Source organism: Pagrus pagrus (genome assembly GCF_965226575.1).
Source record: "Pagrus pagrus genome assembly, chromosome: 23".
Lineage (NCBI taxonomy): Eukaryota > Metazoa > Chordata > Actinopteri > Spariformes > Sparidae > Pagrus > Pagrus pagrus.
In genome coordinates, this window is record NC_140205.1 from 8,845,772 (window position 1) to 8,900,445 (window position 54,674).

At 42.7% G+C, this 54,674-nt stretch overlaps 3 protein-coding genes across 4 annotated transcripts; 2 read left to right on the forward strand and 1 right to left on the reverse strand.

Moving 5' to 3' along the window:
- Positions 1 to 843: 843 nt before the first annotated feature.
- On the reverse strand, positions 844 to 42,240 carry tspan11 (tetraspanin 11). Of its 2 annotated transcripts, XM_084345752.1 has the most exons (9): positions 42,105 to 42,240; positions 14,666 to 14,773; positions 12,673 to 12,864; positions 9,132 to 9,206; positions 6,978 to 7,082; positions 6,348 to 6,506; positions 5,896 to 5,982; positions 4,785 to 4,908; positions 2,378 to 2,466 (listed from the first exon to the last, which is right to left on the reverse strand). In XM_084345752.1, exons 2-8 carry the CDS (start codon positions 14,750 to 14,752, stop codon positions 4,831 to 4,833), a joined length of 783 nt encoding a protein of 260 aa, XP_084201878.1. In that variant the 5' UTR covers positions 14,753 to 14,773; positions 42,105 to 42,240; the 3' UTR covers positions 2,378 to 2,466; positions 4,785 to 4,830. The 2 variants fall into 2 exon arrangements, with proteins under 2 accessions (XP_084201879.1, XP_084201878.1); XM_084345753.1 differs by lacking the exon at positions 4,785 to 4,908 and having other exon boundaries at positions 844 to 2,466.
- A 3,705-nt stretch (positions 42,241 to 45,945) lies between these two features.
- LOC311252415 (E3 ubiquitin-protein ligase TRIM39-like) lies at positions 45,946 to 48,423 on the forward strand. The gene is made up of 2 exons (XM_084345566.1): positions 45,946 to 46,065; positions 46,196 to 48,423. Exon 2 carries the CDS (start codon positions 46,198 to 46,200, stop codon positions 47,818 to 47,820), a length of 1,623 nt encoding a protein of 540 aa, XP_084201692.1. The 5' UTR covers positions 45,946 to 46,065; positions 46,196 to 46,197; the 3' UTR covers positions 47,821 to 48,423.
- Positions 48,424 to 49,205: 782 nt separating this feature from the next.
- Positions 49,206 to 51,566, forward strand: LOC311252417 (E3 ubiquitin-protein ligase TRIM39-like). The gene is made up of 2 exons (XM_084345568.1): positions 49,206 to 49,305; positions 49,435 to 51,566. Exon 2 carries the CDS (start codon positions 49,437 to 49,439, stop codon positions 51,042 to 51,044), a length of 1,608 nt encoding a protein of 535 aa, XP_084201694.1. The 5' UTR covers positions 49,206 to 49,305; positions 49,435 to 49,436; the 3' UTR covers positions 51,045 to 51,566.
- The last annotated feature ends 3,108 nt before the right edge of the window (positions 51,567 to 54,674 follow it).

Sequence of the window (54,674 nt, forward strand, 5' to 3'; positions counted from 1 at the left end):
TATTTTATACTCGAAACATATAGGGCACTGTAGCTGCAGCTGACTGTAGCCGTCGTTACCTTGTTAGTTCAGTTAGTCGTTCAGCTAGCCAGACTACTGGGGGAGTCTCGATGTCTACACCAATAGCGCAGGAGCTTTGGACCGCCAGGAGAAAAAGGTTTTCAGGCCCAGGGCTAGCTGGTTAGCATGCTAACTTCAGTAGATATCTCTGCAACACAGTACATAGATGATTTTGACATAAGAGCAAATTTGTTATTTCTTCACATTGTGTTGATAATTATAGTCTTTTCATGTTTTAAACTAAAATTCTTAAATATTGAACCTTTAAGTTAGGATTTTTTTTTTAAGTTTGCTGCCCACAATGCAACTGAGCCACTGAGTGACATCCGTGGAGGCAATTTATGATATTGCATGCAGCTTCCTCTGGAGCCACAAAAGGCTTTATCCTACTTTATCACATATGCAGTAGTACTCCTATAGTATAGTTCTATCACATAAAAAGTATGTGCCACAAATATTGCCAAATATAGCTTCACAGCCGAGAGACCCACTTTTTAACATATTTCTACAGGATTATTTCAATTTATTTGAGCCTCCTACATTAGAGACACATGCAGATTATATATAACACAGTTTTTATGAGCCCTAAACAGATCAGACGTGTCAAAAGTGAATCTTAAACATACATAACACTAACAGGTAGTCAGATAAGAGTATCCTCTGCTCTCATGCCACTTACGGCTGTACCACTGCAAATGGAAAGTCTTTGGCTCCCTCTAGTGGTTTACTTCTCCAGCTGACACACGTACAGTAGGTCCATGTACACATGACAAATGATGTACAATCTGTAAAGCCCTCCGGGACAAACTTATGATTCTGGCCTCGATAAATAAACTGATTTAACTACACATAATGCTCCTGTGATCACAATCTCATCAACTAGAGTAGTGCCAAACACCAACCATGTCATCAGGTCCAGAACAACTATTAAATATTTGTCTCACATTACCACACAGCACTTTCTTAATGCAACAATATTTAAACATTTATTTATGAGTTTCATATCAATATTTTGAATAACACAGTCAGTAGTTGGAGCACAGGCCAATGTTACATAATTATCTCATCAACAACCATTTACACACATTAGCACCCGTCATTTGTGAGTTCATCAGTGGGGAAAACAATTTCCAGGAGGTCCCTCCACAGAGTACTGAGTCTTGGCAATGATGTTGTATTGTTGCAAGGATTTCAATGAAAAAGGTCAAATGGATATTTCACTTTTTAAATTCCACAACAGCCAAGCCAAGACTAAACACCTCTACAGTGTTTCTTATGTAATATATGTTGGAAAAGGGAAGGCAAGTGATGGATTAGGCAGTAAAACAACATTTTCAACAGTTTTCTTTGGCTTTCAACGATGTCAGCTCCTTCACTGTAGAGAATTAAACCATAGTGTGTCGAGGAAAGAATGAAAATAAGCCTAAAATTCACAGAAGGTAATGTCTGTTAATGTTTCAAACTACCATCTGACATGTATTTTTTAGTGCCTTTACTGCAGCATGGTAATAGCACGCAGCATTGTATGTAACTTGTGCCAACCACTAGATGGAGTTATAAATTAAGGGATCTGGCAAACACTTGAGAAAATGACTTTCCCCCATACTTCAGGGGGAACGTCTTGATGTTTGTAGGCATACGTGTGTTCAGTTTCTTTAATACAGTTCAACATTCAGTGCTGCTATTTTCATGAATATAGACATAACTAAAAATATATATTACGATAGTAAACTAGACTTATTTTACTGCTGTCTGTCACAGTGCATTGTCAGCTCCCTTTTTAAAGATTTCAGGCACAGAATGAATGCAAATCAGTTACCAGCAGAAACGTGAAAGAGGCACAATGTGTTCTCCAAAGATACAACCATAAATTACCTTTCAAAGGACACTGTGTCCTTTACTAAGCTTACTCAAGTACTGGAATGGCCAAAAAGACAAGATTAATCTTTGCACAGTGAAAACATGATAAATCTGTCTGTATCATCATTCATTGAGTACATTTGTCCCTTTTCTTTTGTCCTGCTCAAACTTAAGCATGCATCTAAGCCAAGGCAATGATGCAAGCAGACATGTTGTTCCAGAAGATCAAGGTCAGGTATCAGAGATGTATGAGCCTGGAAAGAGGTACACTGTAAAATAAGTGCAATGCTGTACAAGAAGAACCAAAAATCAGCCTGATTGGTCAGTGTCACAATTTGTTTCTGATCGCTTTAGACCTGAAATGTGTCTGTGCAGTCGGTTTAGAGCACCCGGTCAGAGTTCAAGATTCAGAGGTTGAAGGTTAGATATCAGCAGGTCATTGTTTCATCTGTCTGTCGAAGGTGGTGTGTTGAGGGCCCGGCCTGCTCAGTAAGGCTCCGTCTTGATCCTTCTGTACAAGCAGCTGGTGAACACCATCCCACAGATCTGAAAACAGGAAGTGTGAGGTCAAAAAGCGCTGCTCAGTCACCATGGAGGACTGCAGGAAGCTCGAATGCTATTGACTGTGAGGATAGAGAGGGGTTAAAGGTGATGGGGTTAGAATGGAGCTGGTTACTATGGGGATGTCAGGAGTCAAGCAGCCGTTATTGCAGCAGCATGTGTGTGCACAGGCTTACACAAGCAGATGCACAATGAGGCGCTGAGGGCGGGCTCAGGAAGAAAACGTACGCACAAATATTAATGTTTGTTATTCATTTTCTTCACAGTGAAAAACAAATAATTCTGCTGACAAAAATCACAAATTTGTGGGAAATGGTACCAATTTCCTGGTATAACCTGGGAGAGCTTAATTTTTAAGTTCCCAACTATGTAACTGCATGATTCAGCTGTTAATGTAAGAAGGGAAATGTAAAGGAACATTTTAAAGAAGAAAAAAAAGACTTAACATCCAAATTGTATTCCAATATGAAGTCCAAGTAAACAAAACAGTCTATAAGCTGATACTGCTATTTAAATTCATCTGGAGGTTTCTACATTTATAAGGACACATTATCTGATACTGTAATCTCTTGGCACCAAGCTCATACTGTAGATGTATACAGAACCTTATACATTCCATGAGACATGCTTTACAGAAGCACTTTGCTGTACACTACTATAGAAAAGGTCAAAAATAAAGGAAGAACCGCAGGAACAGATATTGACCTACGCCACTGGGCCTGCCAGGCTTGATGGATAAACAGGCAAGTGCCAAGATTCAATCTTTGAGTCTCTAAAAGCCCTCTGAGAAAGCCTTATCGAGCGAGTCAGCATTGTGTATTGGCTCATCACAATCTCTCTGCGGGCAAGTTTTTTTTTTTTCCATCTCCATCACAACCGGTGATGGAGATGCAGAAGCAAAAAAAAAAATTGGCTCAATGAGAGGAGAGGTGAGAAAAACAGCCTCTCTGTGTTTCTGTTTTCTGGAAGCCTAATTTCAGAAGACAGGAGAACCGAGAGGGAAAAAAAGCAATGATGTAACAGTGTAAAAAACAAAACAGACAGAAAGAAAATACTTATTCCCAGTTGGATGGCGGGTGTCTGTTAAGATTGCACAACTGGGCATCCAAACAGAGTTCCAGTCAGTCATTATTCCTTGAATTACTGTTCAAGAAACTCAATTTTCATGATAGCCTAATTTATTTTGATTGCAAGTAACTATAGCAACAACACTAATGCTTTTCCTGAATACTAATGTACTAAGAGGTGGCTGAGAAAAATGTGTGAAAAAGTGTCCTGGTATTACCTTTCCTTCAATTTCAGTCATTTGAAAAAATAAATCAATCACAGTTAGGTAATTTCTCTTGCAACCAACTTTTGTAAATATCAGAGTACAATAGAATTATATCAAAATTGCATATCAAATCCATCCCCACTCCTAGTTACCGTTTGAACTTAAAGGGTAACTCCACCAATTTTACACAAGTGTATTTACAGGTCTAGGGGAGGACTACTGCATATGTGAAACAGTAGTATAAAACTTTTTGTGGCTCCAGAGGAAGCTGCATATAATCTGTAAAAGTGCGTCCATTGATGTCACTCAGTAGCTAAATTGCATTATGGCTAATGTAGGCACCATGGGTCTAGCATTGCATTCCTAAAACACTGGATTCATTACAGACATTTTAATAACAAATGATCAAAACCAATACAACAAAACAAAGATATCGCCATTTTTATTCCACCCGCTCTCCTTCCTTTTTAAAACCTAGCGCCTACATTACCCACAATGCTACTTTTTTTCACATTCATGAAGTAGAACTACCTAAGACCTGTAAACACAATTTAATGTGGAAAATTGATGGAGTTACCCTTTAAAGGAAACTGCCATTAGGAATATATAGTAAAACCTTGGTATACAATGTAAAACACACCATAGTTGTTGTTCCTTTTCTTGTCAGCACAGGTACTTAGAATAAGGCGCCACTGTTACTGTATGAAGATAAAGAGCTGGGTTCTTGCTAACAACATCATTGTGCAGAAGCGGTTAAGTTTTGATTAATCAAGCCATTCTCATGACGTGTTTGACCTTTATCACATCCTTCTCAGCCACAACAGCCCATCATCACACCATGCATGCAGAGCAATGATCTGCAAAATAAAGCCAAAGCCAGGCAGGCAGACAGGCAAAGGGTCTCGTGAGAAGAACATAAATATGTTCATTTAGTATGTGTAGCCCATAGATTTCACGTTTACCACAGAGCCGACAGCCACACAGGGACAAACATGCAGTCAGATATCAAATTTTCACAATGCCCTCCAACCTTGTCTCTCCAGTTGATTAAACCGCAAAGCTGCTCTAGAGCTAAATCACAATGTACCGAAGTCCTCCTCCTCTTCTTTATAGAGCAGATAGATAAAGCAGGCTGTCAAGACAGCCCCGGCCAGCTACAGTAACACCACACACACAGAGACAAAGACACACAGCACAATTCCCCACACATAGGTTAGTGTGAAACACATAAATTACAGATGAAAACCACAGCTCGTCTAAATTAATATAAATTTGATTTCAGTGAGTCTGACAGTTTCTACAGAGAGAGACGTATACTTAAACAGTGGACAAAGACAAGACATACAGTACAAAAGGAAAGCGAACATGCTTGAATTGGAAGGTGTTAAATCAGAATGAACAGGTTCACGTGGCACTTTGGATTTTACATCCATTTCTCCAGGTATGTTCCATATATTTAACATCTCATCTATATGTTAAGCATAATCCCCTCAGATTTGGGGATTAAAAAAAACTGTTACCTGCCTCAAGGAGATTACAGTCTAGTGATCGCTCATCTTCCACTGTTGCAAGCCTCAATAATTACGGCAGAGAACTTCTGGTCTCATGGCAGCAGGACGTCTGAACTTATTCTCAGCGCCAGCATGTAAAATGTCGCCCATTAAATGCTGCATCAGGTTTATGAATACCACTGGGAAGAATCAGCACAGGTTTCTTTGCTCTCAAGTTTCCCTCAAATTAATTTACAAAGAGGTGATGCAGAGCTACAAGAGGACTGTCAGCCAGCACAGAATTGTAAAAAAAACGCACCCCTCTGTAAGGCTTAAAAGCTTTAGTCCATCTCAGACTGGGACAAATCAAATCACAGGATTGAATAAATCAGATAATGATAACAAAGAGACTAGGGTGAGATGAAAAGAAGAGTCCATTTAGGGGTTGTTGACCTGCGAGGGTACATTTTCAGTAATGGAAACATTACAATCCATCTGTCGGGCGTTGTTCAACAAAGGGCGGCACTTCATTCAGAGAGGTAAAAGCGGCGTCATTATTGCTAAAATAATAATTGGGCTTATATAAAGAACAGCGGAACAGTATTCAGCTTCTTCAATACCTGTCTGAACTACATGTCATATTTTACCTACCTGCAGACAAGCCACTCCTATTCCCACAGCACCAATGACCAACAGGTGGTCAGCCAGAAACTGCTCCAGCTTAGTGATGCAGCCACCCTGCAGAGACAAAGGCTCAATGTTAAAAATAAAATCATATAATAGAGAATACATACCATTGTACACGTGGACATTAGGCTCACACTCTCAATGACTAATTTCATGAACATGTGGGTTTATTAAAGCTGGTAAAGTCCAGTCTATTTATCTTGAGTACATTTTCAGACAAATACTTTATCCTCCCTTACAGTTTCATTACTTTCAGGAAAAATAAATAAACATACAACATAAAACAGGCAAAATATCAGGAAATGCGAAAATCTCAAAACTATTCTGTTGATATTGTCTCATTGTGGCAGGAGCATTTCTGATATTTACATCGAGTTAGACTTAATATGGCGGCTGTCATTTAGAAATCATCTCACCTCCACTTTGTAGATGTTGGAGGGGTGGTCTCTCTTGCCACAGTGAGAGGTGACGGTTTTACAGCAGCTGTCGGGCACCACCCTGCCGTCTGCCGGCTTCGACGAAATGTACACACTCATCGTCCAATCGTGGGAGTTGTTGCTGCCACAGCACTTGAACTGGAGAGGCAGAAAGAGAAAGAAAAGGGGTTTGGTTTCATGTAACATTGGTGGAAAAGCACAAATCCCTCCTCCTTTTGTAATAACTGAGCCAGTTTTGTGAGGTTTAACTGAGATTAATTAATTTGGCTCAAACCACTTCCTAAAATCAGCCTTCTGTAAACTTTGACAATACTCACAGCTGAAGGGAGAGACTCCTTTTCCTCTCAGGGACGTGGACAAAATTTATTTAGCCCTGGCTGTTTCTCGGCTCCTTTTTGGAACAATCCTTCAGCAAACTAAGAGCAACTTCTACTGAATTTCAGCATAATTTAAAACTACTTCACATTTGCTAGCTGCAGACTGAGTCATGGAGAATCAACTTACAACAAGTGCAACTATACTTTACCATGCTAGCTGGAGAAAAGGGCAGCATATAACCTGACATAAACCAAACAAAACCTCAGAGGCTTTAGCAAATATAGCCCGTACGTCCTGTTGTAGTTTGTCCACGGCTGATGTGATGGCCTCCTTTCCTGGCTGGGCGTAGTTCTCCGTCATAGTCTGATTGAGATGCTGCTTAAGCTCCTCACTCAGCTGGAACGAAGACAGAGACAGCAGGCACACAGTGAGAAACAGTGTGCGTGAGACAGAGAAGATGAGGGGATATTTACGGGAAAGAACAAGCTTTATTTTGTAACCACGAGCGGCTTCTTTGATCACACAATGGGACACAAAAATGTACAGGAGCAAAGACTATAAGGTGAGAGAGTTTCAGAGTGATACTCTTGACAAAAGGGAAAGAGTGGGAGGATTAGGGCAAGAGAGACATATAGCTACTCCCACGCATCTGTGAGTGCTGTGATTGAAAAGAAAATAATAATGCAAAAATAAGACTTTAAACATAGCCTGCGATGTGTGTATATGTTTGTGAGCACACACACACACACACACTCACTCAGGAGAGGCAAGAGAAACAGAGAGAAGATGAGAGCCCTTATCTTTAAAGTGATTCTATCCTGTTCTGAACCCTTTTCCATTATAATAAATCTCTGAGCTTGCCCGCAGATAGCACGGTGTTCTTTGCAGTCTTAGCTGACTGACAGGTGGATGTTTGTGAGATAACAAGATCCTAAGAGCTGTGTGTTAGATAAGACTCCAGAGGTTGAGCATAATGCTCAGTGCAGGTGGCAAACAGTGACAACCCACATTCAAACAGAAAAAGGAAGAACGGCAAAAAAAAAAAAAAAACACAGCTCAAAGATCGACTGCAGATTCTCCAGTGGCTCATCATCGTCTTTCATGTCCTTTGAGACGGAACAAAGACCACGAGAAGCATCCTCAATGATGTCCTGAACTCAGTCATCAAAAATCACAGATAGGCTGTATGGTAATCAAGAGGTAAGTTAAAACCTGAATGAAGAAGAAAACTCGTAGAAGCATTTTTAAACACTGTTTAAGGTTTTTCCTCTGCTTTTAGGCACCTCTGCTATTATAGCAGGAAAGGAGATGTACAGTGATAATTAATGTGATTATCATAAGCTCATTTATTTAGTTAGGTATATATTTTAGCATATCTATTTATATTTCTGTATTCATTCACGATAGTCATGTTTTTGTACGAAATGTCTCAGCTCAATACATTAAATTTATATGCATTTCATGTCTTAACTTAGTCAGACTTGGATATTTACTTACATTTACAGATGCTTAATGAGATGAAGCCACTGAAATACTTTTCCTCCCACGTTTAATCTAACATTGTTCATGTTTTAATAAAAAGGCCTTTGCCAAGATCCGACACAGGTGAAACTTAGGTAGAGAATTCAGCAGGAAGTGAAAATACCCCCGAAGCTTGAGGAGAAACACTTATGACACTATAAAGAGCATGAACAGGGTCTACAGTACCTTCTCACCATAATCGCATGATGCCCTGAGAGGTAAAAGCTAACTGCAGTTAGACACGACGGTGGCACAGTGGAAATTTAGAATCGTAGTTAGCCCTCCGGCTGAGTGTGCATTATGCAAATGCGTCAAAATCAAGATGAGTCAGAAAATTAAGATGCCACACATTCAGTGAAAGCCACCACTGGATACTACACACAGTCAAATGATTGCATTGCGGGAATTTTTCACAAATACCCACAATACTGTCAAGAATAATTCGGTTTTTTCTTGCCCTGCTGCAATTCTCAGAAGTGTCTTCACTGCAGAGCTTTAACGAGCTATTTTGTAGAAAAGTGCTGCTCTTTAACACAAACCCAGAGGCCAAACACAATCTGTAACACATAAAGAGTAATTAAAACCTTCTCTGAGCACAACAGCCTCACTTACTGAATCCCTGTCTGCATCCTACTTTCTATCCACTAAATAAACATCAAAATATTTTAGTATAAGACTCATCAGGACCAATGGGTCTCATGATGGTTATCTGGAAAGAAATATTGAGGTTTTTAACTCTTTCTTCTAGTGCAGCGTGAGCACAGAAGAGGGCCTACAGGCAGCAAGTAAACCAAATAAACGTGACTAAGTCTTCAAGTGACCACTGTGGCGTACAGTTAAATGCAGAGATCATCCGTCACCACCCTAAACTACAACTAAATAACTATGAAGCACTTTTAACTTCATTAAGTAGTGATCACTTACCCTCTGGTAATAGACATAAGCCAGTACTCCAGCCACCAGTTCAATCAAGAAGATCACCAGCAGGAAGAAGAAGTACTGTGGATGAGAAAGAGGAAATTAAGAGAGGTATGCTGAGGACTGTGGTAACTCATTTGAGAAAGTTGCTCACACTCGTGACGGCTCAATAATAAAAACTTCCATCAACTGTCATCATGCTGCATCTGTCACTTCTAACACAGATGGCAATGCTGCGCAAAATGAGACGACCAAAAATCTATTTGACAGTCTGTGGAATCCCATTTCTCTCGGGCATCTTTAAAGAGCTCTCCATGCTGCTTGAGAACAGCTCTAATATGTTTCATAATTAACTTCAAAACACCATCCTGGCAAAAACTAAATAAAGTGCTTTAAATATCAATCATCGCAACATAAACATGAACAAAAACATCTACGAAAAATAAACACTGATGGCTCTAATTATAGGCTTCATCCATGATGAGCACTATTGTACGTGTTGAAATGCAGAGCTTATGTAAACTGTAGTGAACACATCGCCCACACATGTAGAGTGCTCAGGCAGCAGTAAAATAACGCAAGCACGAACTTTAATTCTTTGTAAAATGGTTCATATACCACACACACCCACACACAAACACACACGGGCCATGCAATGTAATGCAAGCACACACATACAACTAATTAGGCCCACCTGTCTCAGAGTGGGACACAACAGTTTGACAGCAGCAACAGCGCTGCTTTACTCGAGATCATTATGGAGAGACAGATGCTACTACCCATCCTGCATGACGCGGGAAACAAAATGACGGCAAACTGGTCAAACAAACAGCCACAGGAGAGCGATGATCACACTAAATGAACATATGACACTTAGGCAAACATTTTCTTCTGTTTTGCTGCTGTCACAGTAATTACATCATGCAGAAACGCCAGCCTGCTCTGTAACTCTTGGTTACAAGATTTAAAAAAAACAAAACAACAACAGTCCAGTCTGTGTGCCTGCTGCCCACACAAAATGCCAACTTTCTTTACACACATACACACACATACATGCTGGCATCACTCATTAATCTCCCCAAACTAATCTATAAATAGCTCATCAACAGATAATATTCAACCAAAATGCACCACACAGACTCTGAATCTTCTACGCATTTCTTTCTTCACTCCTGCAAGCCCGTTTCTCTTTCCTATTGCTCCATCCATCAACAGTAGATAGATAGACCTATAAATAGTCCTGCGGCAGTGAACGTTCACCTCCCGCCTGCTTCTCTCCCACTGGGCCCTGTCTCTGTAAAATAATGAGGACAGTAAGGGTCCTGTCAGAGCCATTTGTCAACATGCAGTGATAGAACCTTCGACCAGAGAAGGTCCGTGTTACGTTGTTGCATGTAGTTGTGCAGAGAGTGCAAACCTTTGTGTACACGTGGGCGAGCACCGAGCAATGACAATCTCGGACCACTTACAAGGACCATCAGCACTGTTGCCCACATGATCATTCATATTACATAACTGAGATCATGTTTCAAACATGTGCAACATGAGGAATAACCAACCTATGTCAGAAATGTTTGATAAAAGCTTCTAGCAGTGGAGACTCCTTCAGACCACGAGCGTCAAGTTGTTTAACATTATCCTGTATCCTACTTACATACTACTGTAAATACAACTTATTTTTATCTTGAGTATCTAGTATGCATCCTGTATCAATTCTTGTTATTACAAAAAAAAAGTAAGGTACATTAATTTTTTTAGATACTAACTGCAAGAAAGGTATTAACACAAGCAATTGTGTGTATTACAAACTATAGAGAACACAACTTGACTTGGCAAAGTAGGATGTGCTCTGGATCAACATACCACATTGTGTTCCTGGATAAACATTGAGATCAACCAATCACAGCTCTCTGACATCATCTGTAGGCTGCTCCTGTACTTCCTTTAAAATTCCTTTGTGCTTCTGAAAAAGTAAGCTTACTTTCCCAAATGGAAATATGAACAAAATATTCAACTGCAGCTTTAAATCATTAAAATGTAATCATTATATTCTACTGCCTACTTGGCTGTAGCCGAATGAGCTACTGTGGGATAAGCAAGTTAGCTTGCTCACAAGCAGGCTGTGCTAACAAGTAAGCTTGCCAATAAGTTAGCATATTGTTCACCAACATCAGTACTAGAATATAATGATTAAATATTAATGATTTAATGATATGCATTTACGATTTTGTTCAATTGTACGTACTTCAATTAGCAAAAGGTAGCTTCCTTCTGAAGAAGCACAAAAGACAGGAGCAGCACATTCGTCATGCATACAGCATTCGTAATTACTATGAAATTGAATATAGAAAGAATAGAGAAAGTGAATGTGAAGTGAAAGTTTTTCCATTTTGCCAAATAAAAATAAATATGGCAATGACACTACAGCCGGACGGACACTGTACAGATTCAGCTCAGTTTTAGCCCACACTGGTTGGGGGGGGGGGGTCAAGATGCTTGATTAATAGCCCAAACAACACTCTGGCTCTGGGACAATCTGATAGATTTCTGGCATGTGATGTCAGACATTTTGGTCTCCTGTCTTTGAGCATTTCCACAGACCGATATCCTCCATGGCTGTTGTCAAAAGACCTGTAATAAACCACAGGGAGCTCATTTTAACGCTAGTGGAGTAGTAATTGACATGTTGTGGCTAAAAAGGAAGTCTTGAGACTGCTGTGATATTAAACTGATATTTGCTGCAGAACAGGCACCATATTCTCCATGTTTTTCAGCCATCTGATGCTCCATATTTCTTTTTTTCCTTTCTAATTTCCCATTCATAGTGGAATTACAAGTACTGCTGACTTTCTCTTTTTGCCATCTTGTTTGAATAAACTTTAATGGAATTAAAAATGGACAAAACAAACACTGGATTTCTGTGCTTACATTCAGTGTGGGCACCCATGATGTGGACGGTCAGCTTATGTGTACGGTGTGAGCATAGAAGTGTAGAAGACGTGCAGTATGAGCTCACACAATGTCCAAGATCAATTAAAATCGCACACTGTGTGCCCAGCTTATTAGAGAACGCAATCATCGTTTCAATCATCATTAGAGGTAAATGCGATATTAATTTCAAGTCATATCATTAGAGGACAGGGTGATATAATGAATCAGTCCTCAACCAAGATTAGATTTTGGGTTGATTTAACTGTATTAAAACACACACACACACACACACACACACACACACACACACACACACACACTCTCTCTATAGCTTGGCTTCCAAGTAAAACTGCAGTCTTCTGTTGCTGGCCATTGTTCAGTTACAGTACAGCTACTGAAAGGCATATTAGAAGTAACCGTTACCTGCACATCTGCCTTCTCAGAGAAACCAACCCTCCTTTTGTATTTGTAATGGCAGACCTTAAACACATCTGTGTGCAAACAAAATGACTGAATGAAAATGAAAACTATTTTAATCTGTATATGTAAACATATTGTACCATCTACCCCACGTTTTAACATCTACAACACGAAGGCATGGGTCTCCCCATCTCACCGTGGAAAGACAGCTCCTCTGCTCCCGGATGACAGCACAGCAGCCCAAGAAGCCTGTAACCACCACCAGGCTGCCGGCCAGGACGAGGATATAAGTCGAGACAGCAAAAGTGCTGGAGGCCAGCAGACTCAAGTAGTCACTCTTCTCCAGCAGTGTCCAAATTCCTACACCCAAAACTGCTGCTCCACCAACCTGGAAGAGAAGGGGAGAGGGAGAGGGAGGAGGTGGTACAAAAGGATTATTAGTGTATAAAAGGTAAATGAAGAGATATCGTAAAACTGATATGGGTGAAAAAAACAAGATTTAAAAAGCGGGTTGAAAAATATTGATTCAAAAAATGGAGAAAGAGGAGACATGGATGACTTGAACAGAGAAACAGAGTATGTCGTGTCAATTCAATCTTACAGGAAGACAAATGAAAAACAATAAAGCATAACAGCTCACAGGGCAGGAAGTGACACATAGGAAGTGAGTACAGTGCTATGAACTGAGTCATAAAAAGTGGGTGGAGGTGCACAGGGGCATAAAACAGGGCATAAAGAAAAGAAAGGTAATAAAAAAAGAGAAACTGGGAGAAGTGGCCAAGCTTAAACATATATAACAGACACAGAAGCAGTGGAACTTCAGAGATCACATCAGGGCATAATGAGCACTTCCCTCATAAACAATCCTGGATAACAGACGCAGGGTGGCGTCCAGATCTGTTCCTCTCATTAGTTTCAAAGGCGCACGGAGAGGAAATGCCTCAGAAAGTCTCTCCCCTTCATCCTCCCATTCCATTTCCGTCAAAAGCAAGATCCACAAACTCACAACAACACATGCCCAACCAAGGAGGCACCACTTGGAAACACACAGAGCCCAGAGGGAGATGACTCTTCCCGAACTATAGCATATTTAGGACTTTTATTTAATTCGTGTTGATACAAATACAGTATCAAAACCATTTACAGGATACAAATTCCTCATAGAATGATGTGTCCTTGTTTGCAAAAGATGTACTCCCCTGAAGGCTGTTACATGTTGTAATGGTGCAGCGGTAGACAGAAAAACAGACTAAAAAAGAAAAATGAGGAAAAATATGCCTGTAGTTCAAGGAGGGGGACAATGTGTTTCCTCAACAGAGGAGTTTTTAAGGTGGTGACTGAGCATCAACCCGAATCTCTTAAACCTCTCCCACACACAATACTGTCGAAAATGTTTCAAAGTGGCCCCAGTGATTCTGCACAGTAGCTGTAAGAGCTTACTCTTTTAGCAGCAATTGCAGTATCATAAAGTGTGATGCCAGAGAGCCGCAGTCTGACACACTGTTCCCCTCCATACACTGACAAGCCCTAAATAATCTATGACTCACTTTGGGCCGAGTCCATAGTTGAGCCATTTCAGAATCAGAACTATCTTTAATCCTCTCTCTGTTCCTGCAAGACTCCTTCTCCTTGACGTATCTCTGTCTGCAGTTTTCACAGGAACATTATAGCACTTTTACTTCGCCTTATGGTGATTTCCAGACCCAAACGGAATCTGCAGATTTTGTAATAGTTTCCTGCAGTAATCCAGAATAATACATTAAAATAACCTAAAAGTACCTCAAGCAGGTTGAAATAAATATTGTGTACTTAGTTCCTCAGCAGTAGATACAATTTTTGACATATTTTCAACTGTAATACAAACTTTGATCTAAACGCCAACCGAAAATGACACAAGACTGTCCTACAAATGCACAAGGGGGTAGAGATGTGTTTGGGCCTGGCACTTTCCTGTTCACTAAACATATGCAATGAAAATTAGGTTGAATTACTCTTAACTTAAAAAAAATCCTATTTGTACATAGTCATTGTGAGATCTGACAATGAACTGGCTGCCTAAAAGGTTGAATCTTAAGCTTTATCAACTCAGGTTGAGCACCACTTTGCAAGTAATTACAAGTATGTTAAGTTTTTTTGATGTGAAGAGTATAGTAGCTTTAAAAGAGGATACATTTACTGCTTTCACTTACCCAGAAGAGAAAGTTGAAAACAAAGAGCAGGTATTTGAGACACACCGTCAGCCAATCCTCCTGGTCATCTTTATAAACCGCCGTCATCTTTCTTTCTTCAGTTCAATCCTGAAAGTGCAGATTTTTTTCTCAATTCAGTAACAGGAAAATGGAAAACATAAAATTTGATAACAGGGTCAGTGACAAATAAGGGTTTGCATTATGAGCAATTTAAAAATGTTTTTAAAAATGTTTTAAAAGCTTGCATCAGGTTTGCTAAAATGTATGTTTCGTTATGTTGGTTTCATGTAATTTGAAATAACATTTGAACTATTTTTTACGAAAGGTAAGACTGATTGCCCCTGAAAATGTCAAGTGGTGTAACCACAACAAAAGGAGAAATATTTATTTCCACCTAGAGTGTATGCACAGTTACTTAATTTAAAAATGTCACATGAAAATAGATTTTATTAGGATTATTTTAAATTAAATTGTGTGCATTTTTGTAATATAGAGCAGGACAAATGCTGAAAACACTTTGTGTTTTATAATAATATTTGAGAATTTATGTATAAACTGTTAAAAAATATATGTTAATACATTGCAATAGAGGATGACATCTTATTCCACATGAATTTTCCTGTATATTATAATATTTTTATGAAAAATACTGGTTAAACCAATCGACACAAACCAGTTACACCACCTGACTATGTTGCTTCTACAGTCAAAGGCCATTGTTTGTTGAAGAAACTGGCACTAAAAATCAAGCACGACAGTGAACGAGGTCAATTGAACTTTATTTTATTATTTTCAATTAAGAAAAAACTGGTCTCAGGGCAGAATTTGTATTTTTCTGTTTTAAGGCAACGTAGTTGGACAAAAAGGGAGTCAACTGTCTCCTCTGGTCTCAGGGCAGAAGTTGTTTTGTAGGATTTCTGCCTCATGGCTTTTTAGTCTCATCTGGTCCCAGGGCAGAGACCATTGTTTCCCACAATTTTGTCTGAGGGCAGGTGAATCTCTCCTGGTCTCAGGGCAGAAGTCGTATTTTTCTGTTTTAAGGCAACATAGTTGGACAAAAGGGAGTCAACTGTCTCCCTGGTCTCAGGGCAGAAGTCGTATTTTTCTGTTTTAAGGCAACGTAGTTGGACAAAAGGGAGTCAACCGTCTCCTCTGGTCTCAGGGCAGAAGTTGTCTGAGGGCAGGTGAATCTCTCCTGGTCTCGGGGCAGAAGTCGTATTTTCCTGTTTTAAGGCAACGTAGTTGGACAAAAGGGAGTCAACTGTCTCCCTGGTCTCAGGGCAGAAGTCGTATTTTTCTGTTTTAAGGCAACGTAGTTGGACAAAAGGGAGTCAACTGTCTCCTCTGGTCTCAGGGCAGAAGTTGTCTGAGGGCAGGTGAATCTCTCCTGGTCTCAGACAGAAGTCGTATTTTTCTGTTTAAAGGCAACGTAGTCGGACAAAAGAAAGTCAACTGTCTCATCTGGTCCCAGGGCAGAGACCATTGTTTCCCACAATTTTGTCTGAGGGCAGGTGAATCTCTCCTGGTCTCAGGGCAGAAGTTGTATTTTTCTGTTTTAAGGCAATGTAGTTGGACAAAAGGGAGTCAACTGTCTCATCTGGTCTCAGGGCAGAAGTTGTCTGAGGGTAGGTGAATCAGTCCTGGTCTCAGGCAGAAGTCGTATTTTTCTGTTTTAAGGCAACGTAGTCGGACAAAAGAGAGTCAAATGTCTCCTCTGGTCTCAGGGCAGAAGTTGTTTTGAAGGATTTTCCTCGTGGCTTTTTAGTCTCATCTGGTCCCAGGGCAGAGACCATTGTTTCCCACAATTTTGTCTGAGGGCATGTGAATCTCTCCTGGTCTCAGGCAGAAGTCGTATTTTTCTGGTTTAAGGCAACGTAGTCGGACAAAAGAGAGTCAACTGTCTCCTCTGGTCTCAGGGCAGAAGTTGTTTTGTAGGATTTTCCTCATGGCTTTTTAGTCTCATCTGGTCCCAGGGCGGAGACCATTGTTTCCCACAATTTTGTCTGAGGGCAGGTGAATCTCTCCTGGTCTCAGGGCAGAAGTTGTATTTTTCTGTTTTAAGGCAACGCAGTTGGACAAAAGGGAGTCAACTGTCTCCCTGGTCTCAGGGCAGAAGTTGTCTGAGGGCAGGTGAATCTCTCCTGGTCTCAGGGCAGAAGTCGTATTTTCCTGTTTTAAGGCAACGTAGTTGGACAAAAGGGAGTCAACTGTCTCCCTGGTCTCAGGGCAGAAGTTGTCTGAGGGCAGGTGAATCTCTCCTGGTCTCAGGGCAAAAGTCGTATTTTCCTTTTTTAAGGCATCGTAGTTGGACAAAAGGGAGTCAACTGTCTCCTCTGGTCTCAGGGCAGAAGTTGTTTTGTAGGATTTCTGCCTCATGGCTTTTTAGTCTCATCTGGTCCCAGGGCAGAGACCATTGTTTCCCACAATTTTGTCTGAGGGCAGGTGACTCTCTCCTGGTCTCAGGGCAGAAGTCGTATTTTTCTGTTTTAAGGCAACATAGTTGGACAAAAGAGAGTCAACTGTCTCCCTGGTCTCAAGGCAGAAGTCGTATTTTTCTGTTTTAAGGCAACGTAGTTGGACAAAAGGGAGTCAACCGTCTCCCTGGTCTCAGGGCAGACGTTGTCTGAGGGCAGGTGAATCTCTCCTGGTCTCAGGGCAGAAGTCGTATTTTCCTGTTTTAAGGCAACGTAGTTGGACAAAAGGGAGTCAACTGTCTCCCTGGTCTCAGGGCAGAAGTTGTCTGAGGGCAGGTGAATCTCTCCTGGTCTCAGGGCAGAAGTCGTATTTTCCTGTTTTAAGGCAACGTAGTTGGACAAAAGGGAGTCAACTGTCTCCCTGGTCTCAGGGCAGAAGTCGTATTTTTCTGGTTTAAGGCAACGTAGTCGGACAAAAGAGAGTCAACTGTCTCCTCTGGTCTCAGGGCAGAAGTTGTTTTGTAGGATTTTCCTCATGGCTTTTTAGTCTAATCTGGTCCCAGGGCAGAGACCATTGTTTCCCACAATTTTGTCTGAGGGCAGGTGAATCTCTCCTGGTCTCAGGGCAGAAGTCGTATTTTTCTGTTTTAAGGCATCGTGGTTGGACAAAAGGGAGTCAACTGTCTCCTCTGGTCTCAGGGCAGAAGTTGTTTTGTAGGATTTCTGCCTCATGGCTTTTTAGTCTCATCTGGTCCCAGGGCAGAGACCATTGTTTCCCACAATTTTGTCTGAGGGCAGGTGACTCTCTCCTGGTCTCAGGGCAGAAGTCGTATTTTTCTGTTTTAAGGCAACATAGTTGGACAAAAGGGAGTCAACTGTCTCCTCTGGTCTCAGGGCAGAAGTTGTTTTATAGGATTTCTGCCTCATGGCTTTTTAGTCTCATCTGGTCCCAGGGCAGAGACCATTGTTTCCCACAATTTTGTCTGAGGGCAGGTGAATCTCTCCTGGTCTCAGGGCAGAAGTCGTATTTTTCTGTTTTAAGGCAACATAGTTGGACAAAAGGGAGTCAACTGTCTCCCTGGTCTCAGGGCAGAAGTTGTCTGAGGGCAGGTGAATCTCTCCTGGTCTCAGGGCAGAAGTCGTATTTTCCTGTTTTAAGGCAACGTAGTTGGACAAAAGGGAGTCAACTGTCTCCCTGGTCTCAGGGCAGAAGTCGTATTTTCCTGTTTTAAGGCAACGTAGTTGGACAAAAGGGAGTCAACTGTCTCCCTGGTCTCAGGGCAGAAGTTGTCTGAGGGCAGGTGAATCTCTCCTGGTCTCAGGGCAGAAGTCGTATTTTCCTTTTTTAAGGCATCGTAGTTGGACAAAAGGGAGTCAACTGTCTCCTCTGGTCTCAGGGCAGAAGTTGTTTTGTAGGATTTCTGCCTCATGGCTTTTTAGTCTCATCTGGTCCCAGGGCAGAGACCATTGTTTCCCACAATTTTGTCTGAGGGCAGGTGACTCTCTCCTGGTCTCAGGGCAGAAGTCGTATTTTTCTGTTTTAAGGCAACATAGTTGGACAAAAGGGAGTCAACTGTCTCCCTGGTCTCAGGGCAGAAGTCGTATTTTTCTGTTTTAAGGCAACGTAGTTGGACAAAAGGGAGTCAACTGTCTCCCTGGTCTCAGGGCAGAAGTTGTCTGAGGGCAGGTGAATCTCTCCTGGTCTCAGGGCAGAAGTCGTATTTTCCTTTTTTAAGGCATCGTAGTTGGACAGAAGGGAGTCAACTGTCTCCTCTGGTCTCAGGGCAGAAGTTGTTTGGTAGGATTTCTGCCTCATGGCTTTTTAGTCTCATCTGGTCCCAGGGCAGAGACCATTGTTTCCCACAATTTTGTCTGAGGGCAGGTGAATCTCTCCCGGTCTCAGGGCAGAAGTCGTATTTTTCTGTTTTAAGGCAACGTAGTTGGACAAAAGGGAGTCAACTGTCTCCCTGGTCTCAGGGCAGAAGTTGTCTGAGGGCAGGTGAATCTCTCCTGGTCTCAGGGCAGAAGTCGTATTTTTCTGTTCTCAGGGCAACGTAGTTGGACAAAAGGGAGTCAACTGTCTCCTCTGGTCTCAGGGCAGAAATTGTCTGAGGGCAGGTGAATCTCTCCTGGTCTCAGGGCAGAAGTCATATTTTTCTGTTTTAAGGCAACGTAGTCGGACAAAAGAGAGTCAACTGTCTCCTCTGCTCTCAGGGCAGAAGTTGTTTTGTAGGATTTCTGCCTCATGGCTTTTTAGTCTCATCTGGTCCCAGGGCAGAGACCATTGTTTCCCACAATTTTGTCTGAGGGCAGGTGAATCTCTCCTGGTCTCAGGGCAGAAGTCGTATTTTCCTGTTTTAAGGCAACGTAGTTGGACAAAAGGGAGTCAACTGTCTCCCTGGTCTCAGGGCAGAAGTCGTATTTTTCTGTCTTAAGGAAACGTAGTCGGACAAAAGAGAGTCAACTGTCTCCTCTGGTCTCAGGGCAGAAGTTGTTTTGTAGGATTTTCCTCATGGCTTTTTAGTCTCATCTGGTCCCAGGGCAGAGACCATTGTTTCCCACAATTTTGTCTGAGGGCAGGTGAATCTCTCCTGGTCTCAGGGCAGAAGTTGTATTTTTCTGTTTTAAGGCAACGCAGTTGGACAAAAGGGAGTCAACTGTCTCCCTGGTCTCAGGGCAGAAGTTGTCTGAGGGCAGGTGAATCTCTCCTGGTCTCAGGGCAGAAGTCGTATTTTCCTGTTTTAAGGCAGCGTAGTTGGACAAAATGGAGTCAACTGTCTCCCTGGTCTCAGGGCAGAAGTTGTCTGAGGGCAGGTGAATCTCTCCTGGTCTCAGGGCAGAAGTCGTATTTTCCTTTTTTAAGGCATCGTAGTTGGACAAAAGGGAGTCAACTGTCTCCTCTGGTCTCAGGGCAGAAGTTGTTTTGTAGGATTTCTGCCTCATGGCTTTTTAGTCTCATCTGGTCCCAGGGCAGAGACCATTGTTTCCCACAATTTTGTCTGAGGGCAGGTGACTCTCTCCTGGTCTCAGGGCAGAAGTCGTATTTTTCTGTTTTAAGGCAACATAGTTGGACAAAAGGGAGTCAACTGTCTCCCTGGTCTCAGGGCAGAAGTCGTATTTTTCTGTTTTAAGGCAACGTAGTTGGACAAAAGGGAGTCAACTGTCTCCCTGGTCTCAGGGCAGAAGTTGTCTGAGGGCAGGTGAATCTCTCCTGGTCTCAGGGCAGAAGTCGTATTTTCCTTTTTTAAGGCATCGTAGTTGGACAAAAGGGAGTCAACTGTCTCCTCTGGTCTCAGGGCAGAAGTTGTTTTGTAGGATTTCTGCCTCATGGCTTTTTAGTCTCATCTGGTCCCAGGGCAGAGACCATTGTTTCCCACAATTTTGTCTGAGGGCAGGTGAATCTCTCCTGGTCTCAGGGCAGAAGTCGTATTTTTCTGTTTTAAGGCAACATAGTTGGACAAAAGGGAGTCAACTGTCTCCCTGGTCTCAGGGCAGAAGTCGTATTTTTCTGTTTTAAGGCAACGTAGTTGGACAAAAGGGAGTCAACTGTCTCCCTGGTCTCAGGGCAGAAGTTGTCTGAGGGCAGGTGAATCTCTCCTGGTCTCAGGGCAGAAGTCGTATTTTCCTTTTTTAAGGCATCGTAGTTGGACAAAAGGGAGTCAACTGTCTCCTCTGGTCTCAGGGCAGAAGTTGTTTTGTAGGATTTCTGCCTCATGGCTTTTTAGTCTCATCTGGTCCCAGGGCAGAGACCATTGTTTCCCACAATTTTGTCTGAGGGCAGGTGACTCTCTCCTGGTCTCAGGGCAGAAGTCGTATTTTTCTGTTTTAAGGCAACATAGTTGGACAAAAGGGAGTCAACTGTCTCCCTGGTCTCAGGGCAGAAGTCGTATTTTTCTGTTTTAAGGCAACGTAGTTGGACAAAAGGGAGTCAACTGTCTCCCTGGTCTCAGGGCAGAAGTTGTCTGAGGGCAGGTGAATCTCTCCTGGTCTCAGGGCAGAAGTCGTATTTTCCTTTTTTAAGGCATCGTAGTTGGACAAAAGGGAGTCAACTGTCTCCTCTGGTCTCAGGGCAGAAGTTGTTTTGTAGGATTTCTGCCTCATGGCTTTTTAGTCTCATCTGGTCCCAGGGCAGAGACCATTGTTTCCCACAATTTTGTCTGAGGGCAGGTGAATCTCTCCTGGTCTCAGGGCAGAAGTCGTATTTTTCTGTTTTAAGGCAACATAGTTGGACAAAAGGGAGTCAACTGTCTCCCTGGTCTCAGGGCAGAAGTCGTATTTTTCTGTTTTAAGGCAACGTAGTTGGACAAAAGGGAGTCAACTGTCTCCCTGGTCTCAGGGCAGAAGTTGTCTGAGGGCAGGTGAATCTCTCCTGGTCTCAGGGCAGAAGTCGTATTTTTCTGTTCTCAGGGCAACGTAGTTGGACAAAAGGGAGTCAACTGTCTCCTCTGGTCTCAGGGCAGAAGTTGTCTGAGGGCAGGTGAATCTCTCCTGGTCTCAGGGCAGAAGTCATATTTTTCTGTTTTAAGGCAACGTAGTCGGACAAAAGAGAGTCAACTGTCTCCTCTGGTCTCAGGGCAGAAGTTGTTTTGTAGGATTTTCCTCATGGCTTTTTAGTCTCATCTGGTCCCAAGGCAGAGACCATTGTTTCCCACAATTTTGTCTGAGGGCAGGTGAATCTCTCCTGGTCTCAGGGCAGAAGTTGTATTTTTCTGTTTTAAGGCAATGCAGTTGGACAAAAGGGAGTCAACTGTCTCCCTGGTCTCAGGGCAGAAGTTGTCTGAGGGCAGGTGAATCTCTCCTGGTCTCAGGGCAGAAGTCGTATTTTCCTGTTTTAAGGCAACGTAGTTGGACAAAAGGGAGTCAACTGTCTCCCTGGTCTCAGGGCAGAAGTTGTCTGAGGGCAGGTGAATCTCTCCTGGTCTCAGGGCAGAAGTCGTATTTTCCTGTTTTAAGGCAACGTAGTTGGACAAAAGGGAGTCAACTGTCTCCTCTGGTCTCAGGGCAGAAGTTGTTTTGTAGGATTTCTGCCTCATGGCTTTTTAGTCTCATCTGGTCCCAGGGCAGAGACCATTGTTTCCCACAATTTTGTCTGAGGGCAGGTGAATCTCTCCTGGTCTCAGGGCAGAAGTCGTATTTTTCTGTTTTAAGGCAACATAGTTGGACAAAAGGGAGTCAACTGTCTCCCTGGTCTCAGAGCAGAAGTTGTCTGAGGGCAGGTGAATCTCTCCTGGTCTCAGGGCAGAAGTCGTATTTTCCTGTTTTAAGGCAACGTAGTTGGACAAAAGGGAGTCAACTGTCTCCCTGGTCTCAGGGCAGAAGTCGTATTTTTCTGTCTTAAGGAAACGTAGTCGGACAAAAGAGAGTCAACTGTCTCCTCTGGTCTCAGGGCAGAAGTTGTTTTGTAGGATTTTCCTCATGGCTTTTTAGTCTCATCTGGTCCTAGGGCAGAGACCATTGTTTCCCACAATTTTGTCTGAGGGCAGGTGAATCTCTCCTGGTCTCAGGGCAGAAGTTGTATTTTTCTGTTTTAAGGCAAGGCAGTTGGACAAAAGGGAGTCAACTGTCTCCCTGGTCTCAGGGCAGAAGTTGTCTGAGGGCAGGTGAATCTCTCCTGGTCTCAGGGCAGAAGTCGTATTTTCCTGTTTTAAGGCAGCGTAGTTGGACAAAAGGGAGTCAACTGTCTCCCTGGTCTCAGGGCAGAAGTTGTCTGAGGGCAGGTGAATCTCTCCTGGTCTCAGGGCAGAAGTCGTATTTTCCTTTTTTAAGGCATCGTAGTTGGACAAAAGGGAGTCAACTGTCTCCTCTGGTCTCAGGGCAGAAGTTGTTTTGTAGGATTTCTGCCTCATGGCTTTTTAGTCTCATCTGGTCCCAGGGCAGAGACCATTGTTTCCCACAATTTTGTCTGAGGGCAGGTGACTCTCTCCTGGTCTCAGGGCAGAAGTCGTATTTTTCTGTTTTAAGGCAACATAGTTGGACAAAAGGGAGTCAACTGTCCATGGTCTCAGGGCAGAAGTCGTATTTTTCTGTTTTAAGGCAACGTAGTTGGACAAAAGGGAGTCAACTGTCTCCCTGGTCTCAGGGCAGAAGTTGTCTGAGGGCAGGTGAATCTCTCCTGGTCTCAGGGCAGAAGTCGTATTTTCCTTTTTTAAGGCATCGTAGTTGGACAAAAGGGAGTCAACTGTCTCCTCTGGTCTCAGGGCAGAAGTTGTTTTGTAGGATTTCTGCCTCATGGCTTTTTAGTCTCATCTGGTCCCAGGGCAGAGACCATTGTTTCCCACAATTTTGTCTGAGGGCAGGTGAATCTCTCCTGGTCTCAGGGCAGAAGTCGTATTTTTCTGTTTTAAGGCAACATAGTTGGACAAAAGGGAGTCAACTGTCTCCCTGGTCTCAGGGCAGAAGTCGTATTTTTCTGTTTTAAGGCAACGTAGTTGGACAAAAGGGAGTCAACTGTCTCCCTGGTCTCAGGGCAGAAGTTGTCTGAGGGCAGGTGAATCTCTCCTGGTCTCAGGGCAGAAGTCGTATTTTTCTGTTCTCAGGGCAACGTAGTTGGACAAAAGGGAGTCAACTGTCTCCTCTGGTCTCAGGGCAGAAGTTGTCTGAGGGCAGGTGAATCTCTCCTGGTCGCAGGGCAGAAGTCATATTTTTCTGTTTTAAGGCAACGTAGTCGGACAAAAGAGAGTCAACTGTCTCCTCTGGTCTCAGGGCAGAAGTTGTTTTGTAGGATTTTCCTCATGGCTTTTTAGTCTCATCTGGTCCCAGGGCAGAGACCATTGTTTCCCACAATTTTGTCTGAGGGCAGGTGAATCTCTCCTGGTCTCAGGGCAGAAGTTGTATTTTTCTGTTTTAAGGCAACGCAGTTGGACAAAAGGGAGTCAACTGTCTCCCTGGTCTCAGGGCAGAAGTTGTCTGAGGGCAGGTGAATCTCTCCTGGTCTCAGGGCAGAAGTCGTATTTTCCTGTTTTAAGGCAACGTAGTTGGACAAAAGGGAGTCAACTGTCTCCCTGGTCTCAGGGCAGAAGTTGTCTGAGGGCAGGTGAATCTCTCCTGGTCTCAGGGCAGAAGTCGTATTTTCCTGTTTTAAGGCAACGTAGTTGGACAAAAGGGAGTCAACTGTCTCCTCTGGTCTCAGGGCAGAAGTTGTTTTGTAGGATTTCTGCCTCATGGCTTTTTAGTCTCATCTGGTCCCAGGGCAGAGACCATTGTTTCCCACAATTTTGTCTGAGGGCAGGTGAATCTCTCCTGGTCTCAGGGCAGAAGTCGTATTTTTCTGTTTTAAGGCAACATAGTTGGACAAAAGGGAGTCAACTGTCTCCCTGGTCTCAGAGCAGAAGTTGTCTGAGGGCAGGTGAATCTCTCCTGGTCTCAGGGCAGAAGTCGTATTTTCCTGTTTTAAGGCAACGTAGTTGGACAAAAGGGAGTCAACTGTCTCCCTGGTCTCAGGGCAGAAGTCGTATTTTTCTGTCTTAAGGAAACGTAGTCGGACAAAAGAGAGTCAACTGTCTCCTCTGGTCTCAGGGCAGAAGTTGTTTTGTAGGATTTTCCTCATGGCTTTTTAGTCTCATCTGGTCCCAGGGCAGAGACCATTGTTTCCCACAATTTTGTCTGAGGGCAGGTGAATCTCTCCTGGTCTCAGGGCAGAAGTTGTATTTTTCTGTTTTAAGGCAACGCAGTTGGACAAAAGGGAGTCAACTGTCTCCCTGGTCTCAGGGCAGAAGTTGTCTGAGGGCAGGTGAATCTCTCCTGGTCTCAGGGCAGAAGTCGTATTTTCCTGTTTTAAGGCAGCGTAGTTGGACAAAAGGGAGTCAACTGTCTCCCTGGTCTCAGGGCAGAAGTTGTCTGAGGGCAGGTGAATCTCTCCTGGTCTCAGGGCAGAAGTCGTATTTTCCTTTTTTAAGGCATCGTAGTTGGACAAAAGGGAGTCAACTGTCTCCTCTGGTCTCAGGGCAGAAGTTGTTTTGTAGGATTTCTGCCTCATGGCTTTTTAGTCTCATCTGGTCCCAGGGCAGAGACCATTGTTTCCCACAATTTTGTCTGAGGGCAGGTGACTCTCTCCTGGTCTCAGGGCAGAAGTCGTATTTTTCTGTTTTAAGGCAACATAGTTGGACAAAAGGGAGTCAACTGTCTCCCTGGTCTCAGGGCAGAAGTCGTATTTTTCTGTTTTAAGGCAACGTAGTTGGACAAAAGGGAGTCAACTGTCTCCCTGGTCTCAGGGCAGAAGTTGTCTGAGGGCAGGTGAATCTCTCCTGGTCTCAGGGCAGAAGTCGTATTTTCCTTTTTTAAGGCATCGTAGTTGGACAAAAGGGAGTCAACTGTCTCCTCTGGTCTCAGGGCAGAAGTTGTTTTGTAGGATTTCTGCCTCATGGCTTTTTAGTCTCATCTGGTCCCAGGGCAGAGACCATTGTTTCCCACAATTTTGTCTGAGGGCAGGTGACTCTCTCCTGGTCTCAGGGCAGAAGTCGTATTTTTCTGTTTTAAGGCAACATAGTTGGACAAAAGGGAGTCAACTGTCTCCCTGGTCTCAGGGCAGAAGTCGTATTTTTCTGTTTTAAGGCAACGTAGTTGGACAAAAGGGAGTCAACTGTCTCCCTGGTCTCAGGGCAGAAGTTGTCTGAGGGCAGGTGAATCTCTCCTGGTCTCAGGGCAGAAGTCGTATTTTCCTTTTTTAAGGCATCGTAGTTGGACAAAAGGGAGTCAACTGTCTCCTCTGGTCTCAGGGCAGAAGTTGTTTTGTAGGATTTCTGCCTCATGGCTTTTTAGTCTCATCTGGTCCCAGGGCAGAGACCATTGTTTCCCACAATTTTGTCTGAGGGCAGGTGAATCTCTCCTGGTCTCAGGGCAGAAGTCGTATTTTTCTGTTTTAAGGCAACATAGTTGGACAAAAGGGAGTCAACTGTCTCCCTGGTCTCAGGGCAGAAGTCGTATTTTTCTGTTTTAAGGCAACGTAGTTGGACAAAAGGGAGTCAACTGTCTCCCTGGTCTCAGGGCAGAAGTTGTCTGAGGGCAGGTGAATCTCTCCTGGTCTCAGGGCAGAAGTCGTATTTTTCTGTTCTCAGGGCAACGTAGTTGGACAAAAGGGAGTCAACTGTTTCCTCTGGTCTCAGGGCAGAAGTTGTCTGAGGGCAGGTGAATCTCTCCTGGTCTCAGGGCAGATGTCATATTTTTCTGTTTTAAGGCAACGTAGTCGGACAAAAGAGAGTCAACTGTCTCCTCTGGTCTCAGGGCAGAAGTTGTTTTGTAGGATTTTCCTCATGGCTTTTTAGTCTCATCTGGTCCCAGGGCAGAGACCATTGTTTCCCACAATTTTGTCTGAGGGCAGGTGAATCTCTCCTGGTCTCAGGGCAGAAGTTGTATTTTTCTGTTTTAAGGCAACGCAGTTGGACAAAAGGGAGTCAACTGTCTCCCTGGTCTCAGGGCAGAAGTTGTCTGAGGGCAGGTGAATCTCTCCTGGTCTCAGGGCAGAAGTCGTATTTTCCTGTTTTAAGGCAACGTAGTTGGACAAAAGGGAGTCAACTGTCTCCCTGGTCTCAGGGCAGAAGTTGTCTGAGGGCAGGTGAATCTCTCCTGGTCTCAGGGCAGAAGTCGTATTTTCCTGTTTTAAGGCAACGTAGTTGGACAAAAGGGAGTCAACTGTCTCCTCTGGTCTCAGGGCAGAAGTTGTTTTGTAGGATTTCTGCCTCATGGCTTTTTAGTCTCATCTGGTCCCAGGGCAGAGACCATTGTTTCCCACAATTTTGTCTGAGGGCAGGTGAATCTCTCCTGGTCTCAGGGCAGAAGTCGTATTTTTCTGTTTTAAGGCAACATAGTTGGACAAAAGGGAGTCAACTGTCTCCCTGGTCTCAGAGCAGAAGTTGTCTGAGGGCAGGTGAATCTCTCCTGGTCTCAGGGCAGAAGTCGTATTTTCCTGTTTTAAGGCAACGTAGTTGGACAAAAGGGAGTCAACTGTCTCCCTGGTCTCAGGGCAGAAGTCGTATTTTTCTGTCTTAAGGAAACGTAGTCGGACAAAAGAGAGTCAACTGTCTCCTCTGGTCTCAGGGCAGAAGTTGTTTTGTAGGATTTTCCTCATGGCTTTTTAGTCTCATCTGGTCCCAGGGCAGAGACCATTGTTTCCCACAATTTTGTCTGAGGGCAGGTGAATCTCTCCTGGTCTCAGGGCAGAAGTTGTATTTTTCTGTTTTAAGGCAACGCAGTTGGACAAAAGGGAGTCAACTGTCTCCCTGGTCTCAGGGCAGAAGTTGTCTGAGGGCAGGTGAATCTCTCCTGGTCTCAGGGCAGAAGTCGTATTTTCCTGTTTTAAGGCAGCGTAGTTGGACAAAAGGGAGTCAACTGTCTCCCTGGTCTCAGGGCAGAAGTTGTCTGAGGGCAGGTGAATCTCTCCTGGTCTCAGGGCAGAAGTCGTATTTTCCTTTTTTAAGGCATCGTAGTTGGACAAAAGGGAGTCAACTGTCTCCTCTGGTCTCAGGGCAGAAGTTGTTTTGTAGGATTTCTGCCTCATGGCTTTTTAGTCTCATCTGGTCCCAGGGCAGAGACCATTGTTTCCCACAATTTTGTCTGAGGGCAGGTGACTCTCTCCTGGTCTCAGGGCAGAAGTCGTATTTTTCTGTTTTAAGGCAACATAGTTGGACAAAAGGGAGTCAACTGTCTCCCTGGTCTCAGGGCAGAAGCCGTATTTTTCTGTTTTAAGGCAACGTAGTTGGACAAAAGGGAGTCAACTGTCTCCCTGGTCTCAGGGCAGAAGTTGTCTGAGGGCAGGTGAATCTCTCCTGGTCTCAGGGCAGAAGTCGTATTTTCCTTTTTTAAGGCATCGTAGTTGGACAAAAGGGAGTCAACTGTCTCCTCTGGTCTCAGGGCAGAAGTTGTTTTGTAGGATTTCTGCCTCATGGCTTTTTAGTCTCATCTGGTCCCAGGGCAGAGACCATTGTTTCCCACAATTTTGTCTGAGGGCAGGTGAATCTCTCCTGGTCTCAGGGCAGAAGTCGTATTTTTCTGTTTTAAGGCAACATAGTTGGACAAAAGGGAGTCAACTGTCTCCCTGGTCTCAGGGCAGAAGTCGTATTTTTCTGTTTTAAGGCAACGTAGTTGGACAAAAGGGAGTCAACTGTCTCCCTGGTCTCAGGGCAGAAGTTGTCTGAGGGCAGGTGAATCTCTCCTGGTCTCAGGGCAGAAGTCGTATTTTTCTGTTCTCAGGGCAACGTAGTTGGACAAAAGGGAGTCAACTGTCTCCTCTGGTCTCAGGGCAGAAGTTGTCTGAGGGCAGGTGAATCTCTCCTGGTCTCAGGGCAGAAGTCATATTTTTCTGTTTTAAGGCAACGTAGTCGGACAAAAGAGAGTCAACTGTCTCCTCTGGTCTCAGGGCAGAAGTTGTTTTGTAGGATTTTTCTCATGGCTTTTTAGTCTCATCTGGTCCCAGGGCAGAGACCATTGTTTCCCACAATTTTGTCTGAGGGCAGGTGAATCTCTCCTGGTATCAGGGCAGAAGTTGTATTTTTCTGTTTTAAGGCAACGCAGTTGGACAAAAGGGAGTCAACTGTCTCCCTGGTCTCAGGGCAGAAGTTGTCTGAGGGCAGGTGAATCTCTCCTGGTCTCAGGGCAGAAGTCGTATTTTCCTGTTTTAAGGCAACGTAGTTGGACAAAAGGGAGGCAACTGTCTCCCTGGTCTCAGGGCAGAAGTCGTATTTTTCTGTCTTAAGGAAACGTAGTCGGACAAAAGAGAGTCAACTGTCTCCTCTGGTCTCAGGGCAGAAGTTGTTTTGTAGGATTTTCCTCATGGCTTTTTAGTCTCATCTGGTCCCAGGGCAGAGACCATTGTTTCCCACAATTTTGTCTGAGGGCAGGTGAATCTCTCCTGGTCTCAGGGCAGAAGTTGTATTTTTCTGTTTTAAGGCAACGCAGTTGGACAAAAGGGAGTCAACTGTCTCCCTGGTCTCAGGGCAGAAGTTGTCTGAGGGCAGGTGAATCTCTCCTGGTCTCAGGGCAGAAGTCGTATTTTCCTGTTTTAAGGCAGCGTAGTTGGACAAAAGGGAGTCAACTGTCTCCCTGGTCTCAGGGCAGAAGTTGTCTGAGGGCAGGTGAATCTCTCCTGGTCTCAGGGCAGAAGTCGTATTTTCCTTTTTTAAGGCATCGTAGTTGGACAAAAGGGAGTCAACTGTCTCCTCTGGTCTCAGGGCAGAAGTTGTTTTGTAGGATTTCTGCCTCATGGCTTTTTAGTCTCATCTGGTCCCAGGGCAGAGACCATTGTTTCCCACAATTTTGTCTGAGGGCAGGTGACTCTCTCCTGGTCTCAGGGCAGAAGTCGTATTTTTCTGTTTTAAGGCAACATAGTTGGACAAAAGGGAGTCAACTGTCTCCCTGGTCTCAGGGCAGAAGTCGTATTTTTCTGTTTTAAGGCAACGTAGTTGGACAAAAGGGAGTCAACTGTCTCCCTGGTCTCAGGGCAGAAGTTGTCTGAGGGCAGGTGAATCTCTCCTGGTCTCAGGGCAGAAGTCGTATTTTTCTGTTTTAAGGCAACGTAGTCGGACAAAAGAGAGTCAACTGTCTCCTCTGGTCTCAGGGCAGAAGTTGTTTTGTAGGATTTTCCTCATGGCTTTTTAGTCTCATCTGGTCCCAGGGCAGAGACCATTGTTTCCCACAATTTTGTCTGAGGGCAGGTGAATCTCTCCTGGTCTCAGGGCAGAAGTCGTATTTTTCTGTTCTCAGGGCAACGTAGTTGGACAAAAGGGAGTCAACTGTCTCCTCTGGTCTCAGGGCAGAAGTTGTCTGAGGGCAGGTGAATCTCTCCTGGTCTCAGGGCAGAAGTCATATTTTTCTGTTTTAAGGCAACGTAGTCGGACAAAAGAGAGTCAACTGTCTCCTCTGGTCTCAGGGCAGAAGTTGTTTTGTAGGATTTTTCTCATGGCTTTTTAGTCTCATCTGGTCCCAGGGCAGAGACCATTGTTTCCCACAATTTTGTCTGAGGGCAGGTGAATCTCTCCTGGTATCAGGGCAGAAGTTGTATTTTTCTGTTTTAAGGCAACGCAGTTGGACAAAAGGGAGTCAACTGTCTCCCTGGTCTCAGGGCAGAAGTTGTCTGAGGGCAGGTGAATCTCTCCTGGTCTCAGGGCAGAAGTCGTATTTTCCTGTTTTAAGGCAACGTAGTTGGACAAAAGGGAGGCAACTGTCTCCCTGGTCTCAGGGCAGAAGTCGTATTTTTCTGTCTTAAGGAAACGTAGTCGGACAAAAGAGAGTCAACTGTCTCCTCTGGTCTCAGGGCAGAAGTTGTTTTGTAGGATTTTCCTCATGGCTTTTTAGTCTCATCTGGTCCCAGGGCAGAGACCATTGTTTCCCACAATTTTGTCTGAGGGCAGGTGAATCTCTCCTGGTCTCAGGGCAGAAGTTGTATTTTTCTGTTTTAAGGCAACGCAGTTGGACAAAAGGGAGTCAACTGTCTCCCTGGTCTCAGGGCAGAAGTTGTCTGAGGGCAGGTGAATCTCTCCTGGTCTCAGGGCAGAAGTCGTATTTTCCTGTTTTAAGGCAGCGTAGTTGGACAAAAGGGAGTCAACTGTCTCCCTGGTCTCAGGGCAGAAGTTGTCTGAGGGCAGGTGAATCTCTCCTGGTCTCAGGGCAGAAGTCGTATTTTCCTTTTTTAAGGCATCGTAGTTGGACAAAAGGGAGTCAACTGTCTCCTCTGGTCTCAGGGCAGAAGTTGTTTTGTAGGATTTCTGCCTCATGGCTTTTTAGTCTCATCTGGTCCCAGGGCAGAGACCATTGTTTCCCACAATTTTGTCTGAGGGCAGGTGACTCTCTCCTGGTCTCAGGGCAGAAGTCGTATTTTTCTGTTTTAAGGCAACATAGTTGGACAAAAGGGAGTCAACTGTCTCCCTGGTCTCAGGGCAGAAGTCGTATTTTTCTGTTTTAAGGCAACGTAGTTGGACAAAAGGGAGTCAACTGTCTCCCTGGTCTCAGGGCAGAAGTTGTCTGAGGGCAGGTGAATCTCTCCTGGTCTCAGGGCAGAAGTCGTATTTTCCTTTTTTAAGGCATCGTAGTTGGACAAAAGGGAGTCAACTGTCTCCTCTGGTCTCAGGGCAGAAGTTGTTTTGTAGGATTTCTGCCTCATGGCTTTTTAGTCTCATCTGGTCCCAGGGCAGAGACCATTGTTTCCCACAATTTTGTCTGAGGGCAGGTGAATCTCTCCTGGTCTCAGGGCAGAAGTCGTATTTTTCTGTTTTAAGGCAACATAATTGGACAAAAGGGAGTCAACTGTCTCCCTGGTCTCAGGGCAGAAGTCGTATTTTTCTGTTTTAAGGCAACGTAGTTGGACAAAAGGGAGTCAACTGTCTCCCTGGTCTCAGGGCAGAAGTTGTCTGAGGGCAGGTGAATCTCTCCTGGTCTCAGGGCAGAAGTCGTATTTTCCTTTTTTAAGGCATCGTAGTTGGACAAAAGGGAGTCAACTGTCTCCTCTGGTCTCAGGGCAGAAGTTGTTTGGTAGGATTTCTGCCTCATGGCTTTTTAGTCTCATCTGGTCCCAGGGCAGAGACCATTGTTTCCCACAATTTTGTCTGAGGGCAGGTGAATCTCTCCTGGTCTCAGGGCAGAAGTCGTATTTTTCTGTTTTAAGGCACCATAGTTGGACAAAAGGGAGTCAACTGTCTCCCTGGTCTCAGGGCAGAAGTTGTCTGAGGGCAGGTGAATCTCTCCTGGTCTCAGGGCAGAAGTCGTATTTTTCTGTTCTCAGGGCAACGTAGTTGGACAAAAGGGAGTCAACTGTCTCCTCTGGTCTCAGGGCAGAAGTTGTCTGAGGGCAGGTGAATCTCTCCTGGTCTCAGGGCAGAAGTCATATTTTTCTGTTTTAAGGCAACGTAGTCGGACAAAAGAGAGTCAACTGTCTCCTCTGGTCTCAGGGCAGAAGTTGTTTTGTAGGATTTTCCTCATGGCTTTTTAGTCTCATCTGGTCCCAGGGCAGAGACCATTGTTTCCCACAATTTTGTCTGAGGGCAGGTGAATCTCTCCTGGTCTCAGGGCAGAAGTCGTATTTTTCTGTTTTAAGGCAACATAGTTGGACAAAAGGGAGTCAACTGTCTCCCTGGTCTCAGGGCAGAAGTTGTCTGAGGGCAGGTGAATCTCTCCTGGTCTCAGGGCAGAAGTCGTATTTTCCTGTTTTAAGGCAGCGTAGTTGGACAAAAGGGAGTCAACTGTCTCCCTGGTCTCAGGGCAGAAGTTGTCTGAGGGCAGGTGAATCTCTCCTGGTCTCAGGGCAGAAGTCGTATTTTCCTTTTTTAAGGCATCGTAGTTGGACAAAAGGGAGTCAACTGTCTCCTCTGGTCTCAGGGCAGAAGTTGTTTTGTAGGATTTCTGCCTCATGGCTTTTTAGTCTCATCTGGTCCCAGGGCAGAGACCATTGTTTCCCACAATTTTGTCTGAGGGCAGGTGACTCTCTCCTGGTCTCAGGGCAGAAGTCGTATTTTTCTGTTTTAAGGCAACATAGTTGGACAAAAGGGAGTCAACTGTCTCCCTGGTCTCAGGGCAGAAGCCGTATTTTTCTGTTTTAAGGCAACGTAGTTGGACAAAAGGGAGTCAACTGTCTCCCTGGTCTCAGGGCAGAAGTTGTCTGAGGGCAGGTGAATCTCTCCTGGTCTCAGGGCAGAAGTCGTATTTTCCTTTTTTAAGGCATCGTAGTTGGACAAAAGGGAGTCAACTGTCTCCTCTGGTCTCAGGGCAGAAGTTGTTTTGTAGGATTTCTGCCTCATGGCTTTTTAGTCTCATCTGGTCCCAGGGCAGAGACCATTGTTTCCCACAATTTTGTCTGAGGGCAGGTGAATCTCTCCTGGTCTCAGGGCAGAAGTCGTATTTTTCTGTTTTAAGGCAACATAGTTGGACAAAAGGGAGTCAACTGTCTCCCTGGTCTCAGGGCAGAAGTCGTATTTTTCTGTTTTAAGGCAACGTAGTTGGACAAAAGGGAGTCAACTGTCTCCCTGGTCTCAGGGCAGAAGTTGTCTGAGGGCAGGTGAATCTCTCCTGGTCTCAGGGCAGAAGTCGTATTTTCCTTTTTTAAGGCATCGTAGTTGGACAAAAGGGAGTCAACTGTCTCCTCTGGTCTCAGGGCAGAAGTTGTTTGGTAGGATTTCTGCCTCATGGCTTTTTAGTCTCATCTGGTCCCAGGGCAGAGACCATTGTTTCCCACAATTTTGTCTGAGGGCAGGTGAATCTCTCCTGGTCTCAGGGCAGAAGTCGTATTTTTCTGTTTTAAGGCACCATAGTTGGACAAAAGGGAGTCAACTGTCTCCCTGGTCTCAGGGCAGAAGTTGTCTGAGGGCAGGTGAATCTCTCCTGGTCTCAGGGCAGAAGTCGTATTTTTCTGTTCTCAGGGCAACGTAGTTGGACAAAAGGGAGTCAACTGTCTCCTCTGGTCTCAGGGCAGAAGTTGTCTGAGGGCAGGTGAATCTCTCCTGGTCTCAGGGCAGAAGTCATATTTTTCTGTTTTAAGGCAACGTAGTCGGACAAAAGAGAGTCAACTGTCTCCTCTGGTCTCAGGGCAGAAGTTGTTTTGTAGGATTTTCCTCATGGCTTTTTAGTCTCATCTGGTCCCAGGGCAGAGACCATTGTTTCCCACAATTTTGTCTGAGGGCAGGTGAATCTCTCCTGGTCTCAGGGCAGAAGTTGTATTTTTCTGTTTTAAGGCAACGCAGTTGGACAAAAGGGAGTCAACTGTCTCCCTGGTCTCAGGGCAGAAGTTGTCTGAGGGCAGGTGAATCTCTCCTGGTCTCAGGGCAGAAGTCGTATTTTCCTGTTTTAAGGCAACGTAGTTGGACAAAAGGGAGTCAACTGTCTCCCTGGTCTCAGGGCAGAAGTTGTCTGAGGGCAGGTGAATCTCTCCTGGTCTCAGGACAGAAGTCGTATTTTTCTGTTTTAAGGCAACGTAGTTGGACAAAAGGGAGTCAACTGTCTCCTCTGGTCTCAGGGCAGAAGTTGTTTTGTAGGATTTCTGCCTCATGGCTTTTTAGTCTCATCTGGTCCCAGGGCAGAGACCATTGTTTCCCACAATTTTGTCTGAGGGCAGGTGAATCTCTCCTGGTCTCAGGGCAGAAGTCGTATTTTTCTGTTTTAAGGCAACATAGTTGGACAAAAGGGAGTCAACTGTCTCCCTGGTCTCAGAGCAGAAGTTGTCTGAGGGCAGGTGAATCTCTCCTGGTCTCAGGGCAGAAGCCGTATTTTCCTGTTTTAAGGCAACGTAGTTGGACAAAAGGGAGTCAACTGTCTCCCTGGTCTCAGGGCAGAAGTCGTATTTTTCTGTCTTAAGGCAACGTAGTCGGACAAAAGAGAGTCAACTGTCTCCTCTGGTCTCAGGGCAGAAGTTGTTTTGTAGGATTTTCCTCATGGCTTTTTAGTCTCATCTGGTCCCAGGGCAGAGACCATTGTTTCCCACAATTTTGTCTGAGGGCAGGTGAATCTCTCCTGGTCTCAGGGCAGAAGTTGTATTTTTCTGTTTTAAGGCAACGCAGTTGGACAAAAGGGAGTCAACTGTCTCCCTGGTCTCAGGGCAGAAGTTGTCTGAGGGCAGGTGACTCTCTCCTGGTCTCAGGGCAGAAGTCGTATTTTCCTGTTTTAAGGCAACGTAGTTGGACAAAAGGGAGTCAACTGTCTCCCTGGTCTCAGGGCAGAAGTCGTGTTTTTCTGTTTTAAGGCAATGTAGTTGGACAAAAGGGAGTCAACTGTCTCCCTGGTCTCAAGGCAGAAGTTGTCTGAGGGCAGGTGAATCTCTCCTGGTCTCAGGGCAGAAGTCGTATTTTCCTTTTTTAAGGCATCGTAGTTGGACAAAAGGGAGTCAACTGTCTCCTCTGGTCTCAGGGCAGAAGTTGTTTTGTAGGATTTCTGCCTCATGGCTTTTTAGTCTCATCTGGTCCCAGGGCAGAGACCATTGTTTCCCACAATTTTGTCTGAGGGCAGGTGAATCTCTCCTGGTCTCAGGGCAGAAGTCGTATTTTTCTGTTTTAAGGCACCATAGTTGGACAAAAGGGAGTCAACTGTCTCCTCTGGTCTCAGGGCAGAAGTTGTCTGAGGGCAGGTGAATCTCTCCTGGTCTCAGGGCAGAAGTCATATTTTTCTGTTTTAAGGCAACGTAGTCGGACAAAAGAGAGTCAACTGTCTCCTCTGGTCTCAGGGCAGAAGTTGTTTTGTAGGATTTTCCTCATGGCTTTTTAGTCTCATCTGGTCCCAGGGCAGAGACCATTGTTTCCCACAATTTTGTCTGAGGGCAGGTGAATCTCTCCTGGTCTCAGGGCAGAAGTTGCATTTTTCTGTTTTAAGGCAACGCAGTTGGACAAAAGGGAGTCAACTGTCTCCCTGGTCTCAGGGCAGAAGTTGTCTGAGGGCAGGTGAATCTCTCCTGGTCTCAGGGCAGAAGTCGTATTTTCCTGTTTTAAGGCAACGTAGTTGGACAAAAGGGAGTCAACTGTCTCCCTGGTCTCAGGGCAGAAGTTGTCTGAGGGCAGGTGAATCTCTCCTGGTCTCAGGGCAGAAGTCGTATTTTCCTTTTTTAAGGCATCGTAGTTGGACAAAAGGGAGTCAACTGTCTCCTCTGGTCTCAGGGCAGAAGTTGTTTTGTAGGATTTCTGCCTCATGGCTTTTTAGTCTCATCTGGTCCCAGGGCAGAGACCATTGTTTCCCACAATTTTGTCTGAGGGCAGGTGAATCTCTCCTGGTCTCAGGGCGGAAGTCGTATTTTTCTGTTTTAAGGCACCATAGTTGGACAAAAGGGAGTCAACTGTCTCCCTGGTCTCAGGGCAGAAGTTGTCTGAGGGCAGGTGAATCTCTCCTGGTCTCAGGGCAGAAGTCATATTTTTCTGTTCTCAGGGCAACGTAGTTGGACAAAAGGGAGTCAACTGTCTCCTCTGGTCTCAGGGCAGAAGTTGTCTGAGGGCAGGTGAATCTCTCCTGGTCTCAGGGCAGAAGTCATATTTTTCTGTTTTAAGGCAACGTAGTCGGACAAAAGAGAGTCAACTGTCTCCTCTGGTCTCACGGCAGAAGTTGTTTTGTAGGATTTTCCTCATGGCTTTTTAGTCTCATCTGGTCCCAGGGCAGAGACCATTGTTTCCCACAATTTTGTCTGAGGGCAGGTGAATCTCTCCTGGTCTCAGGGCGGAAGTCGTATTTTTCTGTTTTAAGGCACCATAGTTGGACAAAAGGGAGTCAACTGTCTCCCTGGTCTCAGGGCAGAAGTTGTCTGAGGGCAGGTGAATCTCTCCTGGTCTCAGGGCAGAAGTCATATTTTTCTGTTCTCAGGGCAACGTAGTTGGACAAAAGGGAGTCAACTGTCTCCTCTGGTCTCAGGGCAGAAGTTGTCTGAGGGCAGGTGAATCTCTCCTGGTCTCAGGGCAGAAGTCATATTTTTCTGTTTTAAGGCAACGTAGTCGGACAAAAGAGAGTCAACTGTCTCCTCTGGTCTCACGGCAGAAGTTGTTTTGTAGGATTTTCCTCATGGCTTTTTAGTCTCATCTGGTCCCAGGGCAGAGACCATTGTTTCCCACAATTTTGTCTGAGGGCAGGTGAATCTCTCCTGGTCTCAGGGCAGAAGTTGTATTTTTCTGTTTTAAGGCAACGCAGTTGGACAAAAGGGAGTCAACTGTCTCCCTGGTCTCAGGGCAGAAGTTGTCTGAGGGCAGGTGAATCTCTCCTGGTCTCAGGGCAGAAGTCGTATTTTCCTGTTTTAAGGCAACGTAGTTGGACAAAAGGGAGTCAACTGTCTCCCTGGTCTCAGGGCAGAAGTTGTCTGAGGGCAGGTGAATCTCTCCTGGTCTCAGGGCAGAAGTCGTATTTTCCTTTTTTAAGGCATCGTAGTTAGACAAAAGGGAGTCAACTGTCTCCTCTGGTCTCAGGGCAGAAGTTGTTTTGTAGGATTTCTGCCTCATGGCTTTTTAGTCTCATCTGGTCCCAGGGCAGAGACCATTGTTTCCCACAATTTTGTCTGAGGGCAGGTGAATCTCTCCTGGTCTCAGGGCAGAAGTCGTATTTTTCTGTTTTAAGGCAATATAGTTGGACAAAAGGGAGTCAACTGTCTCCCTGGTCTCAGGGCAGAAGTTGTCTGAGGGCAGGTGAATCTCTCCTGGTCTCAGGGCAGAAGTCGTATTTTTCTGTTCTCAGGGCAACGTAGTTGGACAAAAGGGAGTCAACTGTCTCCTCCTGTCTCAGGGCAGAAGTTGTCTGAGGGCAGGTGAATCTCTCCTGGTCTCAGGGCAGAAGTCATATTTTTCTGTTTTAAGGCAACGTAGTCGGACAAAAGAGAGTCAACTGTCTCCTCTGGCCCCGGGCAGAAGTTGTTTTGTAGGATTTTCCTCATGGCTTTTTAGTCTCATCTGGTCCCAGGGTAGAGACCATCGTTTCCCACAATTTTGTCTGAGGGCAGGTGAATCTCTCCTGGTCTAAGGGCAGAAGTCGTATTTTTCTGTTTTAAGGCAATGTAGTTGGACAAGTCTTTTTAAAGCTGCTGTTCATGTTCAACATTGTCACTGTTCATCCACTTCATTCTGCTACATTATGAAATTACATATATTGCACTATATATTGCTTACATTTGTAAGTGAATGGAATACAACTATATATTAAAGCTAAACATTAAAAAAATATCAAAGCCATGCAAAATAATGATTTTATCCTAACCTCCCAGAGCTCTGATAATACAGTTGTGGATAAATCACCACTTCTTCATAAGAAATATAACACTTAACACTTGAAATTAGTTCCACATAGTAAGTTAGTTCATATTACATCTTTAATCAGCATCATAAACTACTGATATTTGACTAAATCGGCCTCTAACCAAAAGTAATGTAATAAAAGTCAGATGGTGTAACTGGTTACACCATTTGACATTTCAATTTAAATTCATATTTAACAGGCAGTTTGATGGACACCTATGTAAGCACATGGCCTTGGTGTGAAGATTTCAAACACATTTTTTAAAATAAATACTTATTTTTACAATTATGAATGATAAATGTTTTCCTGGGGTCATACCATTTGACATGTAACCCTAAGCACACCTGACCATACCCTAAAAATGTCAAATTATCAAGATTTCAAAGAGAGTTACTAACCTCGTCATGCAGCAGTTAGGCTAATCAGGGGTCCTTCTCTGTGATATAATTTCCTGTCACATAGTCTTAGGAAGTTGACTTGACAGACACAATTCCCCCACTTAATTATAATATTCAGAACAATGGTGTTCCATTTATTTTATTCATTATTAAACAACACAAATGTAAGATTATGCCAAACTAGTTGATAGGGTGTTTTATTGAGAATTTCACCTTTTTTTAAACTATTTAGTACGAAGTTTTAAGGGTTACACCTCATTGACATTTTTGCCATTATCCCCTGAATATTCTCTGAGAACTGATTAAATCCAGAAATTTTAGATGTGGTCTTCAAAAAGAGAATGTATGCAAGTAATTTGTACGTTTATTTTCAAATTTTAACCTTTCTAAATTCAACTGAACCATAAGAACACCAAAAAAATTGCATCATGTCATTGACCCAGCAATACTTTTCGGACTCAAAAAGTTTTCACAACATCGAAACTTAAATTTGAACTAAATCACAGAGAAGAAAAATACTGTCTCGGTTTTGCTTCTACAACCCAGAAGCCGTATTCTATAATCAGAGGGAAAGGAAAATGAAAGGATAATGCCGCTAACTCACATACTGACACTGACAGGTAACTGAAGCGGGTCCAAATTAGTCAGGCAAAACAAACCTACACATGTCAAGGCTCAGCTTATTGTCATGAGACAGCTCTGCTTGAAATGTGTGCCACAGCGAGTGAGAGTAATCACAGTGATTGTGTTCGCCAAAGGGATACAGCTGCCTATCAAACGTCACAACAAAAGCAACATCTCAGCAGCAATGTCAAGTCCCCTTTTCAGCATGTACACTTTGCCTGCGTCACCAAGTCAAGTAAGCTACAAATAAAATAACAAGTCTTGTTCTCACAGCTGATCAAACAGGAACAATCTCAAGGGCCCTTTGAGTACGACTGAGAAAACTTGAATCGTACTAACAAGCAAAAGTCACATTTCTGTCAAAAAACCCCAAACTTTTCATTTTTACTTTTTTCTATCTGAAACTCCTTCCACTACAATTTTATTATAAAAGGTAAGATAATCTTCCTACTTATTATACATGTTCACAGTTTGAACATCCTCTTGTTATATCCACAAACCACATCTTTAAATTATTCATAGCACAGAACAGACCATAAACCTCTGAATCATCAATTGAGTTGAGCACAGCTTCAGTGCTGTAAATAAAAGGCCATGGGGTGGGAAGCACTTAGACCATAAAATTGATCCATATTGTCCTTCAGTCAGTGGATAGCACCAAGGGAAATAGCGTGGGGTTTGTGTTTGTTGACCAGGGAGTCATACACCTACATATGTTGCATAACAGTATATAACAGTGGTCGTGTTTGTCAGGGAGGAAAGTGTTGGATTATTCAGAATACTTAACCAGGCCTAACCTCCAGTATTGTACGTAACCTTTGTACCTTGTGAAGAAGGGTTAGTTCACCCACATTACTAAAGAAAATGTTTTCCACTCTTGTAGCACCGAGCCACGCAGACAATTTTGGTTTTGTTTGCCCAGGGTTTGAGATACTGTATCAGCCTTCACCCTGGTACAATGGAAGTGAATAGAGTTGCATCTACAGTAGTGTGTTCACATAAAAATCTGCGTCATCTCTTTCCAAAAGTTTTCCCATTGCCTCAGCGTGAACCATTTCTACATGGATTATTTCTTCAAGAAAAAGTTGTTCCGGTTGCAGATTCATCTACCCAAACTTTCCGAAGGGAGCAGTTGTCTGACGTCACACAACAATGAAAGCACCCACGTGGAGGGGATATGGTGTTTTTGTAGACCACAGTATTTCTATAAGGCTAGTGAATGAAATTTTGGGACACATTTACAAGTATGAAAGTGTTGGAAAATATAATGTATAACGCCGTCTGTTAACTTAACTCGTGAACAAGCTTCACTACGTTGTACTGAGTATGATTTTATGCAATAAATAACGATTCTTACTCTTCTTCATCTTGTTTAGTGTATTTCGGGAAAGGCATTGCTATGGATTTTTTAAATGTAAATGTCAATGCTATTACAGCCCGACCAGTATATCAGTTGGCTGATATTATCGACCAATATTGGCCTTTGTCCAGACATGTGACTCAAGTTATTTGGTCCATGTCGAGTCCAGCCCTCAGTTAAGCCATGTCAAGTCAATTCGAAGATCCTGCACTATTACCTGCAGTATCTGGTCTTTGTAAAGAGAAAATACAAGGTATGAGAAGCTGTCTAATAATGCAATTATTGGCCAATTGATTTTACCTGTTCAAAAAGAATAACAATGAAATTAATTTGTACTATATTATTTGAATCCACATCTGCCTGTGAAAGATATATCTGTATTAGCGTAGATGTTTCTCGTCATGCTCCGATACTTGGTTTAATTTATAATTAATAAATTCCCAGTTATTTTGGATGATAAAGTTAATTGTTAAAGTGTAAAATAACCTTCCACCATAACATATTCATCACAAGTGTTTGATAATCCCATTTGAGGGATCATTGCAAAAAACGTGTTTATCGGCTGATATTTCAATATAGAAAATGTAAAGATACTGTAATATCAACTCGACACTGCCTTATTTCTATAGCATTTCACTTAAAAGGTGCACAATGTAGAAATTTTAACCAGAAGAGAAAAAGCTTAATAGGCTGAATTTTATGCCTAAACAAACTAAATAAACACACTGGAAAAAAAATAATGCATGAAAAATGTTACACAGGACTTCACACTGATACATACTTGAGGTGACTATACAGACAATATAGAGAGCTGAAGTCAGGCCCCTTCCGGTTTCCCTCGTGAGACCTTATTTCAGAAAACCAATCTTTTTAGTTTCTTTTATCCCGCTTGAATTGTGCCATGAATTACACATATGATGTTTGTCAATTTAAAAGATGAGTTTCCAAGTCAAGAAAGTCACCGCTTGTCATTAATTTCAGGAAAACATCATCGCTTCACTCAACATATGTCAACACCAATATGGGCGCAATCTCAGCACAGTAAATGTCCTAAAAATGATGAAAATCACAATTAAACTGGCCATATTGACATCTGCAGTGATGTGAAAGGGTAGTTCGTCCATTCTGTGAGCTGCTCTACAAGTTTTAAGTTATGGGTTTTGGTGACCTTTGGACGAGACGATGTCACGTTGGCTGTTTGGTCTTTATAATAATGTATTTTCACAGACTTATATTTTATTAGTTTTATGACAAACTGCGACTTTATCTTTTAAACTGACAAACATCATGTCGCCCATGATGCAATTCAAACGTGATCAAAACACTACTTGTCTTTCTTCATTCGCTATGCTGGAAAGGTGGCAGGGTCCGCCACATGTAAACAAAGTAAATCAGCGTGAAATTGTTGTTGTTGTCCTTTAAGGTCAGTTTGTTTAATTAAGTTTATTCAGTTTATTCAGTTATGAAAACTAAGAGATTTAGTTTTTTAAGGCAGAAAAAAGAAAAGGAAATTGTTAAATGAAAATCTTTCTCTTCTGATTAAAAATGTACGCCCCAAATCTACATAGTGCATCTTTAAACAGTCACCTCTGGTCACTGAGTTTCAGCTGCTAGTTAAGTTAAGCTAGCGGTGGCTTCAAACTCGACCGTTGGCCGTCCAAGATGCGTTGACTGGCAGCGTCGGTGTCCTGCTAAAATGGTCTCTGCTCAGGATAACATGCCCTACCTCGGAGATTTCGGACTATGACCACTGCAGGTGTCATTTTAGCGTCACAAGCGGGCCATAAATCTAGCAAATACACGTCCTTTACGGCTAAAGGAAAACTTTCTTGCCTCCGTTTTTCAGGATGGGGTGTAGGCTCGAGCATCCTGAAAAAAAACACCTGCGTCGTTGATGCGCAGGGCAAAGTTTAACCACATTACCTGGTCGTTACATCGACAAACTAACATGTTCGTCCCATAACCGAGAACATACTCACCAGACTGACGTTAAGTGTGGATAAACAACCTCCTTCTGATGCAATTCCCGTCAAAATCAGCGTGTACAGCACTGCAGCAGGGAGCGTTTCGTCCAGTCAAGCTTGTTGCTCTCAGGGTGTCCGACAGCAGGTTGGAGAGGATGCTGCCTTTGAGTGCAGCTCGTTTTTTTTAGGTTGATACACATCATGGGACCTTTACACTCAAATGCTTAGAAATAATAGAAAGGAACCAAAGATTACCAAGCAGACTGTTTTTTCTGTGTGCCAGTGGTATATGGTATATACTTTTGCTCTTAAATGTATTTGTCAAGAACAATGTATACATTTGTCTCATTCAAAGACAGGAAGTGCTTTGTTTTAAAATAAGGACTGGGCCAAACCAGGCGATTGATTATCAAGGCCATAGGAATTCACGATAATGATATTATCTCAAAAAAAAGAAGAGAAAAATCAGTCTAATTCATCTTTAACTTTGTTTACTGTGTGTTTTGTCTCCTTTTTGGCAAATAAATCACACTCAAAACACAATTGTAGGAAGGTGGAAAGAGTCTTTAAACATAAAGATAAATAAAATAAATAAAATCATACAAAAAGAACCATTATGCTTAATGAATAGCATAAAGGCAACCAGATGAACTGATAAGCAAAAGATCCACAAGGCATAACACCTGTTCGTTCAATCCGTTAAGATATATTGTTGATACATACAAATATAATTAAAATATTAAATAAAATAAAGTGTCAAATTAAAATAGTTTTTTACTAATTGGCTACTTTAATTGTAAATATATTCAATTTGTGAGAAGGTTTTAAGGCTGCATAAAATGCTGGAAACACAATACAATTGTTTGTTTGCTTTTATTACGATAGGTTTTATATTTCTGACGGTCCTTGAAGGCAGCGCAATGCGAACTTGAGGAAAGGGTCACAGCTGACAGAAGGAAATGTTGCTGCTACACTTCAACACAAGATAGGCTGAATAACACCGTGCCATTAACACATAACCCTGGTTACAATGTAACCACACGGCCCCTGAAGAATTTCACAATGAGGTATACATGAATAAACAAAGATAAAGAGGAAGAAAGCACTGACTGCTGAGAACAAAGCCTTATGTGTAGAGGGTTTTTTGCCAAGGCCTGTGAATGAACGTCTATTAATAAATGTACAATGCAAGACATTTTGAATTCCAGTCCAGTAAGAGTAACAATAACGTTTTCAAATTGCTCTTCATTATGTAAAGAAGGCTATGTAATGACTGAACAGTGCACCTCTGTGATCCTAAAGGGAAAGACGGTAATTGTATTTTTCACCTGTGAGATAATCAACGTTGATTTGACTGTCTAGACTTGGTTGGATGGAGTGATTTCCTCACCAAAGAAATTAAAAGACTTAAATGTATATGAGAAAAGATTTGTGAATGAAAAGAAAGACAAGGAGGGACAGGGGCGGACTCAGGATGTTCGAGAAAATAAAAAAGGGCACAACATGTCTGGGGGGGTGCCATATTTCTAGTGAAGAGAGGCCACTTCACCACTGGAAGGGCACCCTAGAGGGCACTTTATCATGTTTTATCTACTATAGGAGCTTTACCTCGCCATGTCGAAATGCGTATATTTATTTTCATAGCATAAAAGCCAATAACGTCTCCAAAATGAAGTAGCTTTTTTCATAACAGCAAGACTTCCTCTCTGACCAAAACAGACTATTTGCTCTGTTTGCACCTCAGTAATTCAATAAGCTTGCAAGCTATTAGTAGATAATGGCTGCAGGGGGGGGAGACTCAGCAGTGGTCACCTGGACCGGCGACAATCCGTCTACCAAAACAACATTACTTAGCAGGGGATGTCATCCGTCAGGTCGGGTTTTCCCCAATTAACATCATCCAACCAGAGCATGAAGAAACCGCAGGACATCATCGTTCCCTGGGTAGGAATTTGGAGTGTGCCTGTTTTCCATTTGCTCATATTTACCTAGGTGACACATGGTAGAACAAACAGAAATGTGTTTTCCCCCTAAAAGCCAGCTCATTTCTATGCCTAGCCAGTGCGTCTGTGTCCAGTCTCATCCTGCTGCAGTTAGTTTATCACCTCTCACGCTTTGTAGCCCGCTAAGCCATCTAATGCTTTCTCCCACGGGGAGAGTGGGAGGAGGGCATGACTGAGCATGCATGTCAAACACAAACTAGTTAAGGGGGAAAGAAAACATGATGTGCATCGGTGTGTGCATGTGCGATTGTATGAGTGACAAAGAGAAAAGAGGCATGAAAAAACAAAAATAAGAGGCTGGATAATTGCAGAACACTTGCTACTGCTGTGTTGTGCCTCCGTTCATTTAAATGTCACATTTTTGCCAAGTCTTGGCATCTGTTTGTTTGGATGTGTGCCTGTCTACTTGGGTTGACAGCTGGGTGTTTGTCCCGTGATGAAATTGTGCGCAGAGAAGATGAGAATTAGTAAGGATGTGTGAAAGTAATGGGTAAAAAATGTAATAAAATGATGAAAAAATGCCTTTCTTGGACGATTTTTAAAAACTAAACAGAATTATATTAAGTTACATGAATATTTGACTCTGTTTTAAAGCTTTTTCTATGTTTTGTTGGCACAGTTAAATCAGTCATTTTGTTTAGCTTTGTATAGACCAGAGCTCCAACTTCAAGCAGGGCCTTGTAAAAGTGCAACAGAGCAAAGTCTGAGCCACTCCTGCTTGTCGTGCCTGACCTCTTGTGGTCACACTCACCTGGAAGCCACATGACAGGCTGGCCTCTTCAAAGAGAGCACAGTTGTGGTTAAGTGCGCCGTGGAGAGACGACAAAGGCCGTGGTATCTACGGCTGCGAAACCTTACAAGAGATAGCAGACTACAAGAATCTTATCAACACATAGAGAGTATCAGACGGTGCTTTCCTGCTTTTGTTTGCTGGAGTCATAACAATCTATTGGACATTAACCAACAGCCAGGTTTACAGGTGGAGAAGGGAATTCTGTTCATTTGTCACTAGTGACTTTCCAAATACTGTACAGATTATTTATACAAAATATGAATAAACTAATGAATTATAAAGTATTCTCATCGATTAAGCTACCCAACCGTTCTGAAAGTAGTTACAATTAGCTCCACATTTGGATGGATGCCACCCCCCTCGTTAGCAAAACGACCAAAATTGCATTCCCCCTTTTAAACCGAGCATCATTGACGTAAACGCCCTGTCCCTGACAGCTTCTGTAGTCTCATTTAACCACCTGAGAAAGCGCCTTATAATTCAATTGTGGGACATTTAATGATGTATTTTATGTCACAGGACAAAATGTGTAAATATCTTAAGCCTGTGGAAACCAAACACCTCAGGCATTTAACTGAAAACCCATTCAAAAACCCGTAGACTTAGACAAGGGAACCAGAAGTTCAAAAATGCTAACTGGTTTCCGGGTTTTAGGAATCATTTCTACACCACTCTCCCATTGGGTCATCCCCCTGTGCATTTTGTTGTTGATACTTTTACTATAGTAAAATTGTGACAGACTTTATATGTGACAGAGTATCTTTTTTATCACTATTATTTTACAAAAGGATCTGCATGCTAGCATGCTGATTTTAGCATTTAACTTGAAGCAGAACTGTGCTATTAAATAGAATCACAGAGCTGCAAGACCTGCCATCATATTTTCTCCCGTTCTCGTCATGAAATAAGATGAAAGTTGAGATGAAATCGTACTGTGTGAATAATTTGCCTTACATCTTTAAATCAGCTCAAAAATAAATGTCTCCAGTCTTGTAACTGGAGCTGAAAGAGTTAAATATGACCAGGAAGTGTATGACAGAGCAGGGAGGAGCCCTGACTGATGTCAACATGCTGAAATGAAACTTAAGGCACAGACTGAGAAAAGACGAGCTCTCCAACGCAAAGTGAAGTTTGCTTTGAGTTTTCTGCGCAGCTGCTTTCAAAACTTGCTCCTTCACAGGTAAGAAGTTTATGTGTTCTTGTTGCACATGTGATGAAATAAAGCTAAAATATAGCCCACTGTCTCAGCAGTAGCAGTTGAGTTGTGTGAGTTGTTTTAATTGTGTTTGTGCTTCTTGATTCTTGTCCAGACATGGCGACTGCCAGCAGTCTGCTGTCAGAGGAGAAGTTCCTGTGCTCTGTGTGTCTGGATGTGTTCACTGAGCCGGTCACAACGCCATGTGGACACAACTTCTGCAGGCCATGTATCCATAAGTATTGGGACAGCAGTGACATTTGCCAGTGTCCATTTTGCAAGAGAACATTTTCTCCCAGACCTGAACTCCATGTCAACACTGTCATGTCTGAGTTAGCTGCTGAGGTTAAGACTCAAGTTCAAGTCAAAGCCTCGACTCCAGAGCCACAACTTCCTGAAACAGCAGATTTTCTCTGTGATATCTGCTCTGAGATGAAGGAGAAGGCTGTTAAATCTTGCCTGATGTGTCTAATGTCTTTCTGTGAGGTGCACCTTGAGCCACATCGGAGAGTTGCTATTCTCAAGAGCCACACATTATTAGACCCTGTGAAGAATCTGGATGACAGGATGTGCAAGACGCACAACAAGATAACAGAACTGTACTGTCGGACTGACCAGGTCTGTGTTTGTATCTTGTGTTTTAAAACTGATCACAAGAGTCACAATGTTGTCTCACTTGAGGAAGAATATGAAGCTGTGATGGCAAAAAAAGACGAGACAATAGCAAATATCCAGAAGATGATACAATCACGGTCCGAGAAGATAGTTGAAATCGAAACCTCAGTTGATGTCGGGCAGAAAGAAGCTGAGAAAGAGAAAGACGCCAGTGTGCAGGTCTTCACTGACTTGATCCGCTCCATCCAGAGAAACCAGGCCGAGCTCGTTGAGGCGATCGAGGAGAGGTACAGAGCAACAAAACAAAAGGCTGAAGGTTTTCTCACAGAGCTGAAGACAGAAATGGCTGAACTTGAAAGCAGAAGAAAGCAGCTGGAGCAGCTGTCACAGTCTGACGATCACCTGCATTTTCTCCAGAGCTTCCCAACCTTGTGCTCTCCTTTAAACAAGGACTGGAGCAACACTGGTGTTCACAGTGACCTGTGTTTTGAGGCAGTGAGAGGTGCCGTGACTGGTCTCAAACAGAGAGTTGATGAAATAATGGAAGAGCTTCCTGAGATCAAAATGAAAAGAATGAGAGAACATGTGGTGGACTTGACTTTTGACCCTGACACAGCATATTGCTCACTAGTCATAAGCCAGGATGGAAAACAAGTGAAGCATGGAGGCACAAGACAGGAAGTTCCCAACAATCCAAAGAGATTTGAAAAGTGTTCAGATGTTTTGGCAAAGGAGGGGTTCACAACAGGGAAGTTTTACTATGAAGTGCAAGTGACAGGAAAGACTGAATGGACTGTTGGAGTTGTCAAAGAGTCCGTTGATAGAAAGGAGAACATGAGTCTGTCAGTTAAAAATGGTTACTGGGCCATTGGGCTTGATGAAGGTATATATGAAGCATATTCAACGCGATATGTTAAACTCACACTGAAAGAAGAGCTTCAGAAGGTGGGTATCTTTGTAGACTATGACGAGGGATTAGTTTCTTTCTATAATGCAGATTCTAGATCACACATCTATTTTTACACTGGCTACAAGTTTACAGAGAAACTGTATCCATACTTTGGTCTTCAGAGCTACAACAACGGAAGAAACTCTGCCCCTCTCATCATATCACCTGTACCTTAAACACACTGAGTTTGTTCCTCTACAGACCACAAAAAACTAACATGGCCTCTACTAATACTTTCAACAAATCTGCTTCAAGTATTAAGAGCCACTACTCAGAGTTTTGTTGGTAATCAAATATTCTGATCATCTTTAATATCTGAAATGTTTCCTGCACACATGGAAGTCTGACGCTGCATCATCAGTGGGACTCTGTTCTCTTCTCTGTGGTGTTCTTAACTGTATATAAATGTAAACTGTTGATACTAATGTTGCAGAGTAATACTGTCAGAAGCTGTCGTGTTATGCTGGATGAGGTTATCAGTGTCATTTATCATGATATAATGTACTATTACTTTGTTAAGATATTCTGTTCGTGCATACTTTGATTGTTGAAATAGGTGATATGCAGTAAAGTGTAACATTCCTGTATATACAGCCACTATCCCTGACTGTGATGTGTCAGATGGATGACAGAAGTGACTGTACTGGGAAGAGAAGAGCAGTTTGTGTAAATTCTTCATGTTGCTGGTTTCTTGAAATGACGAGACTTTGTGCGTTTGACAAGTGGGTGTAAATAAACTACTACTATTAAAGTCACAGCTGTAAATCATTTGAACATCACTTGAGTGTTCAGGTAATGTGTGTGTGAGTCATGAACATGTGTCAGATGGTTACTGAGATGGTGGACATGATAAATATTATACCAGCTCAACATCAACATGTTAGCTCTGTCATTGTTAGCATGTTAGCAGTGGTGGAAAAGTTACTAAGTACATTCATTAAAGTACTACACTTGAGTACAATTTTGAGTTACTTTCTTGAGTATTTCCATTTTAGGTAACTTATACTTCTGCTGCACTACATTTATTTTCCAACAATAGTTACTAGTTACTTTTCAAATACATATTATTAATACAAAATATAAATCCACTGATATATTATGATGTAGCCTTTTATTGTAATTGCTACTTTTACTCAAGTTAAGGACCTGAGTAGACTTCTTCTTCTTCCACCGCTACATGTTAGCATTTAGCTTGAAGCACCACTGTGATTAAACAGCCTCACAGAGCTGCTAGCATAACTTCCATCACAGTTTCTTCCCTTCTCATTGTAAAATGAGATGAAAGTTGATATGAAATGTTTCCCTGTGGATAAATTAGGGCCTACATCTTTAAATCTCCTCAAAAATCAATAAATAAAGACAATGATTTGTAAGATATGCAGACATTAGCTAACATCTGTGGGTGATGCTTGGCAGTAACACATAAACTGATGAGTAACCTATATCTTTAGCTTTCTAAATGTCTCCAGTCTTGTAACTGGAGCTGAAAGAGTTAAATATGACCAGGAAGTGTATGACAGAGCAGGGAGGAGCCCTGACTGATATCAACATGCTGAAATGAAACTTAAGGCACAGACTGAGAAAAGACGAGCTCTCCGACGCAAAGTGAAGTTTGCTTTGAGTTTTTTGCGCAGCTGCTTTCAAAACTTGCTCATTCACAGGTAAGAAGTTTATGTGTTCTTGTTGCACATGTGATAAATAAAGCTAAAATATAGCCCACTGTCTCAGCAGTAGCAGATGAGTTGTGTGAGTTGTTGTAATTGTGTTTGTGCTTCTTGATTCCTGTCCAGACATGGCGACTGCCAGCAGTCTGCTGTCAGAGGAGAAGTTCCTGTGCTCTGTGTGTCTGGATGTGTTCACTGAGCCGGTCACAACGCCATGTGGACACAACTTCTGCAGGCCATGTATCCATAAGTATTGGGACAGCAGTGACATTTGCCAGTGTCCATTTTGCAAGAGAACATTTTCTCCCAGACCTGAACTCCATGTCAACACTGTCATGTCTGAGTTAGCTGCTGAGTTTAAGACTCAAGTTCAAGTCAAAGCCTCGACTCCAGAGCCACAACTTCCTGAAACAGCAGATGTTCTCTGTGATATCTGCTCTGAGATAAAGGAGAAGGCTGTTAAATCTTGCCTGATGTGTCTATCATCTTTCTGTGAGGTGCACCTTGAGCCACATCGGAGAGTTGCAGGTCTCAAGAGCCACACATTATTAGACCCTGTGAAGAATCTGGATGACAGGATGTGCAAGACGCACAACAAGATTACAGAACTGTACTGTCGGACTGACCAGGTCTGTGTTTGTGCGTTGTGTTTGAAAACTGACCACAAGAGTCACAATGTTGTCTCACTTGAGGAAGAATATGAAGCTGTGATGGCAAAAAAAGATGCAGCAATGACAGATATCCAGAAGATGATACAATCACGGTCTGAGAAGATAGTTGAAATCGAAACCTCAGTTGACGAAGCTAAAAAAGAGAAAGACGCCAGTGTGCAGGTCTTCACTGACTTGATCCGCTCCATCCAGAGAAGCCAGGCCGAGCTCGTTGAGGCGATCGAGGAGAGGTACAGAGCAACAAAACAAATAGCTGAAGGTTTTCTCACAGAGCTGAAGACAGAAATGGCTGAACTTGAAAGCAGAAGAAACCAGCTGGAGCAGCTGTCACAGTCTGACGATCACCTGCATTTTCTCCAGAGCTTCCCAACCTTGTGCTCTCCTTCAAACAAGGACTGGAGCAACACTGGTGTTCACAGTGACCTGTGTTTTGAGGCAGTGAGAGGTGCCGTGACTCATCTCAGACAGAGAGTTGATGAAATAATGGAAGAGCTTCCTGAGATCAAAATGAAAAGAATGAGAGAACATGTGGTGGACTTGACTTTTGACCCTGACACAGCATATTGCTCACTAGTCATAAGCCAGGATGGAAAACAAGTGAAGGATGGAGGCACAAAACAGAAAGTTCCCAACAATCCAAAGAGATTTGAAATGTGTACAGAGGTTTTGGCAAATGAGGGGTTCACAACAGGGAAGTTGTACTATGAAGTGCAAGTGACAGGAAAGATTAGGTGGATCATCGGAGTGGTCAGAGAGTCTGTTGATAGAAAGAAGAACATACCTCTGTCAGTTGAACATGGGTTCTTGACTGTTGGGCTCGATCCTAAGGGTGTATTTAAAGCATATAAGACACCGCTTGTTATGATCAAACTGAAAGAAAAGCTTCAGAAGGTGGGCATCTTTGTAGACTGTGACAAGGGATTGGTTTCTTTCTATAATGCAGATTCTAAATCACACATCTATTCTCACACTGGCTACGAGTTTACCGAGAAACTGTATCCATACTTTGGTCTTGAAGGCGACTCCGCCCCTTTCATCATCACACCTGTACCTCAAACACACTGAGTTTGATCCTCCTTGGTCTTTTTTTAGACCACAGAAAGAAACTACTTTAATCTCTAGTAACACATTTAAGAAGTTCACTTAGAATTATTGACTGTAACTTCAAAATGTTATAATCAAACTTAATCTTAAGTAGTATTAAACTGTACCTGCAGCGGTATTCTGTTTTTTTTCTCTACAGTGTGCTTTATTTTATATGTCGATGTAAACTGATGACACTAATGTTGCGCAGTATTATTGTCATTCATCATAGTGTACCATTACTATGTTTAGATATTCTGTTGCTTTCTCATATACACTTTGATTGTTTAAATAGGTTATATGCACTAAAGAGTGACGTTCCTGTATATCCATCCACAACACTGACTATGATCTGTCAGATAGAGACCTACAGAAAGTGACTGTACTGGGAAGAAAAGACAAGTGAGAATGAGTTCTTAATTTGCTGTTTTTCTTTTGTAATTCACAATGTCCTATAATAAAGACGTTTTAAAGATTTGACAACAAACTACACGTGTAGACTGATTTCACACGAGAAGCTTTGCCACAATATTAAACTCATAGCTGTAAAGCATTTGAACATATCTGTGTGTATAATTCATGAAAATATAGCAGATGGTTTCTAAAGTGGTGAACATGATTTGACCTGCTAACAAATCACAATATTAGCCATGTCAGTCTGTGCATGTTAGCATGCTGGGGTTAGCATTTTAGCTTAAATCACCACTGTTCACACATAGCCTCAGAACTGCTAGCATAGCTTTAGTCTTCTCTTACGCAATAAAATTACAGTTGAAATTAAATGCCTTCCTGTGGATAAACATCTCTACATGTCAAAAATCAATATATAAAGACTATACATTGTCAGATATGCACAAATTAGGTGTATGCTAAAATAACATTTGGGGTGATATGTGGCCATTATAAACTGGTGAGTGTAACATTGTAAATAATAATTAATGTAGTCATGAGAGTTCAATTTGGCCAAATCTGAGAGGAAGCAATAGAAATAGAGAGGATGAGGTTCAGTCCAAGATGTCTGAATAGTATTAATAAGTATGCACCAGGTAATGGTGGTGGATTTATTTTTATACTGTCCAAGATATGAACAAGAGAGACGGACACAACAGTATATGTATTTCTCCTCGAGAAAAGAATACGCTTTCTTTTACCAAGGCGTATTCAGGAAGTCAGCAAACTTATACCGCTGTCATGTTACCTGCTTTGAGAGGCTTGTAAGTCAATCAATAGCGGTCTGCCCACTGTTTTCACTCCTGACTCCTGTCTATGTGCTCCTTCCCCCACACTGAGTGTGTGTGTGTGTGTGTGTGTGTGTGTGTGCGTGCGTGCGTGCGTGTGCGTATGTGCGTGTGATAGAGTGGATGCACACATTATCCTCGAGTGTGATGCGTGGGCCACTGTTCTTAAGCACCACTGATGGAGCTCATCCGCAACTGTGACTAAAACCTGGTGTGTTTCATTGTACTTGGATTTCATTAATGGGACACAAGCCCATTTTGCTTTAGTGACAGATATCTTGATATATTTTTCCAAGCAGGTCACAACTGAATTTGATGTAGTGTGAAATTAGTGAGGAAGGAAGTAATGAAAGATAAATATTACACCAGTTGTATGGATGTCAAACATCCTGAAGTAGGAGATATGTTGAGATATTTTGCACGAGGAAGGCAGTGTGCAGTGTGGATATATTGTTATACATTATACTGTGTACATTTAAAATGGCAGTTAGAAAGAGTATATTCTTTTCATGCTATCACACAAAAGTCATCCATCATGTCTGAAGTCTGAGGCATACCATTTTCCCTCTAGTGATACCAGACAGATGAGGGTCAGCTGTGTAAACAGGTAGAAAATTGAAATAGAGGGATTTTAGAGTCGGGCCTTTATGAGGTTGGTGTCAAAATATGAGCGAATGGAAGTAAAAGGGAGAATCTGTGACCTGAAAGAAAACCAGGAGAGGGCAGCGAATATCAGAAGACTCCTGGAAGATGTATTAAAATGGCCAATCACGGCTCTCTCTGTAGATTCAGAATGCAAACACCACGATGAGTAATGAAACACACAGTAGGTGTTTTGCCTTCAGCAGCCAATAAAAAGCCTCGCTGTGACTTCACTGATTGGTATGAAGAAAGAAGGCAACAAGCTTGAAAGTTCAAACTCAGGGAGAGGAGTCTCAATACTCTACAGAGGCTGTGTGATTTTTATTTATAGTTTTAATATTTTATTAAAATCCTTTTTTTGGTCATGAGCGTGAGGATCAACTCACAGGTAAAGTGTAACTTCAGTGGTGGAACAAACAAGTGGCAATAACACCATGAATACTCAATCACAAATAGAAGTCATGCATTGACTTTTTTACTTAAGTAAAAATACATTTGCAACAAAATGTACTAAATATAAAAGTCCTCATTGTGGAGTGTTAAATCATTGGATCATTGTCATTTTATGCATTAATATATAAGCGGTACTTAAAGCAATTTAAGGGTCAGCAACTACGGCTGCATGTTCACGTGGTGAGGAGGAGGGAGGGGATTGCTGACTGCAAAACGGACAGGAAATATCTAAAACAACGCTTACAGCAGCTTTAAATGTTGCAGTTAGCTGGAGTGGGGTTAATTTTACTGAATATACTGCTGGATATCTATACGATCCATAAAATACATTTTATACATAAGGTTAATGGAGTGAAAAGAAAATATTTTCAGCTGAATTTTAGTATAACAGGAGAATTAAGTAGCCTAAAATGGAAAGTGAGCCACACATACCTCAGAAGTGTACTTGACTACAGTACTTGAGTTAATGCATGGCTTACATGAACTTTGATCTGTTTTTGTGTTAAAAACTGCACTCTTTGACACCACATCCTCTGTTTTTTCTAAACCAAAAGCATTGAATTTTAATTTTTCATATGCCTATTTTCTTTATTTGACTATTTACTAAAGATGATATATTGTTTAAAAAAACTCTGCTTCAAGTTACTGTAGCCTACCATAACTAACTTTCTGTAGCAACTATAAAACTAACTTGTTGAACTCTATTAAACTAACAATGCGTATTTGAAGCTCATTGGTTCTTTACGCTGGTCCAGATGATTCTAGAACACCAGTCCTCTCTTCTGATTGGCTGAGTTGAATTCTACCTCTTAAGAACTAGCTAAAACTGCATTTTATTTAATTTAACATGCCTTTTATTTGACTTTTTACTAAGAATGATAATGTTGAACTGTTTAGTTTTCTTGTCCTTATTCTTTTGTGTTGTTCCTTTGTGATTTTTATTTGTACTGGGGGACTCCATATTGTCAGAAGTTACTGTAGCCTACCATTAAAATAACTTGCTAAACTCCCTTAAACTAACAATGTAACTAAACACGAATAAAACATTTTTTTTATTGGACGCTCATTGGTTCTTTGCGTGGTCCAGATAATTCTAGAACGCTGGTCCTCTCTCCTGATTGGCTGAGTTGAATTCCATGCCACTTAGGATAAAACCGCACACCTGTGACTGAGGTTATGTTTAATTAAAATATGAACGTATCCCCGGAAATGGGCTACTTTAAACTTTAAACATCATAGCATGTAGGCTACTTTATTTACTGAATAAAGTGTATTATCA

Excerpts from the sequence above, each read along its gene's own strand:
- LOC311252415 (XM_084345566.1), top strand. The coding sequence starts at position 46,198 with ATGGCGACTGCCAGCAGTCTGCTGTCAGAGGAGAAGTTCCTGTGCTCT.
- tspan11 (XM_084345752.1), bottom strand. The coding sequence starts at position 14,752 with ATGACGGCGGTTTATAAAGATGACCAGGAGGATTGGCTGACGGTGTGT. Across the intron at positions 12,865-14,665 it reads TTTTCAACTTTCTCTTCTGG|GTTGGTGGAGCAGCAGTTTT; the intron begins GTAAGTGAAAGC and ends CTTCTCTTCCAG. Across the intron at positions 6,507-6,977 it reads TGGACAAACTACAACAGGAC|TTCAAGTGCTGTGGCAGCAA; the intron begins GTACGGGCTATA and ends CTGCCTCTCCAG.
- LOC311252417 (XM_084345568.1), top strand. The coding sequence starts at position 49,437 with ATGGCGACTGCCAGCAGTCTGCTGTCAGAGGAGAAGTTCCTGTGCTCT.